The 72,089-nt window shown below is 39.6% G+C and overlaps 2 protein-coding genes across 2 annotated transcripts; one reads left to right on the forward strand and one right to left on the reverse strand.

Annotated features, from left to right (window-relative positions):
- Positions 1–12,088: 12,088 nt before the first annotated feature.
- Positions 12,089–15,345, forward strand: LOC139817746 (uncharacterized). Its single transcript, XM_071786039.1, has one exon. It carries the CDS (start codon positions 12,874–12,876, stop codon positions 15,343–15,345), a length of 2,472 nt encoding a protein of 823 aa, XP_071642140.1. The 5' UTR covers positions 12,089–12,873.
- A 3,386-nt stretch (positions 15,346–18,731) lies between these two features.
- Positions 18,732–20,303, reverse strand: LOC139817747 (uncharacterized). The gene is made up of 5 exons (XM_071786040.1): positions 20,289–20,303; positions 19,894–20,155; positions 19,380–19,560; positions 19,104–19,315; positions 18,732–18,841 (listed from the first exon to the last, which is right to left on the reverse strand). The coding sequence occupies exons 1-5, from the start codon at positions 20,301–20,303 to the stop codon at positions 18,732–18,734; spliced, it is 780 nt and encodes a 259-aa protein (XP_071642141.1).
- Between the last annotated feature and the right edge of the window lie 51,786 nt (positions 20,304–72,089).

Here is a 72,089-nt window from a genome sequence, read left to right on the forward strand (position 1 = left end):
TCTTCTTCTTTTCCTATTCGTATGACTCCGATTCTCTGGAAGGCTCGATACGGCCAATAATCTTTTTGTTAATGCCTCAGCTGCGATAACTGAAATTATATATATCAATATAAATTTGTCGTATAATAATTATTTACCATTCAAATAATTAACATGTTCTTGTATTTCTTATACTCTCCTTATACTTCTGGACGATCCCTCGTGGTTCTTAACCTCTCTTCCGCAAACACACAGCTGTCAAACTGACAGTGACTGACAGCTCTCCACGACACGGTTGACCGTGCTCCACGACGTTACCGACCCAACAATCATGAAGCACGAATAGCGCTAGACGCGACGCGTTCAGCTACTATCTGCCCCCAAACGCGACTGACTTTAGGTGGAAGGCATTAATGACCGCGACTGTACCACTGGTGGCGCGAACCGCCACATTTACCATTGACGAATTTCCATTACAATTCACACTGAACAAATTGGCTGAAGGTAGAAAAATTTCATACAAATTTTATCCTTCATGAGTCATTGGCAGTTTCCATTACGCTTGTATGGAAAAGGTTGTCATTCGAATCTTGCCATTGTGTTTCCATTCATCTTATTGCCACTCAATATTTTCCATTAACTTTTCCATATAATTCGCATTACAAATTCCATAGACAAGTTTTAACCTTCATAAGCCATTAGCAGTTTCCATTACGCCTGTATGGAAAAAGTTGTCATTCGAATCTTGTTATTGCGTTTCCATTCATCTTATTGCCACTCAATATTTTCCATTAACTTTTCCATATAGTTCGCATTGCAACTGTAGGGCAACCATACATTCCCACTGACCGCCATTGAACACTCAAGGGCACATTTTCATAAGGGATACCCCGTGTATAAAATAATAAGAGCGACACCATTACCTGTCCCTAACCACGCGAATATTTTCACATTCCTAAGAATTACTCACAACATATTAGCAATAGATAAAGAGAATCATAATTACATAACGCTAGAGGAACGCGATTTAAACGACTGTAAACGAAATGGAGTAAAATATGTATGTAACCGAAACTACCCGGTATATTTTGTAAAAGCCGACGCACCATGCGAAGTACAAGTTTACGTAAAAACGCCAGGATATGTAAACACCTGCGAGAAACGTCAAATAATGTCAAACGTAACCTTATGGATAACATTAAGCGAACCACAAACGTGGCTATTCTCAACACCGAAAAAACAACAGCTGACGATTCAATGTAATGAACAGGCAGAACAAAAAATAAAAATAGAAAGAACAGAGAAACTAAGTATAATCGAAAATTGTAAACTAACCACACCCGACATTATTATAAAAACAAAAAGACAAACGACTATGAGACAAATAGAAATGCACTTAGCAGATTTTAACCTAACGCTAACAAACAAAAATAAAAATATTAACGAACAAGCGAAAAAAGAAATTAAATTAGAACCTGTAATTAGGAATCCGAACGAACTAATGGAATTAAGTCTAGAAATAAGCGACATAAATAAAGAATTGGAAAAACCCCAAGACACCCTAATAACAAATCCCTATGTCATATATCCCGTAGGATCGACACTTACGTTAATAATTATATTAAGCATAGTAGGAATAATCATCTATGTAATAAAAAGACATAAGAAACGAGCAAGCGCCCGACCGCACGTACAGGGCGACTCAGCGATACTATACTAGAAAATAAGAAGAATGTAATCTCAGAAACAAATAAAGAAAATAAATCACCCTAATAGAAATAGAAATAGGATAAGCAGCGAAAAATTGTAGCGAAAACTACAGACCGTAGTTTCCTTCTCTCAAAGGGGGAGGGATGTTGCGGCCCCAATTAATATAATAACAAATAGTATTAAGAATAAAGACGCGAAGAACAATAGGGAACGCGACCGCGAAAGCCCGAAAGAATTACGCAACGCCAAATCAGCAAGAGATGAATTGCGCGATCGGCCCAAATACGATCGAGCAACTCAGCGATATTGAAGGACAAGACTCAAAAGGAAGCTACAACAGGATTCAAAAGGAAGCTACAACAGGAGACGAGAGGGCAATCGGAGTCAGGGAGCAGATCAGTAACGGGCATTCTTGTACGCAATAACTGTAAAACGGATTTAAGTAAATTATCGTTTATTGAACGTGTCGTGTGTTATAATCCTTCCCGCCTCCTCCGTGGAATAAAAGATCCCCGGTGTCCCTCTTCCAAAAAAGGGGCACAACAACATACTAAAATATCAAGGTTATCCAAGGTGGTCCCCCATCTATACAATTATCAAAAATAAAATAAAAATAGGTAAAAAAATAGATAGGATGCATATTTTTCGGGCTTCCCCGATTGATTATCACTGTCGGAGTCACAATAAAAGTTTTTACCAAGAAAACCGCAAGAAAATATCAAAATTCAGAAAAGGCCTTATTCCTTATTCTATAAAATTACCGAGTTTAATTATAACAAAAAATTATTTCCGTGTAATTATAATTTTAATAAATTTTTTTACTTACCGTGAATATATTCTTCCATTTTTTTTAAATCCGTCTATATTTTAGCAACGAAACTAAACGTTTCCACGATAGAAAAAATCTGTCACTTATGTGTCAAATAAATTAAATCAATACCTTTTCCGTTTTCACGGTAACAATAAAAATTTTTTATATCAACGTTTACAAGCAATGTGCAAGTTTCTACTTGCACACTTTTTTTATTGCGATAATCTTTATTGCGACTAATATTTGTTATACTATTGTACTGTCTTGGGAAAGTAGAGAAGTAACGTACTCTCTAATGTTTGGAGACCAACGGTCCCGAGACAGCGCGATCTCGAAAGGCGAAGGGAAAAGGTAGCACGTGCTACCTTCGTGATACCCTCGTGTACCTAAACGTACCTTGGCGTACACAACAACTATTACAATAGTTTTTTGTAGAAACAAGTTTTAAAGTAGAAACTTTAAAATAATTTTTTAAATATATAAAAATTGCTTTTATTAATAAAATTAGAAAATAATCTTAATTGGCTTAATTGTCTGGATTTTCTCAATATTTGAGATATCGGTTTACTTTTAATTCTATTATATTCTTCAGTATTTTCTATCCCTATTTCATATATAATTTTTTAAGAAATGTTTATTAGCACCAGTTGCGTTTAGAATTTGATGATTGAAATTAGAACAACCAAATTTGGTATATTACCTCATGATACTCTAACTTAGACCGTAGAGAGTTTTGGGAAGGAGTCTGAGCCCGCGGACAAAGGGCTTTCATACAAAATTGTCTTAAAAAAAAATTTTTTTAGAGTAAATATTACTATTCGGGGAAAAGAAGGAAGCTAGTACAGGAAATAAATATAAATGTTTTTTCTCTGAATAATATTTATTATAATTCTTTAAATCTTTTTCATACATAATTATATATTTTAATGTAACATTTGTTATGTAATAAATTTTATTATATAAAATTTATAATAATATAAACGAAATTTATGTAATATAATATGAATTTTTAACAAAACTTTTGGTTTTCTTTAAATGCAAATTATACCGCAAAAAAATTAATATAATTTTTTGCTTTTAATGTCGTAATTTGTTTCGAAATCGTCAATGTGCGACGATTTGAAATAAGCGCCGTAACGCCAGCTCAGACGTCGCGAGCGCGATCGGGGAGAGCGCGACGGTCAGCGAGCGCGGCAACGATGAAGCACCGGCCTTAGCAACGGTTGTTATTTCTTCGTTCCCTTCGTGTGTTTGCCTGAGCCTTTTTCTCGTTCTCGCGAGTTTCTGTCATTAATATCGAGAGAAAATAGTAACGCAATACGGGTTAAGTGCGCGTATCGTCGCCAAGAAAGCTTCCTTTATAGTTACCTGAAGATTCGCATCCCGGAGCGAGGAGTCACTAAAATCATGCAGAGTACTGACGTCGTTGCTCCCGTCCTCCTCTAAAGGCCTCACAAGGCCGGACGGGACGCTTTGATCCTAATCACTCCCAACCGAAAAACCTCAGGTTTGAAATCTCGTTATGATTGCTGCGATAATTCATGTACTGATTTTTTACCGCGCGGCTACGGCAGTTACGAAGTGAACGATGTGATGCTAAATATCCGCGTTAAATGTACATATGTGTGCGGGCGATCGCTGTTTCTTTTCATTGCGCGTATCCTTAGCCGGTTATGGCATTGCTCATTCTTTTCGAATTATTATTCGCGGTATTACGTGCAGTTACTCGTCTGTGTGATGTGTTCGACATTGCTTTTTCTCACGATATGATATTCGCGTTGTGAACTACAAATTCGCATACGAGTGACCCGGTATTTTTCTTTTGCGTACGTGCGTTGTTTCTCTTCGACATTGTGACTTTGTTTCTATGCGAACGAACGTGAGTTAATTTTCCCTTACGAATGTTTCGCGTTTTTGCCCGGCGTTGTTCTCTTCATAATCTATTTACCGCATTATTTACGTGTTTACTAGGGCTGGTGATTTGCTTCGAAGATTTTGATATTCGAAGCTTCGAATTCTTCGAAGCTTCGAAGGTAACTTCGAACCTTCGAAGCTTCGAAGCTTCGAAGCTTCAAAGTTCGAAGTTAAATTCAAACCTTCGAAGCTTCGAAGTTTCGAACAATATATTTGTGCGAATGTCGAATTCATTTAAAGGACGCTAAAAATATTGTAAAAAAAAAGAATTAGTCAATATATATACTAAAAAAATGTGTAATTATTCCTAAATTACAATCTTGAAATATTATAACATGAATTATTACATATTTAAAATAGAAAAGTTTTAAATAAAAAATTAAGCCGTTCTTATTGAAACATGAAACGAGTTTTCGGAAATATTTCTCGTTCTGAAATTATCAAATAACGCATACTGCGATATTTGTCCTCAATATGTTATAGTTGTTTGAAATATATCTATCACTTAAAAGATTAATATTGCAATTGGTATTTATATATCTATCTTATTTAAAAAAATATATATTTATCAAGAATAGATGTTGAGAGAGAGAGTTATTTATATTTGTTTATCGCAAAATTTGTATGTGTACATATATATAGCGAGAATAGCGCGCGTTGGCTAATGTATAGTTTTTAAGAGTGGAGATCACTTTTAAACTTTCAAAAAATCAATTTTCTTAAAGGTTAAACATTTTATAATATTTTTAAAATAAAACGCTTGTTACAATTTGAAACATTTACCAAGTTACAATATTTTATTGCGTCAGAGATTCACTGAAACTTTAATTGCGTGTTTTTCGAAATATTTTCGAAAATTCATCAATTAGGTGTCCAACACATTTTGTTTTTAATCTATATAAAAATTGTTAAGACAATTAACAATTCGTTAACAAAATTATTTTTAAACTAAATATAAAATTAAAAAAAAACTAAAATAAAAACTAAATAAAACTAAATATTTTTTGTCAAAAAAATAAAAGTACATGGCTTTATTACTCTAATAAAAATTTGTTTTGAAAAATAAAAACATTTGTCGAAACATTCTCAGAGGCCATGCAGCTCCGTTGTGGCGAAACGATATTGCCCGCAGTTGAAAAAATTCGCTCTGACGCAACGGATGTCGCGGGAATACATAAATATTTCTTCGCCAACAGAGCCAACTGTGGAAATTTCTTTTCATGTGATTTCCACCATTGAAGGGGATCCATATTAATATCAATTTGTGGCTCACAAAGATACAGTTGGATCTGCTGAGCTGCCGAAGTTAAATGCGTGTTTTCGGGCTTTTTAAAAAGATAGTCTAGTACGCTATTTGACAAGCTTTGTGACGATTCGGATCCTGTTGGAATAAGAGATGTTGCTTCTAGTTCAATCAGTTCTCTAATCGCGGTCCGTTGCAACATTGGTTCAGCCTGGAGATCTTTATGACGAGGATCTAAAAATGATGCTTTTTGACGAACTGATATATTTTCCTGTGACTCCATTTGGAAACGAATTGATAACGCCTCTGCTAACGTTTTTGATACGCCTTCAGTTCCACAAGAAAGATGATTAGCGATCACAGTTTGAATTACTGGACGTACCATTGATGCTGGAGCTCCGGATAGTACCGTAGTTGTAATTTCAAGTGGTTTGAGAACTGGTATTAAATTTTCAAACATACTCCATTCATCTTCATTTATTTCTAAATTTTTAGCATGCAAAGGAGTTGTCACGATTCGATCTCCAAGAACAGCTGTGATAGCGCTACGATTCTCTACAAGTCTTTCAGCCATAAGTAAATCTGTATTCCATCGAGTACGAACACTTTAGATTAATTTTCGTTGAGGTAAACCTAATTGTTCTTGTTTTTTTGCAAGAGCTTGTGAAGCAATGACGGAATGATGAAAATGGGAAACAATTTTACTTCCTTTAGCAAGCACGATGGAAATATTATCTTCCTTCAACGCATCTCTCACGGCTAAATTTATCGTGTGTGCTGCACAACTAGAGCTGGATCCGACGTTCATCATGCTGTTCACTGCGAGAACAATGTTGCTTGCATTATCATGAACAATGGGTACAATTTTGGTGTCAATTTGCCATTCAGCAGCAACATTTTGTAAGCTGTCAGCTAAATTTTCCGCCGTATGCTTTTCGCTAAGTTCTTGCATACTTAACGTGAATATTTGTGGCTCCCATACGTTATTTACGATGTGAGCATTCACATTCATATAACCTTCTTGAGATCGAGAAGTCCAACAATCCGTGTCCAGAGCAATAAATTTGCACAAATCTAATGTACATTGGATCTTGGTTTTTACTTCATCTTCAAGAGCACGTAAACGGCGTAGTACTGTTTGACTGCATGGGCACTTGTATCCAGGCTCGATTTCTTTCATAAATGTTTGGAAAGCAGGACTAGAAGAAAAACTAAAAGGCAGTCGGTTAAATGCGATTAATTTAACTAGTGCCCGTGTAATCTTCTCGCTGCGTTCCTTGCTAACAGATGTAATCCTACGTGCACGTTTTCGTGGTATAGTGGCCGAATCAGTGGAAGAAGTACTGACGCTTGTATTAGAGAAAGAAGATCCTTCGATTGGGTCATCTGTATCTGTGCTGTATTAAAAATAGTATATTATATACATATACATGTGTGTATATATATATATATATATATATATATATATACATAGTGTACATAAAAACGTTAAGTAATTAAATTGAAAATAAATATTAATACCAATACTCACTGTTCTTTATAATCATGCTGTTGTTTCACATGTTTTTGTGATAGCGTTAAATCATGTACTCTTCTTAAATGCTGTACTAAGGTACTTGTAGAATTATGTGTTCGAAGCACTGTATCACATAATTCGCAAGTTGCTGACTGGCCGTCAGGAGCTTTCAAGCAATATTGCCACACCCAGCTCTTCTGCATTTTCTTAATTTGTGAACTTCTCACACTGCAAACGTATGTCACGATACTGTGATCACGAAATCGCGATACCATATTATTCAGTACGTTTATAATTGTTTACTCGTGTTGTCCTTGCAATGCTACTGCTATACATGTAAATAACAAAACAGTGTTAGCAGGCAAAATTTGAAAAACACGGCAAGGCTTGTTTACTCATGTTGTCCTTGCCGTGTTTTTCAAATTTTGCCTGCTAACACTGTTTTGTTATTTACATGTATAGCAGTAGCATTGCAAGGACAACACGAGTAAACAATTATAAACGTACTGAATAATATGGTATCGCGATTTCGTGATCACAGTATCGTGACATACGTTTGCAGTGTGAGAAGTTCACAAATTAAGAAAATGCAGAAGAGCTGGGTGTGGCAATATTGCTTGAAAGCTCCTGACGGCCAGTCAGCAACTTGCGAATTATGTGATACAGTGCTTCGAACACATAATTCTACAAGTACCTTAGTACAGCATTTAAGAAGAGTACATGATTTAACGCTATCACAAAAACATGTGAAACAACAGCATGATTATAAAGAACAGTGAGTATTGGTATTAATATTTAGTTTTCAATTTAATTACTTAACGTTTTTATGTACACTATGTATATATATATATATATATATATATATATATTATACACACATGTATATGTATATAATATACTATTTTTAATACAGCACAGATACAGATGACCCAATCGAAGGATCTTCTTTCTCTAATACAAGCGTCAGTACTTCTTCCACTGATTCGGCCACTATACCACGAAAACGTGCACGTAGGATTACATCTGTTAGCAAGGAACGCAGCGAGAAGATTACACGGGCACTAGTTAAATTAATCGCATTTAACCGACTGCCTTTTAGTTTTTCTTCTAGTCCTGCTTTCCAAACATTTATGAAAGAAATCGAGCCTGGATACAAGTGCCCATGCAGTCAAACAGTACTACGCCGTTTACGTGCTCTTGAAGATGAAGTAAAAACCAAGATCCAATGTACATTAGATTTGTGCAAATTTATTGCTCTGGACACGGATTGTTGGACTTCTCGATCTCAAGAAGGTTATATGAATGTGAATGCTCACATCGTAAATAACGTATGGGAGCCACAAATATTCACGTTAAGTATGCAAGAACTTAGCGAAAAGCATACGGCGGAAAATTTAGCTGACAGCTTACAAAATGTTGCTGCTGAATGGCAAATTGACACCAAAATTGTACCCATTGTTCATGATAATGCAAGCAACATTGTTCTCGCAGTGAACAGCATGATGAACGTCGGATCCAGCTCTAGTTGTGCAGCACACACGATAAATTTAGCCGTGAGAGATGCGTTGAAGGAAGATAATATTTCCATCGTGCTTGCTAAAGGAAGTAAAATTGTTTCCCATTTTCATCATTCCGTCATTGCTTCACAAGCTCTTGCAAAAAAACAAGAACAATTAGGGCTTACCTCAACGAAAATTAATCTAAAGTGTTCGTACTCGATGGAATACAGATTTACTTATGGCTGAAAGACTTGTAGAGAATCGTAGCGCTATCACAGCTGTTCTTGGAGATCGAATCGTGACAACTCCTTTGCATGCTAAAAATTTAGAAATAAATGAAGATGAATGGAGTATGTTTGAAAATTTAATACCAGTTCTCAAACCACTTGAAATTACAACTACGGTACTATCCGGAGCTCCAGCATCAATGGTACGTCCAGTAATTCAAACTGTGATCGCTAATCATCTTTCTTGTGGAACTGAAGGCGTATCAAAAACGTTAGCAGAGGCGTTATCAATTCGTTTCCAAATGGAGTCACAGGAAAATATATCAGTTCGTCAAAAAGCATCATTTTTAGATCCTCGTCATAAAGATCTCCAGGCTGAACCAATGTTGCAACGGACCGCGATTAGAGAACTGATTGAACTAGAAGCAACATCTCTTATTCCAACAGGATCCGAATCGTCACAAAGCTTGTCAAATAGCGTACTAGACTATCTTTTTAAAAAGCCCGAAAACACGCATTTAACTTCGGCAGCTCAGCAGATCCAACTGTATCTTTGTGAGCCACAAATTGATATTAATATGGATCCCCTTCAATGGTGGAAATCACATGAAAAGAAATTTCCACAGTTGGCTCTGTTGGCGAAGAAATATTTATGTATTCCCGCGACATCCGTTGCGTCAGAGCGAATTTTTTCAACTGCGGGCAATATCGTTTCGCCACAACGGAGCTGCATGGCCTCTGAGAATGTTTCGACAAATGTTTTTATTTTTCAAAACAAATTTTTATTAGAGTAATAAAGCCATGTACTTTATTTTTTTGACAAAAAATATTTAGTTTTATTTAGTTTTTATTTTAGTTTTTTTTTAATTTTATATTTAGTTTAAAAATAATTTTGTTAACGAATTGTTAATTGTCTTAACAATTTTTATATAGATTAAAAACAAAATGTGTTGGACACCTAATTGATGAATTTTCGAAAATATTTCGAAAAACACGCAATTAAAGTTTCAGTGAATCTCTGACGCAATAAAATATTGTAACTTGGTAAATGTTTCAAATTGTAACAAGCGTTTTATTTTAAAATATTATAAAATGTTTAACCTTTAAGAAAATTGATTTTTTGAAAGTTTAAAAGTGATCTCCACTCTTAAAAACTATACATTAGCCAACGCGCGCTATTCTCGCTATATATATGTACACATACAAATTTTGCGATAAACAAATATAAATAACTCTCTCTCTCAACATCTATTCTTGATAAATATATATTTTTTTAAATAAGATAGATATATAAATACCAATTGCAATATTAATCTTTTAAGTGATAGATATATTTCAAACAACTATAACATATTGAGGACAAATATCGCAGTATGCGTTATTTGATAATTTCAGAACGAGAAATATTTCCGAAAACTCGTTTCATGTTTCAATAAGAACGGCTTAATTTTTTATTTAAAACTTTTCTATTTTAAATATGTAATAATTCATGTTATAATATTTCAAGATTGTAATTTAGGAATAATTACACATTTTTTTAGTATATATATTGACTAATTCTTTTTTTTTACAATATTTTTAGCGTCCTTTAAATGAATTCGACATTCGCACAAATATATTGTTCGAAACTTCGAAGCTTCGAAGGTTCGAATTTAACTTCGAACTGCGAAGCTTCGAAGGTTCGAATTTAACTTCAAACTTCGAAGCTTCGAAGGTTCGAAGTTGCCTTCGAAGCTTCGAATTCTTTCGAAGCTTCGAAGCTTCGAAGTTGTCAAAAGTAACAGCCCTAGTGTTTACTGTTAATGATAATTCTATTCTCACCGAGATTCCTTGCGTAAGCCGTCGAGAAGATTGTGAACAGATAGTAGATTCACTACGAACAAGATATCCGCAGAATTCATATGGGCAGCACCAAATTTGCGAGATTACCGCATGGCTTTGCGATCAGCCGTTGCATGATTATTGCGATGAGACGAACAGCACGAGGCTGTGTGGGAGATTACGTGGTTACGAACAGCACGAGGCTGTGTGTGTGGGAGATTGCGTGGTTACGAACAGCACGAGGCTGTGTGGGAGATTGCGGTTGTGACGAACAGCTCGAAGCTGTATGGGAGATTTCGGCGGACTGTTTTTTGATACACTGTTTCTGAGATTACCGCGACATTACTCTGATCTGATAACCGCGACTGTTGACTTACGTTACTCTGTTGATACCCCCAACTGTTTGATACACCGCTTCTGAGATTACCGCTATTCCTTTGCAAAAACCTCAGCTCAACGAGATCAACTGCGCGCTAGACATCCTTGCTCTGCGCTCCATTCATCCTTGCGTTCTACGTTCCTGTGATCTGCGCGCTAGACATTCTTGCTCTGCGCGCCATTTATCCTTGCGTTCTACGTTCCTGTGATCTGCGCGCTAGACATCCTTGATCTAAGCGCCATTCATCCTTGCGTTCTACGTTCCTGTCATCCTTGCGATCTACTTTGTCAACTGTTGACATTCCTGTTTTCTATTCTTACTCGGCGCAACACAAATCAGTTAACATAATACAACATAATTCAACATTTTTGCAATGAATCAGAAGCTTTTAAAATAAAGAACTCAGTTATATAAACTTTAACTTAATACGGGTTTTGTACGCTTTGATGAAAAAACTGAGTTAAATAAACTTAATACAGTTTTGCTATGTTCATTTAAACATAGTTACATAAGATTAACCACATTATATACTCTACGTAATATAATTGTACGTTTGCCTCTTTTAAAATTATTGTAATTGTAAAATTATAAAAAAATAACGTTTGCAAACCTTGAACATAAACAATAAACTCATATAGTCTCATTTTTGGTTTTTCAATTTTTGATAATTAGATGTACGGATATTTCTCACTTATCTTAAAGTTCAAATACAAATGATAATATTTTTCTTTGACATTTTGTAAAGTCATCCTGTGATAATGTACGAAGCTATGTTGTTAAATAATTACAAAAAGTTATCACTGGATCAGATTTTGTAGCGTTTATAGACTTATCTGTCGCTCTTATTTCTGACAATACAGATTGCTGAAGTAATGATAAGTCATCATTCTCTTTGTTAGTATTTATACGTCGTTTCTTTCCTGCTTGCAGATATACACATACATGCATACATAAGTATATAAGTAATTGAAATATATGTATAGAAAATATTAGGAATACAATATTCATAGATTTTATAAGTTATGTTCAGGATTGACTAACAAATTTATAATTTATTATCAGATGTTCAATAATTCTAGTTTTATGTTATAAGTAGCGTGTAACAACTTCGAGTCAAATTTATGTTTTCTTATTCAAGCGTTTCGCCTAAATACATATTATTGTTCGACAACGCGTCTCGTTTATGTATATTGTCGTGCTGGCTGCGTGGTCCCGTTCATCTTGACACGTTTGCGGAGCGTGACACGTGCGATCGCGGAATCAACACCCAACAAGGGCATCGCGCCGTTTTCCCTCGTGTTGGAAGTCGGAGCCAGCGGGCTCAGTCTGGTCTGTACGTCTTAAGAGATCACTCTCTGCGCCGAAATCGCATACGATCGATCGAAGTCAGTCTCGGCTATCCTGCGTGAAATCGAAGCAAGTGTCGCGGGAACGTTGTAATCGCCACCACCTGTTAATTACAAATACACGGTGCCACTGGAGTAATCAAAATTCTAAAACGGTGCATTATTTGCCCTACGAGTGTGCGTCAGCCAGATCTGAATCTGGACTCCCTCGCTCCTCGCTCCTTGCTTCATTACGCCTATGCACTGTCTCGCTTCCGCCTGTTATCCCTCTCGTTCTCTCTGAACGATCCCGGCAACCTCAGTTCAGCGTGAAAATCTGCTCCGCGCCCGAACATAAAAGTTGGTCCTTCGAGCCGGATGAGGTGAAATCTGTGCGGACTTAGTGCATACATACACTGACTGACTTCGTCTCTCTCATACTCGCCATCATGAGTGAGCTCTTAGTACAGCAGCAAGCTCTGCTGCACTCAATCTCTCGATCTCTTGAAAACTTCAAGAAGATTGGGAAGAATAACTACACCGCCGCAAAGATTCGGTCGAGAATAACCAGCCTTAAGGAGACGTGGTCGCAATGCGTTCAAGTTAACGCACAGCTGTTGCAAGCCTGCCCTGAGGACAACCGAGCTGCCTTTGACTACTTCAAGCACCATCAATTTGATGCAATCGAGGACATCTACCAAGGTACGCTGGACTACATGGTGGAGTGTCTGGAGGAGATTGAGCCGCCAAGGACATCCGACTCCGGGAGAGTCGACCTTTCATCATCAGGTCATGTACATCAGCGTGATTATTTATCATCCCTCTCGTTATCGCATCTGCCGCTGATCAACCTCCCTACATTTTCGGGAAAATGTGAAGAGTGGGAAAGCTTTCGCGACCGCTTCACGGCGCTCATTATCGATAACAAGGATTTGTCAGCATTCGCGCGCATGCATTTCTTGTCATCGAATCTTTCCGGTCGGGCACTCGAGTCAATTAAAAACATCCCGATTACCGCGGACAATTTCAAGGTCGCTTGGAAAACGTTAACGACTCGATTCGAAAACAAACGGTGTCTCGTCGAAGTACATGCTGCCGCATTATATAACCTTCCGACCGTTTCCCGCGAGTCATCATTTGAGCTAAACGAGCTGCGAGATAAGGCAAATCGCGCTGTTGCCTCATTAAAGAATTTGAAGCGGTCTCCAGAGGAGATGCTGAGCGACATCCTCGTATACAGCGTTTCACAAAAGTTAGATCCAGCGACACGCAAGGCGTGGAAGCTGAAAGGCGGGGATGACCCCACCATCCCGACATACGAGGATCTCGATCGGTTCTTAACGTCTCGCGCTCGCGCTCTAGAGGAGTTAACGCCGCTTAATATTTCGAAGACGAATCGGTCGCCAAAGGTGACTAGCGCAACTGCATCGCCGGCAGTTCCTAATTCATGCCCCATATGTAACGCGCCTCATTATTTAAATAAGTGTCAACAATTCATGAAGAAGAGTCCGAGTCAACGTCTGGAGATGGTTAAACGATTTAATCGATGTCTAAATTGCTTAAGCTCGAAACACGCCGCGCAATCTTGTACGAGCAAATACGCATGTAGAACGTGTCAGAAAAAGCACCACTCCATGCTCCACGTTGACGCTGCCTCATCTTCACTCAATTCAAGTGAGAATGTTATTTCGGTCCCTTCGACTACGCAGTCGGACGCGAATGATGCTCCGCCGTCAACGGCGGTTGCCTTATTTTCGAAATCAGACACTCATGCTCGATCTCCGGTTCTGCTAGCCACTGCGCGAGTTGAAATTCGCTCCCCCTCTTGTCGTTCATGTGTCGCGCGAGCGCTGCTCGATCAGGGGTCCGAGGTGACATTCATAACGGGAAGACTTGCTCTAGTCTTAAAAGTGCGTCGCATTAAAATGCCTATTTCAATCTCAGCCGTCGGCTGCGTCGATGCCGGCACGTGTCGCTATGCCGCGCAGATCGAAATCCATCCGATAGGACGATCACATCCGGGCTTAACGACTATGGCTTCAATACTAAACTCGCTCACAAATTATTCTCCCGCTCCTATATCGCCTTATAATTCATGGAGTCATCTCGCCGATCTCACTCTCGCAGATCCGGATCCTATGAACTCCGACCCCATAGACATCCTTATAGGTGCCGATCTATATAGTGAGCTCATTCTCGACGGGGTACGTAAGGGAAGCAGCGGCCAGCCCATCGCTCAAAATACAATTCTCGGATGGGTACTCTCGGGTCCGACGTCTACGCTGCCGTCGTCAAGTCGAACGATCACCGTTCAGCATTGTTCGAGCTCGCTCTCTCTCGATCGGGAGCTTCGAAACTTTTGGGAGGTCGAGGAAGTTCCTCGGCTCACGACATTGAGTCCAGAGGATCAGCAATGTGAGGAGCATTTTCTCAATACTCATTCTCGCTGTTCCGATGGCCGCTATGTCGTGCGCCTCCCCTTCAAACGGGGCCCTCCGATCGCCATCGGAGACTCTTATCATATCGCGGAACGTTGCTTAAAAAGCCTGCATCGGCGGCTGTCAAATAATGTCGAGTTGAAGACGGAATACACGGAGTTCATGAGAGAGTACGAGCGACTCGGACACATGCGACAATGTCCCCTCTCCGCGCCCTCCTCCGATCAATGCGTCTACATCCCACATCATGCAGTCATAAAGGACCATAGTGTAACTAGTCATTTGAGAGTCGTTTTTAATGCTTCAAGCCCCAGTTCAAACGCCACTTCCCTTAATGATCCTCTGTTGACCGGCCCGAAATTGCAAACAGACTTAGCCGCGGTCCTTCTAAGGTGGCGCCAGTTTAGATACGTGTATTCCGCGGATATCGCGAAAATGTATCGACAGATCCAAGTGGATCCACGTGATATTGACTACCAGTGAATCTTGTGGATGGACGACAACGCGATCATAAAGGCGTATCAACTATTAACAGTGACATACGGTACTGCCTCCGCTCCGTATCTGGCGTTACGCACGCTGCTCCAGCTCTGCGAAGACGAAGGTCGTGACTTTGCATTGGCGGTTGCAATTCTTCTAGACAATCGTTTCGTCGACGACGCCCTTTTCGGCGCCGATGATATCCCTCTCCTGCGCCAGATGCGCGATCAATTGTGCGCATTGTTACGTCGCGGACAATTCGAGTTGAGGAAATGGTCAAGCAATTCGCCAAAGTTGCTTGATGATATTGCTATTGAGAATCACGGGCTAGCATGTAGTAAAACGTTGCAGATCAATGAACAATTAAAGATTCTTGGAGTCAGCTGGAGTCCCTCTCTGGATGTTTTTCAGTTTCAAGTATCAATTCCATCGTCTCCCTCAAAGACCAAGCGGGCGATTCTTTCTACGATCGCCAAACTTTTTGATCCACTGGGTAACGCCAGTGACCATCTCCGCCAAAATCTTTCTGCAACAATTGTGGCAGCTTAAGCTTGACTGGGATGAGGCTCTCCCGAGTCCTCTCTTAACGCAATGGGAAACGATACAAGCGTCCTTAACAGAGCTCGATGGCCTTCAGCTTGAGCGCTGGATACGTCGGGGGTCAGATACGGTACAATGTGAACTTCACGGGTTTTGCGATGCGTCCACAGCAGCCTACGCTGCCGCCGTCTATATTCGCGTCACTTCTTTTGCTGGAGAAATTATCACCATGTTGTTAGTCGGGAAATCCAAGGTTGCTCCAGTAAAGTCGTTAAGTGTCGTTAAGTGTCCCACGTCTCGAGCTGTTGGCTGCCGTTTTATTGTCCAAATTAATGGAGTTTGCTCGAACGTCGCTTCGTCTCTCTAATGTGCCATGCCACTGTTGGACGGATGCTAAGGTCGTACTCGCTCGGTTAGCGCAACATCCCTCGAACTGGAAGACCTTTGTATCGAATCGCGTTTCCGAGATTCAGACTCGACTTCCATCCGCCTCATGGCGACACGTTCCCACCGATGAGAATCCTGCTGACTATGCGTCTCGAGGGATTCACGGCCATCGGATTGCGGCTCACCATTTATGGTGGCACGGACCATCGTGGTTGCGACTTCCGCTGTCCGAGTGGCCTCCGCTAGTCGACCTATCGTCGCATGAAACCTCCGTGGAAGAGAATCCGCGAACTCTCTCACATCTCAGTAAAGCTGTTGAACCGTGGGATCTCGCGTCTCGGTACTCGTCGTGGCCGAGACTCATAAGAATCACAGCCTACACTCTCCGTTTTATCTCTCGGTTACGCAATCACTCATGGTCTTGCGCCACTGCCAAAGAGAGCCCGTCGGCGCTTTCAGCGGACGAATGCCGAATCGCGCGCTCATTCTGGCTCAAACGTATACAAGAGGAAGTCTTTCCCCTCGAACGATCAGCTCTTTTGAACAAACGTTCAGTCTCATCCAAGAGCCCTCTGCTATCACTCAATCCTTTCCTCGACGAAGAGGAAATAATTCGCGTTGGCGGGCGGCTGGCCAACGCCCCAATTCGATTTCAAACGCAACATCAAATTATATTAGCCTCTCATCCCTTGGTTACGTTAATAGTGCAGCATGCTCATCTGCGCTCTCTCCACGCCGGGACGCAGCTCACCGTGGCCACGTTACGCCAAGACTTCTGGCTCCTTCGAGCTCGAAATATCGTCAAATCAGTTATTCACCGTTGCGTTGTCTGCACTCGCGAAAGAGCCATAGTGCCCACCCAGCTTATGGGAAATCTTCCCCACGTGCGCGTCTCTCCTCCCACTCGCGCATTTCTTCACTGCGGTTTAGACTACGCCGGTCCGGTGTTAATTAGAGCCATGTCCGGCCGCGGAATCGCATCTTGAAAGGCATACATCGCCCTGTTCGTTTGCCTGGCCACCCGTGCGATCCATTTGGAAGTTGTCGAGGGGTATTCAACACCGGCATTCCTGGGAGCTTACTCCCGATTTTGCGCTCGTCGAGGGCTTCCTGAATCAATTTATTCTGACAATGGCACGACCTTCGTCGGAGCAGATCGCGAGCTGACCACCGCGTTTCGCGCGTCTCTCCGGGATCCGAATTTTTTAAATAAGACTGCTTCGGATCGCGTATCGTGGCATTTTATACCTCCCTCCGCTCCCCACTTCGGCGGCCTATGGGAGGCTGGCGTGCGCAGTGTAAAACATCACCTTCGCCGCGTTGTAGGGTCCCACACTATGACCTTTGAAGAGTTCTCTACTCTTTTGTGCAATATCGAAGCCTGCCTCAATTCCCGGCCGCTCGCTCCCCTCACGGACTCCGCCGACGATTGTGAGCCGCTCACTCCCGGCCATTTTTTAATAGGATCCGCCCTCACTGCTAGTCCTGAGCCCTCACTCCTTAACGTTAAGGAAAATCGCCTGTCGCGCTGGCAGCTAGTGCGACAACTTACCGAGCGTTTCTGGAAAAGTTGGCAAACCGATTATGTCAACACGCTACAACAAAGAGCGAAGTGGCGTCGGGTTGTCACTGACGGTGTTCGCGTGGGCCGTTTGGTATTGATTCAGAATCCTGCGCTTCCGCCTTGCAAATGGGAGTTAGGACGCATAACTCATTGTCACGCGGGCCAGGATGGCTTAGTTCGAGTTGTAACTGTAAAAACCGCGTCTTCCGAGTACAAGCGCCCGATAGGAAAGCTCTGTTTAATACCAATCGATCTCGAACACAGCGATAATCAAATGTAATTGTGATTTGACATACTGTTCGCCTCGAACGCCTCTCTCCTCATTGTAAACCGTATATGGAACCGAGGGTCTCGAGGCGGGCGGTATGTTGAAGACTAGACAATTCGGAACGATTGTTTCAAATTTATATTCAATGCGTCAAGTTCAATTCATAACATATGTAAGTGACATATCGATCGCCTCGCCTATCCTTCCTTCGACTCTTCTTTATGGTCGACCATCTCTGGCCGCTACATGAGGAGGCCTTGCTCCTTTCAAGATCAGCAAACCTTTCGAAACGATAGTTTCGAGGCGGGCGGTATGTTCAGGATTGACTAACAAATTTATAATTTATTATCAGATGTTCAATAATTCTAGTTTTATGTTATAAGTAGCGTGTAACAACTTCGAGTCAAATTTATGTTTTCTTATTCAAGCGTTTCGCCTAAATACATATTATTGTTCGACAACGCGTCTCGTTTATGTATATTGTCGTGCTGGCTGCGTGGTCCCGTTCATCTTGACACGTTTGCGGAGCGTGACACGTGCGATCGCGGAATCAACACCCAACAAGGGCATCGCGCCGTTTTCCCTCGTGTTGGAAGTCGGAGCCAGCGGGCTCAGTCTGGTCTGTACGTCTTAAGAGATCACTCTCTGCGCCGAAATCGCATACGATCGATCGAAGTCAGTCTCGGCTATCCTGCGTGAAATCGAAGCAAGTGTCGCGGGAACGTTGTAATCGCCACCACCTGTTAATTACAAATATACGGTGCCACTGGAGTAATCAAAATTCTAAAACGGTGCATTATTTGCCCTACGAGTGTGCGTCAGCCAGATCTGAATCTGGACTCCCTCGCTCCTCGCTCCTTGCTTCATTACGCCTATGCACTGTCTCGCTTCCGCCTGTTATCCCTCTCGTTCTCTCTGAACGATCCCGGCAACCTCAGTTCAGCGTGAAAATCTGCTCCGCGCCCGAACAAGTTAAAACATTCATTTGAAAATTTGTCGTACCTGTATTCTTGCAGCTGCTATTCGGTATCTGTATATTTTTTAATATTTCAGATTTTTCTCTCTTTATGGACGGTTTTTTCTTTTGTTGTGTTGGTGAATAATCTGATGTTACCGATCTACGTTGATTAGAATAATCAACATTTTGTTGCTCGATATAATGTTTATCACTATTAGTACTGCAAGATGCAAGTGGTTGTATGTTACTGAATGTCCTGAAAATTAATTAATTTAAACATCTTACTTAAAGACTATCATATAATAATATTATTTACGAACTTTCTACGCGTTACTGTTGGTCTAAAAAATCCTAGCAATTCAAAATATGGGCATAATACTGGTTTAACCTTAGCTTCAGCACCGCTTCTACTTGGAATATACTTTTGCTGTTCGCTTAATTTCCTGACGTAAGTATCTCGTAAATTACGCCACTTAGTATTCGCAGTACCTGGATGTAAATCTTAAAAAAAGAAAAAAGACATAATATCCATATATAGCAATTCTAAAAATATAAAAATTTCTAATTAATATATATAAAGTCCGTTAAGATATGCAATCAATAGACAAAGGAAAGACCCATTTACGGTCCAAGCTTAGATCTTAGGTAGCTTAATAATGTTTCCATATTATACGAGTATTTATTAAATTAATATGTTGGAAAATACGCGTATAATATAAAAATATTATTAAGCTACTTAAGGTCCAAGCTTGGACCGTAAATGGCTTTTCCTTTTGTTTATTGATTAGAAAAATATATATTTTCCTTCTTTTCTACAAAAATTGAACAAGTTACTTAATATTTCATAAATCTCTGACCATAAAAATTTAGTCACAGTTGGACCTCGTTTTTCATATGGTAAAGTACTGTTCCACAATGGTGCCCGCTTAAAGACTTCATTAATTAATTCTTCTCTATTGTAGACTTCATTAAACAGAGGAGTTTCTTCAATTGGTGATGTCATCAAATTTGAATCTTTATCAGAGTTTGCATCCAACAATTCACACACATGATCATCTTTCATTACATATAAGCCACAATCTACGCAAAGCTTGTACTAAAATGTGTTGTACTAAAATTAAATGTTATATACACTAATTTATTAAATAATATAAATGTAAAAAAAATGATAAAACATACATAACCTAGAATACATTTAAATACATTTTATATTAAGCTTTATTAATTACCATATTGTCATTCATTATGTAATCAAAATTCTTCTTAATATTCTTGTTTGGCGTATCGCCGTGTATATAGTTGTAGCTGTACATAACTAGATTAGTAGTTAGATTAGTCGTACTTGTTCTTTTCGTTACTCTTGCGCGAAACGTCGGTGGTAAAAATCTATGCGACTCACCTATTGGTGCTGCCATCGCCCATCCACCAACGGCACCCATTACCCCCCCAAAAAAAGAGGAGCACCTACTCGCCCGCGGCATGTTTCAGGGCCGCGGGCACTCATCGTCACGCTGTCGTGAAGAACTCATCGCTACGCAGTCGTGAAGCACGGATCAAAAACCTACGAAAAAAAACCAACCGCATGTTCGCCGATCTCTCGCATGCCTCGCCTGCTTGCTCGCTTGCCTACTTGCGTGTGCCTGCTCTCGCGTGCCTGCTTTCGCTATCTACGCTATCCACGAAGGGGCCACGGACCGAACGAGAATCGGTGGACGGTAGGGGACGACCGGCAAACTACGGTGAGTTACTTTTTGCTTTTCGCCATTCGTTGCACGTGCACATCTTGCTCTTTTGCTTTACAATTAGTCGTGAGGGGATTTTCGCCTCCGGGGGACCCCTTGCTCAATTCTTCTTGATCCTTCTTTCTCTTTTTCTTCTGATAAACTACATGACGTGCTTCTTTATAAGTGTGTCGTACGTCGTACGAAAAACTTGACAAACATTTCGTACGACGAGCAGCATCGTACGATGAAAATGTCACGTGATACACTCTCCAGAAATCGAGCTCCCCTATTGGATATCGGACGTCGTACGTCGGACGCCGGACTCTGTGTGAATCCTCCATAACATTTGCTCTTTCTTAACAAATTATCGGACGAATGTGCATCGGCGCAAAAACAAAGAATTTGTTCGTTACTGTTTTCCACCATCATTTCCCCAGGAAATAAGTCTCACGTAGGCAAAACTTTGTGAAACCAACCGTATTTGATTATTTCGTAAATTCTGTGACCAGGCACAAATCATAAGAAACTCTTTGATACAAAAAACAGGGTTGGATTGCGTCACGTCTCAGCGCTCACCCTAACTGTTTCTGTCTTTACTCCCTTCCCTCCCTCCCTCTCGTGGCAAGACGCTCTTGAAAATTCCGCTTTCTATCTTCGACATCTCAGCATCCTAACCTTTTTTGAGTTTAGCGTCGTCTACCACGTGCTTCCGCCAAAATGACGCTGGACACCTTAGGTAGGGGAGAGCCAATCAAACGCTGAGCAGCTACGTGGACGAATGTAGCTCAACACACCACACGTAAAAAAAAACAAATAAATTAATTAAAAGACAGCGATACGAGTCAAGCGCGGTACGTGGTGCGCAACTAGAGAATTAATAGTTATAGAAGTAGCGAATTACAATGTATATACGTATATACATATATTCCAACTTAATAAACTGCGCGCCGATTATTTGTCGGACTTAAAACACAGCTATCGTTGGAACATTAATACCCTTCCCTCCCCGGAATTAAATCTATACGATTAAATTATTTAAAATTGTAAAGAAATTATTGCGAAAAATATTACCTCAGCCAGGATTCGAACCTGGAACCTTCCTCATTCCGTGAAGGGCGTCGTACCAATTCGACTACCGAGGCATGTGGTAATATTTATCGCAATAACCGCGTTGATAAGTTTAATTAATTTATTGACATTTTCACGAGTCTAATGATATATTTAAAAAAAAAAAACAAAGATCTGGCTGCAATCTTGAAAGAACCTCTTCCAGAATTAAACTAAAAATGTATAGTTTAAGTCACGTAAAATATGGTTTTTTGTTGATTTTTTTGGAACGCAGACCTAGAAAAAATGGTCTTCGCCATAATTATAACCTAAAGCTCGCCTTTGTACCCGCGTGATGGCTCCCCTCCTCGCTAAAATCCTCTTGCCGCCGAAATTCCCTCGCCCCGCACCTCCGCGCGGAGCACCATGGTCTCGAACCGGCCTTCCTATACTACCCTTTTATCCTTTTAAGGTCCTGCGGTGTAGGACGGCGGACCAGGTCTCCTGGCTCATCCAGTCAGGTCTACTGTGTGGACCTCGGCGTTGTTTTACAATGGCCTCCGCTGAGTCCACGACGACTGTTTTCAGCCTGACCCACATATCATTGACTGACTCCGATAAATCCGTCTCCATTCCTAGAAGCCTAGTCCCCATGTCCCGCTTGAATTGCGGCATTACATCAGCATGCATGTGTAGTGCCCTGTTGTTACTAGCTTTATGGACGACTTTGAGCTGGCCTTTAAACTCCGCAACTGATGGTCGCTTCTGTAATCCGCCCCGGGTAATGTCTTGGTATTAGTAATGGATGAGCGCCATCTGGTGTTAATTAACACGTAGTCAATTTCGTTTCGGTATGTACCTCCTGGTGACGTCCACGTATACAACCGCCGTAGGTGTGTCTTGAACCAAGTATTCATGATGGTAAATTGATTACTTATGCAGAATTGCAGGAGCAATTTTCCTCTCTCATTGCGGACCCCCAGACCGTACTTCCCTACTGTTTGGCTAAGGTGTGTATCGTCCGTAGTTTTTCCCACCTTCGCATTAAAGTCGCCCAGCAGCACGGTGGTCTCCTTTCTCGGTCCCATACGGCAGGTTGTCTCAAGCTTTGCGTAGAATTCAGAGATTTCTTCCTCCGTACACTCGACTGTAGGCGCATATACTTGGATGATGTTTAGGTTGTGCGGGCGGACACTAATTCTAATCCTGATTATTCTGTCACCAATCGCCTCATAGCCCAGTACACAGTTTTTCACAGTTTTTGCAACAATGAACCCAACTCCATTGCTGCTCTTTTCACCGTTACCAGCAAGGAATATCATGTTTCCATTTTCAGTTTCAAAGTGTCTACTATCTCTGAGATCCGTTTTACTCAGACCCAGTACTTCCACTCCGCATCTTTGCATTTCAGATTCCACTGTCTCCCGCTTTCCTGGTTGTAGCAGGCCGCGGACATTTCATGTGCCTATTTTCATGTGTTAATTTCGTTGTCCTTTGGTTTGTTTACCACCAGTAGCCCAGTTTCCACAAGAAGCTTGGTGGGTCACCCTCCTAATAATAATTCCCGATAAATAATTTCGGACACAATTACATCACAGCATCTCAAAGATGTGTTAAATTTAAAAAGAATAGTATTTAAATTTTATTTAACTAGACACGACAGACGCGCGCTTCGCGCGCGCTATTTAGCTTTAACATTATGCTATTACTATTACACTATTAACCCTTGATACACACAACTGTCAAAATATACAATGACAGCTGCAAATGAAGTAAGCGCAGCAAGAGAACCAATCGGCATCGCGGAAAAGTGACAACAATACCTACGACATGCCCTTTTTAAAAGAGGACTAGAACACTACAAGCGCGCGCTACGCGCGCGCCATTTAGCTTTTTCATTACATGAAATTGACAGCCACAGAAGCGACACAAGAGTGAAACACGCCGCGATGCCAAATTCGAGACAATTAATCAGCATCGCGGAAAAGAGGCCTCGATTCTTCGATACAAATAAAATTCACTCAGTTAACATGCCATTTTTAGAGAGGGATTTATCAAATTTGACATTACAACACAATTTAATAACTTTTATTTTTGTTAACACAGTAATATTGATGCTAACCAATTTTTTAATAGTAATATCTCAAAAATGTATAATTATATTGAATAATTTATTACTTATTACTAAAATAAAATAAAATTTATTTAAGAACTTGAAATTTATAAGTACTTTTGCATGATATAATAAAATTTAAAATAATAAAATTTAAAATTTTCTAGCAAACCTACAACATCATAAAATCTCTAAAAATTATCCTTTCTAGCTCATTATATCCCTTTTTTTTTATTGAAATGTAATAGAAAAATTTGGATAACCAATTTGTGCTCAGCAGCCAAAAATATATGGAAATGATTATTTGCACTTGTTTAGCAAAATGTTATTTTACCATGTAATTAAATATATATTTCTTTTATACGTGATTTTTAACATATCTATTTTCTCTTTGATTATTAAGATAAACTTTCAATGATTCCCAAGAACGTACTCGTGAAAAAGCAACATAAAGTTGCCCGTGATTAAAAACGAGAAGCCTTCACTGGCGCACAGTACAATTGCGCACGTTGCAATTGCACACAGTACTATTGGACACATAAAGTTGCGCACCGTACAATCGCGCACAGTTCGTTTGGACACATTTCATTGGCACACAGTACAATTGGACACCGTTGCTTTTGGACACAACACATATTATTAACTTATTTAAATAAATAAACGTATGTTGCATTGGACACGTTTTTTGCCGTACAATCGCGCACCGTACAATCGCGCACCGTACAATCGCGCATTGTACAATTGCGCACCGTACAATCGCGCACCGTTCAATTGCGCACCGTATGTACAATCGCGCACCGTACAATCGCGCACCGTATTTGCGCAATTGTACGGTGCGCAATTGTACGGTGCGCAATTGTACATACGGTGCGCGATTGAACGGTGCGCGATTGTACGGTGCGCAATTGTACGGTGCGCGATTGTACGGTGCGCGATTGTACGGTGCGCGATTGTACGGTGCGCGATTGTACGGTGCGCGATTGTACATACGGTGCGCGATTGAACGGTGCGCGATTGTATGGTGCGCAATTGTACATACGGTGCACGATTAAACGGTGCGCGATTGTACGGTGCGCGATTGTACATACGGTGCGCGATTGAACGGTGCGCGATTGTACGGTGCGCGATTGTACGGTGCGCGATTGTACGGTGCGCAATTGTACGGTGCGCGATTGTACTACAAAAACCGTGTCCAATGCAACATACGTTTATTTATTTAAATAAGTTAATAATATGTGTTGTGTCCAAAAGCAACGGTGTCCAATTGTACTGTGCGCCAATGAAATGTGTCCAAACGAACTGTGCGCGATTGTACGGTGCGCGACTTTATGTGTCCAATAGTACTGTGTGCAATTGCAACGTGCGCAATTGTACTGTGCGCCAGTGAACCTCTCCCAGACAAATAAGAGTAACCCTCAGAAGGAGGTAATGGGCCGATAATGTCAATATGCACCTGGTCAAATCGCCCGTCGGGAGCAACAAAGTGCTCAGGAATTAGTTTTACATGACGAGAGATTTTTGCTTGTTGGCATTCGATACAGTTTTTACACCATTTAGCGATATCGCGGTGCATGTCAGGCCAGACATAACGCTGTCGGATAGTGCGATCCGTAATTTTGCCACTAGGATGGGCAGGGTTGTGAAACATTTGAAATACTCTAACGCGGAGACTATCGGGAATATATGGCCGGATAGCTTCGCCCGAGATTTCGCAATATACCGTTGTGTGATCTGGGCCCCACTGAATTTTCTTTAATTTTAAAGGATGATCGGGGGCGTTAGCAATCAACTTGAGTTGCTCGTCGCTCTTTTGCAGCTCGGCGAGCTCATTGAGATTGAATTCAACCGGCAAACGCAGGTAATCGATCCGCGAAAGCGAATCCGCGACAACATTTTGTGAACCAGCGACATGTTCAATATGCGTTGTGAACTGCGCGATATATGACAATTGGCGTAGTTGTTGCGGGGACGCCTTGTCAGACCGTTGCATAAACGCGTACATGAGAGGTTTATGGTCGGTCAAAATTTTAAATTCGCGTCCTTCTACAAAATGACGAAAGTAATTAACGGCTTCAAAGATTGCCGTAAGCTCTCGGTCATAAGCGCTATACCGAGTTTGCGCGGGGGAGAGTTTATGCGAAAAAATGCTAGGGGCTCCCAAGTATCCCGTTTTTTCTGTTCAAGAACTGCCCCCATGGCAAAATCGGAGGCATCCGCGACTATACGGAGTTCCGCGCCAATATGAGGATGCACCAGCATTGCAGCGTTAGCGAGGCCGTTTTTGGTCTTTTCAAACGCTTCGATTAATTCGTCAGACCATACGATTACACGCTTATCGTTTTTACGCGAGTCGACTAGTAATGAATTTAGTGGTGCTTGAGCTTCTGCCGCGCGAGGGATGTTGCGACGGTAAAAATTTATCATGCCGAGGAAACGGCGTAGGTCGGCGATGGTTTTGGGTCTAGGAAATTTGGTAATCGCCTCAACTTTTTCAGGGATGGGGCTGATTCCTTTACCATTTATTATATACCCGAGAAACTTTAGTTCATGTGCGCCGAATACGCATTTTTCAACATTAAGGCGGAGGTGAAACTCTTTTAGCCTTTGAAATACAATGCGTAAATGTTTAGCATGTTCTTCTGGAGAAGAGGAAGCAATTAAGATATCATCCATATAAATGAAAACAAAATCTAGATCGCCTAAGGCGCGATTTATATATCGTTGAAAGGATTGACCGGCATTATGAAGACCAAAGGTCATAAATAAGTATTCGAATAACCCGAAAGGGTTTATGATAGCTGTTTTCTCAATGTCCTCGGGGGCCATTGGAATTTGATTATATAAGTCGAGTGATAAAAAAATTGTTTTACCGTGTAGATTGACGGAGCAGTCATGCAGATGGGGGGTGGGGTATCTATCAAGTCGCGTGATTGCGTTTACACCGCGGTAATCGCCGCACACCCGCCAGGTGCCGTCTTTTTTACGGACTAAATGAATGGGACTGGCCCATGGACTGCTAGAGGGGCGGCAAATGCCTGCTTCGACTAAAGCTCTGATCTCGGCCTTTGCGGCCTTAAGTTTATCAGGAGGAAGACGCCTAGCGCGCGCAGCGACTGGAGGGCCGATGGTGATGATATGATGAAACACATCGCAATTGGACGGCGGGGCGAGGGGAAGAGCTCCTGTTATTTGCGGAAACTCGGTGAGTATTTTAGAGAATATTTTAGAGAACTCAGAAGAGGGATTTACCGTATTGATCGAATGCACAGGGCCCGGTTTTTTAATTGCGAGGGTATATAACTTAGTAGTGGAATCTATAAGACGTCGTTTTAAATCTACTATTAACCCGTAATGCGATAGTAGGTCGGCGCCAATGATGGGGTACGGAACTGCAGCAATGCAAAAATCCCATCGAATTGGCCGTCTTAAACCGAGGTCAAGCTCGCGGAGTGATTCCCCAAACGTGTCGATACGCGTATCGTTTGCCGCGAAGAGCTTTAATTCGGAGGGTTTTCCCTTGATCCCATTAATGGCGGGTACCAGGGAAATGTCCGCGCCTGTATCAACAAGAAACATTTGGCCACTAGTGCGATCACGGACATGGAGACGGTTAAAAGTTTAATGGCCCTTGCCGACCGTCTCCGAACGGGGAGGCGGGCTTAGTTTTTTGTACTTTTCCACGCCTCATATTTTGAGCACCACGTTCGACACGAAGTCGGATTATCCGGGTATTTGGTATGAGCCGGACAGAGCGCGGGTGTGATCGCCCTGTTTGACGAGGTTGAGGTCCTACGCCTGCAGGAGTTGGATCGCGAACGCGAACGCGAATTTCGTGACTTTTCCAGCTTTTCGATTCTTTCGATGAGTTGTTGAATCTCGGTCTTTGCGGGAGGGGGTGTGTTCCTCTTGGTCACGGCGGAAGCGTATTCGCCTCCGACGGCGCTCTCAGCCATTCGGTCAGCGGCCTCGGCTAGTCGGTTGAAGTCGGTGGCTCCCGTGGCCACAAGAACGGCGCGGTGTTCGCGTGGTAGTTGGTCAAGGAAAATTGATCTTATTACACTATCATCTATCTTCCCGTTATTAAGACCGCGCAATCGGCTGAGGATTAACGAAGGTTTTCCGTCGGTCCCGACTTGTCCCCTTAAAAGTTTTCGCAATTTTGTTTCGTCCGAAGGTGCATATGATAATTCGAGCCTTAACCTGTTTATAAATATCCGCTGGGGGAGGGTCCGAAGTAATGATGTCTCTAACGCAATCCAATACTTCGACATCCAGTGCAGCGAGGACGGTATCGGCTTTGGTGGATTCTACGATAATTCGCGAATTTCTCATGGAAACCTCGGCCTGGATGAACCACAATGCTGGATCGAGTAGTGAAAACGGGGGGAGCTTGGGAACTTTGTAATTATCCATATGCGGAATTTGATTGGTATTATCACTCGCGTCAGAGGTGGCTGTATCGGGGCCTTGAGCGTTTAGCTGAGCTCGTAATTGTGCGAGCTGGGCTTGTGATTGCGCGAGCTAGTTTTCCGCTGCTTCCGCGCGGGCTTGGGCGGCTGTAAGAGCTGCGTCCGACATTGTTTAAAATTTGCTTAACTTAATTTATAAGTTTTTCTTACTGTAAGATATTACACCACGAGAGCGATAACCGGAACGAGCGTTACACGACACGAGCGTTAAACGACATAAACGACACGAGCGTTGCACGACACGAGCGTTGGGAAATGACGGTGCGCAATGGGTTACTATCCTACTTCTAAATTACTGTATTCTGGCGGACGAAGGAAAGAATCCAAGGCCCCGGTGACGCTGTGACCCAAGGCGCCGGAGACGTTGGCTTCACGCATTTAATGTCTCAACGACGATGGAATCCAAGGCGCCGGTGACGTTGGCTTCACGCAATTACAGCAGATTCGGCGACGGCGGGGGAGGGCCGGTCGCATACCAGGGGCCGTATTCTGTTCCGCTAAAATCCGCTTACCGACAATTGTCGGTGTCGTTGCGCAGCTTTTACACGATATAAAAAACCTGCGCAACGACACTTATCGAACCGACAGTTGACGGTAGGCAGGAACGGAATACGGGCCCAGGAGATGATTGTGGTAAGGAGGTAACGACGACGGCGTAGAGAGGCCGGTTGTATACCAGGGAATGGTCGTGGTAAGGCGGTAACACCGCAGTAGCCACCCAGGCGCCGGTGGGGGTTCACGTGCCCGTCTCGTGCCTTGTGCAAAAAGCGCGGCAAAAATGGCCGCCCGAATATCGTTTCGGCGCGGCGATGCTGGCTGACCGTAATATAGGCAGGCAACAGCCAGGGACGCGGGCACCAAGGTGCAACCTGCTGCTGCGGGTGATTCAATCCGCGACTTCTGCGTCCGTTCCTCGGGGAAAGCTGGTCTGCACAAGGGTTTAACTCTGGCTCGGGGTTCCGGTAGCGTCTTATGCAGGAACCGTTGCGTGTTTTTTAGTCGAGGTCACCAATGTGGGAATTCAGTACCACAAGAGGTTGATTATTCCTCCGGGCGTCGGCCCACTGCCGATCCAATGATGAGAGGAATCGAGGAATAATTATACACTCGATTACGGGTGGTATAATAATACTTTAGTGAGTACGACGCAACAGCCACGAGTCTCCGTACAAATCTAACGGTCTCCTCAATCAATTCTGCCAACCTCGTAACTCTCAACCCCTCTTGCTGACGCTGGAGAGGGGGCTGACCAATCGGCAGGGAAGCAGATATGCTGCTCCCTACAACTCACCTATCGGTGCTGCCATCGCCCATCCGCCGACGGCATCCGCTCCCCCCAAAAAGGGAACGATTACTCGCTCGCGGCACATTGCAGGACCGCGGAGAGGATAGACACTCATCGTCAAGTATATTCGGAGAGGACACACCTCTCATCAGCATTCGTGGTTAAGCCGTCCTACGGCACGTACACTTTTCGGCAAGCTGCCTTGCGGCACACACACACACACACACACACAAGGGATCTGGAGAAGCGCCGGCCGCATGATCACGACTTCCTGCCTACGCTAGCTACTGCTTTGCTTTTGCTTGATTGCACGTGCCTGCCTTGCTTTGTGTTTTGCATGCGGAATCAGACGAGGACACCTGAGCGGCCACGAGGCCCGGACAGGACGAAGCCCGACGGAGCCAAGGCGACCGGCGCATCCCGGTGAGTCGCTTTTTGCTTTACAATCTTACTGCATGCGCATCTTTCGCGTTATCATTAGTCATGAGGGGATCTTAACTACCCCCCTCTGGTTCTTCGAGTAAACTCGCTTAATTTAACAAATCTTGCCTCCGGGGCGAAACAATCCCCGTTCATTTTTTTAAAAGCAAACAATTCGTTAATGTGTTACAATGTACAAAGCCTGAGAGCACATCGTGCAGACTTGGAATCAGATAATATAGTACAGAATATCGATTTGTTATTTTTGAATGAAACATGGTTGAATAAAAAAGAAGAAGTAAATATCGAAGGATTTAAAAGAATAACACAGTACAAACGAAAAGATGTAAAAGCAGGAGGTGTTTGCATATACGAAAGGAACAAAGCAGGTACAAAAGCGACATCTTATATTCTAAACAGAATGGAAGACGAATATGAGAGACAATTAGAAGATGTAGACAAATATGATGATATATGCGCAACTGAAGCCATATTTGGCAAAAAGAAATGTTTAATGTTGGGAGTTTACATAAATCCAAACACCTCCATGGAGAACATAAAAAAATTCATACGTTTTAAATTACATACATACAGGACAAACAAAGGTAAAAATAAAACTTTAATGGAAAATGAGGGATATAAAGATATACCCATCGTACACTATCCGGAGATTTTAACTTGGACGTAATCAAGCATGAAAACGAAAAGTTCTTAGAGTTTATGACCAACGAGTTTGGAATGCATCTTACATCTGACAAATCATCAACAACACTGGGTGGCTCATGTATTGATATGGTGTTCACAAGACACATTGAAAATTTAAAATGCAAAAGATGTATCAGTTATTTCTCATATCACAAACCAATAATGATAATAACTGAATATAATGATAATGGAAATTAAAGGTAATATTAAAAAAGGGCAATGACAAAGATGGTACATCGTAAGGATTGGAATGGAAAAGTAAAGGTAAGTAAACATAATTAATTATATAAATTTGAAAGTAAAATAACTTAAAAGAAAGAGAATTAAATTAGTTTTTTAAAAGTAGAGAAAAAATAAATAAATTAAAAAATATAAAAAAAATTTATATGAAAGGTAAGGATAAGAAAATGGAGGGGTTTTTAGTGGGTAGGCGATGGATGGTAGTATCTTATCCGATGTACCCCCATTGAATCCCACACATCCAGGAGTACGGAAATGTCTTGTCCGTCCTCCAGAATGTCTTGTCAGTCTAGAAGAAAAAATCGGAAGGTAATTGCCTTGGCAAGAATTAGAAGATTGTCACTTTTAGAGGGGCCTAACAAAGATTTTCCCCTCCAACGCAAATAAAAAAAAAAAAAGAAAGGAGGATATTATTTTGCTTATATATAACTTAAGAATTTTTTAAATTAAAGAAAAGAAACACAAATATGCAAATTAACCAATTCATTATATGTTAATAAATTAAAAATTTTCTTATAGACAAAAATTTATGAACAAAAAAAAATAAAACAGGCACAGTAACAACTGTGCCGCACAACGTAGAACTACGTCTATTAGAATAGAACATATATAACTGGAAAAGGCATTGAGCATCGAGTCTGTGTCCGACATCGTGCGAGAGAGAAACGTTAATTATGCGAGAGAGAAAAGTAGTGGAGCCTAATCGTCCACAATGCGCATGCGCCATACATCGTCTGCTATATGGTTATCGATATCTGCGTATGCGCGTTGCGGACGATTAGGCTCCACTATCTTTCTCTCTCGCACAATTGGTAATTATTTAGAATACGCGCTGCACCTCGAATATCAATAAAATTATGCTCATTCGACGCGTTTTGACACGAAACGAAAGAATCTGGCAGAAAAATGCGGCGCACAGTGGGAAATTCCGTGCTGTTTTTGGACAAAATTCTTGTGACAGCACAATTTTTAAGATATCCCGTTGATTTTTTTTTTTAAATGCTCAGGAAGACTTGTGCATTAATGCAGTACTGCGGAAATATATTTGTCGCACAACGAAAATTGTTAAACATAGAGTGCAATCCAGTAAATATGAAATTCATGCAACAAACGGTAATCCCTTCATAGACACAAGCTTCTAGGGTATAGTTTAACCGAGATGGATATCATTTTAACTATGTTTCAAGTCGCTGATAACAAATTCAAGCTTTAAATTTCAAAATTAATTTGTTTAAACAAATTATCTCAAAGTAAGATGTTTTATAAATTTTTATTTAAAAATCTGTGGATACAATTACATAGAAAAAACATAGTAGGCTTTCAAAGTAATATTTTTTAGATCCAAATTGTTAATAATAATTTACAATTATTTTTTTAACTTAAAGTATAATATCTTCTATATCTTTATTTAAAGAAATTAACGGAAGATTATCAAGCGAAATGAATATAATTTTCATGATTTTTGATAGCTGATTACGAATTCAATCTCAGAATTGCAAAATTAATTTGTTTAAACAAATTTATTTAAACAAATTATCTGAAAATAATATTTTTTATGAATATTTATTTCAAAATCATTCTGCAGATGAAATTACATAGAAAAAATAGTAAAAGCCTTCGAAGTAACACCTTGTGGATCTAAATTGTTAATAATAAAGGTTGATTATTTTGTTATAATATCTTTTATTTAGTATTACACAATAAATATATATTTGTATAATTTTCTCTGAGTTTTTGTTTAATGATAATAGTAATTTTCTTTTTTGATTGACTGTCTTTGGTTATCGTTTTTAATATTAAAAGATATAAGCCCCTTAACCGCGTCAAGGTAACAGTAATGTGATTTTATGCGTTTTTAATTTTTTTAATTTTTTTAATTTTAATTTTTAATTTTAAGAGACTTATATCAGAAATGCTACACATCAAGGAACAAAATAACGGAATCAATTCTAATACAGACACAGAATTTCTCGATGACTCATATTGTAGTGTACTTGACGAGCTAGCCAATAACAAGAACTTCAACTAATTTTCGGTTTATGTATACATTGTTATTTGTTTATAACTCTGTTCGTCCCGACAATCCGCGCAGTCATTTGACATCCGTAACACGAGAAAGAGCATTACATCGCAAATTATACGTCCTGACAGATACATGTAAGTTTTAACGGATTTCATACTTACGACAATCAATTCAGTTAATTACATACCTACGATCTCCTTTCAGAAAATCTTTGTAACTACGAATACTTATACCATGCCTTTCGAAGTCAAATACTCATATTTATGCCAAATTTTGTGGGAGAATAATTATGCAAATAAAGCTGAAAAACCTGATTTGCTCGTACAAAGATTGAAGTCGATTTATGAATTTACTGAAGTTGAAGAGAAATATCTCAGAAGACAAATAGTAACAATTTTTCTGACCCAGTTTACAAAAACATGGAAGAGTGTTTCCCGTAAGATACATACATTTAAATCTAGATACACAGTCTTTTTACAAAAAGATTTTATAATAAACTTTGAAGAACTTGAATCTACGAATCCGAATCTATCACAAAATCGAAAACTAAATGAGTCTACAGATGGTTTAATTATTGAAGGAAGAGTAGGTAGACCACGTTTATCTTTTGAAGAAGGCTCTGATAAAACTAAGATTAGACGTGCAAAAGAACTGGCCTCAAAGCATACTTATGAGGAATTGCGTATGGCTTTAGCAATAAAACAAAAAGAATTTTCTGCGGAAAGTGAATCAGAAGCAGAGGCCGAGAAGAGTAATTTAAGTGAACACGAAAGAAATGAAGTATTGGCTATGTTTATGGATGGACGATTTTCAAAGCAGACTTACACAAAAATAAGAGCTCACAATTTAAAAATGTTTGGAAGTAAGCTGTATCCTCCTTACTATGAAATAGCTAGAGCTAAGCAAGATTGCTATCCTGACAACATTGAAATCACTGATTTAGGAGCAAACGTGGACTTGATTTCTCTGTTAGAATGTACGGTTCGAAGAATTCTGACAATTGTAGACGAAACAGAAGTTCAAAATTTGCAGGAAAAAAAATTGACATTTCTAGGCAAATGGGGCATGGACGGAGCTTCTGGACAGCAAACTACGAGACAACGATGGACCTCAGAAACCAATGGTTCTTTTAATAATTCAATACAGAGAGATGATGATATCATGGCAGATTCTTCTGATGAAGCTGTATTTATTACATGTTTTGTACCACTACAGTTGAGAGTTGGTGATAAAATTCTATAAACTAATAAAAAACCTAATTCGGTACTTTATATTGCCGCCCAATTAATTTTCAATTTATTAAAGAAACTAATAAATTGATAGAAGAAAACTACAGATATTATAGTAAAATTTTAGATAAAATAGAAACTTTCTGTTTGGATTTCAAGGATATGTCTTTTGATATCAAATTTGATATGAAGTGCACAATGCTTGATGGTAAAGCGTGTAACGCTATAACAGATCAGAGATCATCTGCTAGCTGCAATATTTGTGGTGCTATTCCAAGTAATATGAACAACATTGCAATGGTATTGAGTCTCCCAAGTAAGGAAAAATTTTATAAGTTAGGTTTCCCTGTTCTACACAGCTGGATACGTTTTATGGAATATGTCCTGCATATTGCGTACAATTTAGATTTTAAAAAGGGAACAGCAAGGGGAAATGATAAAGAATTGAAGAAAGCTAGAAAAACAGAAATTCAAAAATCTTTGAAGACTGAACTACAATTGTCTGTTGACATTGTGAAACAAGGCTCTAGAACAACAAATACTGGAAATGTTGGTCGAGCCTTTTTTCAACAAACCGAACGTGTATCTGAATTAATTGGAGTAGATAAAGATTTATTAATGAGGATGCACGCTATTCTTCAAATTATATCGTGTGGACAAGAAATTGATTTGGTAAGATTCAAAGAGTACTCTATCAATACAGCAAAAAAATGTGCAGAGCTTTATTCATGGTATAAAATGCCACCATCAGTACATAAAGTTTTAATCCATGGATGTGATATAATGAGGGCATTGAATGCTCCTATGATTTGGTTCTCGGAAGAACCTCAAGAATCAAATAACAAAGTTTTCCGAAAAGCACGCTCCGAACATAGTAGAATGTACCAAAGAAGTGCAACTAACAAGGATATAATTCATTATGCATTAGTATCATCTGATCCAGTGATTAGTTCATTGAGAGAGATAGAATCAAAAAAAATTCAAGAATTGACTTTTGAAGCAGAACAATTTTTGACAAGTAAAAATTAAAAACGCATAAAATCACAAAAAGCCCCTCTTATTACTGTTACCTTGACGCGGTATTTATTGTGTAATACTAAATAAAAGTTGACTGCATACTTGCGAAATGACTATAGACATTCACATATATATAATTTTACATTTTACAATAGACTCACAGATACTTATTTATATACAATTTGATTATTCATATACAAGGTTTAATTTGAATGCTCTCATGTGAGATGTGACTCCAGACGGCTTTGTCATTTACTATTGAGAAATGGCTACTTTTTAATTTATTTATTTTTTACTGTATTACTTTTTAACATGTTAATTTTCACTTTGCGCGATTCTATGTAATTTTTAATTTAAAACGGCTGAAGAAGACCCTGTGCGGTTGAAACGTTCCGTTGTATATAAGTATGTTTATTAAATAACGAAAAAATCACGCTCGATGAAGCAAACAGCAAAGACAATTAAAAAAGGCCAAATTTCGAGCAATAATGGGTGTATAAAATTTATATATTCAAATTACAAATTACAAACAAAATGGTATACGTTTCGGCCATACTTGGCCTTCCTCAGAACCGCAATTTCATAAATACGTCGAATACAAATAAAGGACTCGGATACGATCCGGCGCTACGATTTATTGTCGAGTGTTAGTCAAATTTAACGCTAAATCGGTCGTCCATTACGTTGCAATGCTTATGTGCGTCCCTGAGGTTGGTGCGAACGAAAGCCATTGTCGCCAGAGTCCGCCAGACCCTCTTAGTGGCAACCGAATCAAATTTTGAAATTCCGTAGGAACACGCGAATTTAATAATTGAGTTTGACTCGTAAAAGTGGACTTACATAAGCGGTCGGTACCACAGGAACGCAAGAGAATTCTTTCCATCGTCAATTAGGAGCGAGTGTTCGTAGTTAAATATCGCAGACGACCGAGGAAACATTCCCATCGCAAGGGCAGAGCAGCGGAACGCAAGCGAATTCTTTCCATCGTCAATCAGGAGCGGGTGTTCGTAGCTAAAGATCGCAGACGACTGAGAAAACGTTCACATCGCAAGGGCAGAGTAACCAGTAATAATTGTTATTAGTATGTTTATTTATGACAACAGCCTCAACACATCAAAATAAGCCTCGTTTAATAATTCTGTGTCTTTGTTTGAATTTATGCCGTTAGGCTGCTCTTTGATGTGTATCATTTCTGCCGTCAATCTTTTTTTATAATTATGCTCCACCTCTAAGACTTCCACATTGTCCCAGTCGAAAGTGCACGGTTAAGGTAAGTCGGTTAGTGCACGTTCTCAGAACGGACAGTTTAAAAATCGAAATATTTGATTCTCACAGATGTTTGGATGACCTTAAAAGAAAGCTATTATCCTGTTCTCGTTTTCTTTATAATTGTTTACCTATAAATATTTGACAACCGATTATTTCACATCACGCTAGAGCGTTTGAAAATTTTAAATATAAATTAACATCCTTACACGAAAAGAAACTCGAGTGGTTGTTAGAATCGGAGAAAATTAAATTTTATAATAAAATTAAACCTATTGAATTCTCGTGCAATGATGCAGAGATTGGAAGGGAGAAAATTAACAATATTAAATTTGATCTTTCTGATTCTGGTTCGGATATCAATATTTCCATTAAACCAATTCAATTTTTGAATAACTCTACTAATCCGCTAAATGTTGTTAACAACAAATGGTTCATGAATTTGTCTCATGTTAATATTCCCACCGAAATCTCATCGTTGTTACAGCTCGGTGATAATTTTAGTTTATCGTTTTTTATTAATAAGAAGAAAGCCATACATGAGTTTATTAAAGATTTGGAAAGTAATGGAAGTAAACATACGATTGACAACCAAATTAGAATTCGTAACGTGGCGATACCTCAGTTCTCCAGATTCTTACAAAAAAGACCACACACTACACCGATCGATCGTAGTCTCATTGCAAGGTATAATTACGCGATTCAATTCCAAAAAAACAACCCGGATGTTATCTTTACAAGGGCTGATAAAGGTAATGTCACTGTAGCATTAAACCAGAATGAGTACATTCAAAAAATGGAAATGATGCTTAGTGACAAAGATACCTATGAAGTGATTAAAAAAAATCCGTCAGCCAGAATTGAAAGAGAATTAAATGCGCTAATTAAAGAATGGTTGCAGAAAGAATATATCTCCAAGAAAGAATATTTCTTCCTACACTCCAGCGATTCTACACTTCCCAAAGCTTATGGTCTTCCAAAAATTTATAAAAAGAATTTTCCTTTTAGAATAATAGTTTCTTCGGTTAACACGGCCTTATATAATCTCGCATCGTATTTGCAGAAAATTCTAGCTGATAGTATACCAAAACCTAAGAGCCACGTAAACAATAGTTTTGAATTGTGCACTGACCTATCGAAGATAAGATTGCAGAAGTCTGAGATTCTCGTTTCTTTGGACGTCGTGTCCTTGTTCACTAACGTTCCTTCCGAGTTGGTTGTGGAGGGCATAAAAAAGAGGTGGAAGTATATAAAAACCAAGACGGGGTTAACTCGTGCGGAGTTTATCACTGCTGTAAAATTTGTTTTGACTTCTACCTTTTTCACATTTAACAATGTCATCTACAAGCAGACGTTTGGTTCTCCAATGGGCTCCCCTTTGTCTCCGACAGTGGCTGACATTGTCATGGAGGATTTAGAAGAAAGGGTTCTGGGCGCATTGGATATCCGACCGTCGTTTTATAGACGCTATGTGGATGATATTGTTATGAAGATTCCTAAGAATAGCGTTCAGGATGTTTTGGATCACTTTAATAATTATCATGACAGACTTAAATTCACAATTGAGTACGAAGTTAACCGCCAACTTAGCTTTCTGGATTTATTGTTAATCGTTAAAAATGACACAATTATAACAGATTGGTTTCATAAAGAAACTTTTTCTGGGAGGCTATTGTCCTTCTATTCGAATCATCCTATTCAACACAAAATAGGAACTATTTATAGTATGGTCGACCGAGCAATTATATTGTCTCATCCTAGTTTTTACAACAAAAACTTAATATTTGTCATTAATGTATTGCTTGGAAATGGGTATCCCATCGATTTATTATTCTCGCATATCAATAAAAGACTGAGAAAACTTCAATCTATTAAGAACAATAATATAGATGATTCTGAACGTTCGCAAAAAGTGAAAAGTTTTATTGTTATGCCTTATTTAAAAGATACTTCTGAAATTATCACTTCAGCGGTCATCAAATCAGAAAATTCCGTGGGATACCGTATTCTAAACAAATTAAACAACATCATAAAAGTCCAGAAAGATAAGAGCGCTCAATCGTCGAAGAATAATGTTATTTATAAAATCTGTTGTAAGAATTGTGATGCCTCTTACGTCGGCCAAACCAAGAGGCAACTACGTACTAGAATAAAAGAACATCAAGCTAATATTAGATTAGATGCGTCCAAGCATTCGGTAGTTTCAGAGCACATTACCAAATTTAATCATGCTTTCGACTGGGACAATGTGGAAATCTTAGAGGTGGAGCATAATTATAAAAAAAGATTGACGGCAGAAATGATACACATCAAAGAGCAGCCTGACGGCATAAATTCAAACAAAGACACAGAATTATTAAACGAGGCTTATTTTGATGTGTTGAGGCTGTTGTCATAAATAAACATACTAATAACAATTATTACTGGTTACTCTGCCCTTGCGATGTGAACGTTTTCTCAGTCGTCTGCGATCTTTAGCTACGAACACCCGCTCCTGATTGACGATGGAAAGAATTCGCTTGCGTTCCGCTGCTCTGCCCTTGCGATGGGAATGTTTCCTCGGTCGTCTGCGATATTTAACTACGAACACTCGCTCCTAATTGACGATGGAAAGAATTCTCTTGCGTTCCTGTGGTACCGACCGCTTATGTAAGTCCACTTTTACGAGTCAAACTCAATTATTAAATTCGCGTGTTCCTACGGAATTTCAAAATTTGATTCGGTTGCCACTAAGAGGGTCTGGCGACAATGGCTTTCGTTCGCACCAACCTCAGGGACGCACATAAGCATTGCAACGTAATGGACGACCGATTTAGCGTTAAATTTGACTAACATTCGACAATAAATCGTAGCGCCGGATCGTATCCGAGTCCTTTATTTGTATTCGACGTATTTATGAAATTGCGGTTCTGAGGAAGGCCAAGTATGGCCGAAACGTAAACCATTTTGTTTGTAATTTGTAATTTGAATATATAAATTTTATACACCCATTATTGCTCGAAATTTGGCCTTTTTTAATTGTTTTTGCTGTATGTTTATTAAATTTACTTTAAATTGACATCTACGTGTTTGCTCGATTGTTGGCCTCTATTCCTATTTATTTTGACATACGAGCGTTTCTTTATTTATCTACTAAATAAAAAATATTATAAAAAAATAATCAACCTTTATTATTAACAATTTAGATCTACAAGGTGTTACTTCGAAGGCTTTTTCTATTTTTTCTATGTAATTCCATCTGCAGAATGATTTTGAAATAAATATTCATAAAAAATATTATTTTCAGATAATTTGTTTAAATAAATTTGTTTAAACAAATTAATTTTGCAATTCTGAGGTTGAATTCGTAATCAGCTATCAAAAATCATGAAAATTATACTCATTTCGCTTGATCTTCCGTTAATTCCTTTAAATAAAGATATAGGAGATATTATACTTTAGGTTAAAAAAATAATCGTAAATTATTATTAACAATTTGGATCTAAAAGATATTACTTTAAAGACCTACTATGTTTTTTCTATGTAATTGTATCCACAGATTTTGAAATGAAAATTTATAAAACATCTTACTTTGAGATAATTTGTTTAAACAAATTAATTTTGAAATTTAAAGCTTGAATTTGTTATCAGTGACTTGAAACATAGTTAAAATGATATCCATCTCGGATATCCTAGAAGCTTGTGTCTATGAAGGGATTACCGTTTTTTGCATGAATTTCATATTTACTGGATTGCACTCTATGTTTAACAATTTTCGTTGTGCGACAAATATATTTCCGCAGTACTGCATTAATGCACAAGTCTTCCTGAGCATTTAAAAAAAAAATCAACGGGATATCTTAAAAATTGTGCTGTCACAAGAATTTTGTCCAAAAACAGCACGGAATTTCCCACTGTGCAGCGGTCTGCCCTGCAAAGCGTTAAGCCCCTTGCACAATGCCAGACAACAGGCAATAGGAACAGGAAATAACCAAAAAATCATTAATTACAACCTAAAAAGTTTGAATGCTATGATTGGTTGGCAACAGGCAATAGGCACAAAATTTCCAACGTGACGGAAACTCTGTGTCTATTGCCTGTGTCACTGTTTATTCTGCATTTATACATGATTTCTGATTTCTATTCCCTGTTCCTATTGCCTGTTGCCTGGCATTGTGCAAGGGGCTTTAAAGTTGACGAACTCTCAGGTTAGGAATTGTGTCATACCGACGTGATGTAGCGACCATGAATATGCCCCGCGGCCACATGCGCATGCTCTGTCAGCTCTGTTGCCGCACGCGCATGCAAAGGTGCGCGAATTTGAAACGTATACATACTTATAATGCATAAATATAAATATGTACTTTTCATATACCAACTATTCTCTGCTTTAACAAATTATTTCTGCTACAGATATTAAGCGTCGAAGTTAACGAAACAGAAATAATATGTTAAAGCAGAGAATAGTTGGTATATGAAAAGTACATATTTATATACCAACTATTCATAAAACATATAAATATGTACGACGAATAAGTACATATAAACATGTACTTTTCATATACCAACTATTCTCTGCTTTAACAAATTATTTCTGCTACAAATATTAAGCGTCCAAGTTAACAAAACAGAAATAATTTGTTAAAGCAGAGAATAGTTGCAGGTATATATGAAAAGTACATAGAATTTATATACCAACTATTCATAGAACATATATGTTTCGAACGGCAGGGAACTTTGAGGAAGGAAGTGTTAGGCTCAGTAAGGCATGAATCCTGTGTAGTGAAATATGTATAGAGCTTTATTGCATTTCAGGTACACTGTGGAGTTAACTTTAGTTCATGATTATGCCTGTGCACACAGGCACAGGGCTTCTCAAAAAATGCTTAGAACAAGAGTTTCAATTTGGCTGCTTGTCTAGCGTTAAGTGGCCGACCAGGCCGAGGAAGGTCTTCATCGTAGAAGACCTTCTGATTGTTATTGGGATCGGTCACTTTTCCCGGAGTTGTAGAGGCCCGATCGAGGGGTAACTTCGGGATCGCTGGGGAGGGCAGGGCCGGCGAGATGGTGGTCTGATCCTTGCTCCTCTTTTTCTTCTTTTTCTTCTTCGGCTCAGCCTGAGTGCCGACAGTCTTCAATGCTCCCTGTGGCAATGGTCTCAGGGCCCGAGGGTCACCCGGAGCTAGGCTCAGCCCTGGTGGACGGGTGAGTCTCCAGTGTGACTCGGGGAGACTCAGTGGAGTGAGCTGCCACTTCGGCTCAAGTGGAGGCGTAGGTTGCCTTGCCACGTGTGGTCTCCTGGTGATGGAGGGCCTCCTGGCTCGCCTCCGGGTTCGTTGGCGTGGTCGTCCTTCCCTGAAACGTCGTGTATATGCGCCCTTAGCCTCGACCACCACGGAGCGCACTCGGCAAGCTCGACGGGTGGGAAGGGCGGAATCCACCGGGTGTAGAAGTTGACGGAGGTCAACTTTCCTCCTTCACTCTGAAGAGCCGTCACGAAAGTTTCTATGCTCCAGGATGGAGCTGGCTTACGTATTAGGTCTCGATCGCTTTTTCTTCGACACCCGGCTTGTGTAATGTCCGGGGAGTAGTCAGTGCGAGAGAGAATATTTCCTTGTGGGCCGGCTTACCCTTATATTCCTTTATGTTGATATTTTGAACTCGCGAAAGACAGCCGTCCCGCGGCGACATGTATTACCCGCGCTCGCGGCGCGGGATGTTGTTGTGCTTGGCGGGCGAGGTAGCGCACAACGGGTTGCCGCGCTCGCAAGCGCGCCGGTCGGGCCATGGATCCGAACAATATAAATGTGTACGATGAATAAATACATATAAATATGTACTTTTTATATACCAATTATTCTCTGTTTTAACAAATTATTTCTGTTTCGTTAACTTTGACGCTTAATATCTGTAGCAGAAATAATTTGTTAAAGCAGATATAAGTTGGTATATGAAAAGTATATATTTATGCATTATAAATATGCATACGTTTCAAATTCGCGCACATTTGCATGCGCGTGCGGCCACGGAGCATGCGCATGTGGCCACAGAGCTGATAGAGCATGCGCATGTGGCCGCAGGGCATGTTCATGGTCGCTACATCACGTCGGTATGACAGGATTTCTAACCTGAGAGTCGTCAACTTTAACGCTAAATATCTTGCTTTGCAGGGCAGACCGCCGCATTTTTCTGCCAGATTCTTTCGTTTCGTGTCAAAACGTGTCGAATGAGCATAATTTTATTGATATTTGAGGTGCAGCGCGTATTCTAAATAATTACCCAATTATCGTTTGGGAATATTATATATAACATTAACAAAATTATTTTTTAACCCGTTGTGGTCACATGGGGTCCAGTGGACCCCAGGCTTTTTTTTTTCTTAAAAGTATACTATTTTGAGAGTAAAACGCACAAAGTTTTTTTGCTCTATCTAAAAAAATTTTGATGAATATTTTTGTAAAAAAAGTCAAATTTCTCAAAAAAAAAAAAATTTTTTTCGCGTTTTTTCAACATAAAAAAATTTTTTTAATTATTGGATTATCAAGAGGAAATCATAAATTAATTCCAGTTCAAGGTTTGAGTCGATACATCAAAAAGAACGCAAATGGAAACTGTTGTGGGGTCCATTGGACCCCGTGTGACCACTACGTTATTTTTAGGAGGTGTGACCACAACGGGTTAAGGTAATTATGAAGGAGAGGGGCTTTCTTACCGATTTGGCTAAAACTTCACAATTTTGAATATTTTGGTGCGTAAAACATAAATCTGTAAGTTAAAACTGTCGCTGTTGATTAGGATGTTTGTTATACCAACATAATGTAAATGCACATGATCATGCATAGTGACGTAAAATTACATGCAATTACAGTACTAGTGCAGTATAACAGCGATCTCTCATTGTTGGGGATTCCCCCAATTTATTAATATAAAAATTGTATCCGTCCGTTATATGTACTGCGATATACTTTTCTTCTGCTTCTCACGCAAAATTATCGATAAGTTCGGAACCGCCGGAAGGAGCCGATCCGCGCCGAAGGCGAGCGCGCGTCAGCATCCCCACGCGGCTCGCCCGACCGCCGGCCTCCCTTCCAACGAACCCGCCGCGCCGGGGTATTTAAGTCGGCGCTCCGACAGGAGCCGGCACTTTGTCTTATCTCCGGCTCTCTGCTGCCTTCGACGAAGCCTACCCTATCCAACTTTCTAGGGCGACACATAAAACGAGGTCCGGTGCTCCGAGTCTCGATTGAGAGCTCTCAGGTGTCCCCGAACTCCAGCCTACCAAACCGACGATCACGATCCCGCGGGGTCGAGCACGCTCGGCCTCGTAGCGAGCCCTCTCGCTGTCGTGGCCCCGGTGCTTCGCTTCCTGCCGTATCTACCTACCGCGTCTCTGCAGGCATCGGACGTAAGACCGCGTTTCGCAACTCCGTCATACCGCGACAATTGCATTCGCGATACCGTCTCTCGTTTCTACCGCTTTTCTGTGCGCACTTTATGTAAACCGCACTTCAAAACTACAAGTCACAACGCGCCGAGTGCATTCGCACTAATCTGTCTGTACATCTCGCGTTTCGTCAGTTTTGTTTTATTATATCGAATAAAGTTTATATATATTATAAGTCAACTGCTGTCTTTTGGGCCTTCCACTCAAATTCCTAACAAGCGATCGAGTCCGCGTTCAAGCTGAAACCCCGGTCGTCTCATAGTTGAAAGGCTGAGCGAAGCCATTCGCGATATCTCGCGTTCTCGCGGAACGGATTCGGCGATTCGTTCGGCGCGTTTATTGCGCGCCCGAACACTCATAATAGTCTGACGCCTTTAATTGTGTCCTATTATTTGACTTTGTATTTATATAGACTTTTCAATATACCAATTATTTTATGCTTTAAAAAAAGCATTAACTTTATTTCTATTATCTTTCTTAACCATATAATTAAAAAAGATAATAGAAATAGAGTTTATGCTTTTTTTAAAGCAGAATAATTGGTATATTAAAAATTCTAGAAAAATACAAAGTATAATAAATACAAAGTCAAATAATAGCATATAATTAGTAAGGCGCCAGACTATTGTAGGACAGATTGTCGTTATACTGTATTATTACTGTAATTTCATGCACTTTTACGTCACTATGCATGATCATGTGCGTCTACATCATGTCGGTATGACAGACATTCTAACCACACGACTATCAATTTTAGTACTTATTAACTTTTTTTTTAATTGAGAGCGACAATTTTAACTTACAGATTCATGTTTTACGCACCAAAGTACACAAAATTAAAATTTCAGCCTTGGTGAGGAAGCCCCTCTCCTTCATAATTATTTTTTATAAACCACATTTAACTGCAATAATTAAATTATTTATGTTCGAGAGCACGCGGTAGCGCGAGGTAACAGAACGACCACAAAAAAAAACAGCAAGTACAGAATTACAATATAATAAAGCAAAGTATATTCAAAGTCTGAACGTATGTACAATTATTTACAGAAAAGGTAAGTGCCGTGAGTGGTAGCTCGCACAGAAGCGAAAAGCGGCTAAGTTAGTAGCACAAGCTGAGCCGATATCAGAAGCGGATTGCGAATAGAGTTTAAGCGGTTGCACGAGCGGTGATACAAGTGAACTGAGCGGATGAACCTCGAGAAGAGAGCCTCCTTGACACTGCGGCGAATCTTTATTATCTCCGAGACGAGGCTCTCTCCGGGTTAATCACCAATAAATTTGTCGTGTCTTAAAACATTGAAGGATGTTAGAGGACTCAGAGGCGTGATTGGTCGCTCGCGGAAAAGTTTGCGCTTGACATGCGCAGAGCTCAAATTTCGGAAGGGTGATTGGCCATCGGCGGCCCACGTCATCGTACCTACATCACATTTTTTGTTTGACGATCCGAAGAGATCGTTGCTTGTTTTCGATTGCAATGTTTATAGCATGAATTTTTCCTTTGTGTAAGAGCGGTTGCTTGACTTTGTCCATGACGAACGAATGTCAGCGAACTTTCCGGAATGCGAATAATAGAAAATTCCATGCTGTAACTGAACAGTAATACGACTCATTTAAGGCAAAATTTCAAATTGACTGAAAGCGTGCTAGCACAGGCATGCAACCGAAAACGATTTTCGGTATGAATTATCACGATCTCAAACATGATAATAGTAATAATAGTAGTGTTATAATTAATATTACTAATTATTACTAATTTTTATTGTTATTTAATAAATAATTAGAATTATTTATTGTTAAATTAGTATAATTAATATATAAATAAATTAATAAAAATTTTAATTATAAATAAAGTAATTAATGACCAATAATTTATTAAATAATTGATTAATAAATATTTAATAATTTTTTGTTATTTATTACTATTAAATTTTAATAAAATTAATATATAAATATAATAAACAAAATTCAAATTAATTAAACAATTTATAATTTGTATTAAAGTCTTATATATTAACATATATTTACATTTTTAAAATAATATATTTATACATTTTATTTTAAATAAGATATTTCTATATTTAAGCAAAATGCCAAGACGTAAAATAAATCTTATTTTAGAGGAAAAAGAACAATTTCAACAACAACGTCTTGAAAGAAATATGGAAAATCAACGTCGTCGTCATCAGATAACAAAGGCAACAATTACAACTCGTAGTGTTTGTATCAATAGTACGATACATAATAATAATCATATAATAGAATTAAATAATGAAATAGTTGAAGAAAATTCTGCAAGCAATTTACCATTAGATCAACAACGTGCAAAATATCAATTTCATTTTAAATCACGGAAAAAGCAACAGCTTTATTTAAATATTAGTAGTACAATAACAATTAATGAAATAATTGAATATTACATTGGTCCTATAGATGTATCTTGTGTTCACTGTCGCGCAAAACATTTTACAGCTGAAAAAATTCAAAACAAATAGGAAACGGCTAATGCGAGTCAAGCGCGGGACTTGGTGCGCGATAAAAACAAATAATTTAAAACAATGTTAGTTTAACGAACGTTTCGGCTCTACATCGAGCCATCTTCAGCGTTTATTAGGAAGATCTCTGCAAACCTCGGGGTAAGAAGCTTCCTTCCCTAGGAGTTGTCAAGAGCGAGCTGAGAAGCACACCTCTGTGGACATAACCACTGTAAGAAAAAACCGCATTAATTTAGAGAACATGGTAAAATCCGGGGGAGTGAGCTCACCTCAAGATTTGCAGAAGTCAAAAATACAGAAATCGTAGTCATGGTAGTATCGTAGTTACATTAAGGTGCACATCTTGTACAGATCGAGAAAAACCGTGGTCGAACGCACCGTATATTACAAAGTAAACGTGTAGCAGTCGCATGTGTGACAGTTGAAACAGAAATGAGACCGTAGCGGACAAGTGTGTAGGTCGGACCCGTTGTTACAAATTAGTGTGGAGAGAGGGCAACCAGAAATTAAATATTGTTTATGATGGGTAGATACGCGTAATGTAAAAACTCAGTGTCTGATTGGCAGTTCAGACCGTGGCGCTGTTGTTGAATATGTAGGACCTCCGAGACGAGACGCTTATAATAAAATCTCTCGCAATCCAAAATCTCAACGTTGTTCCAATTAAAATCGTGGCCTTCGAGAATTCTGTGATCGAGATCACGGAAAGCGCAGAACTGTTTCTGTTAATGTGACTGCGATGCTCCGATATTCTGGTCTTTAGCTGTCTGCCTGTCTGCCCTACGTAAGAAGCATCGCAGTCATGACACGAAATCTTATAAACTACATTGCTCTTGGCGGAATTCGGTAAACCATCCTACTGAACTTTGATCAGTTTGTTAAGTTTATTGACACTGTAATAAGCTAAATGAGTGTCTGAACCTCTAAAGACATCTTTAAACTTAACGTAGGTGGACGGAAAAAAATTAACCGTAAACCATTTCCTATCGTCACCCGTATCGTTAAGATTTTACTTTTTTGTTTTCTTAAAAAAGAGACTTTTAAGACGTTCACGGATGGTGCCAAAAATAAGATCGAGAGGGTAATCGTTGTTCAGAAGGATGTTAACAATTAGTCCGAGATTTTTTACGTGGAACTTTGGATGCGAAAGTAAAAAGGCTCGGTCGACGAGTCCTATGATGGTGCCACGCTTTTGAGGAGGGTGACAGGAAAAATAATTCAGATATCTACCAGAAACGGCTGGTTTATGATACCAATCAAATTCAATAATACCATTGTTGTTGATAATGGTGGTATCTAAAAAATGAAGTTTCCTGTCACCTATCTCTATGGTAAATTGTAGCCGTGGATGGAAAGAATTAAAAGTTTGTAGAACAGAATCAGCCATATCACGAGGTATGGCCATCGCAATATCGTCCACGTATCTAAAAAAAAACGGTATCCTGAATTTGAGCATTCCTATCGCTCTCGTCTCTATGTCTTGTAAGACTAAATCCGCGAGATCAGGAGACAATGGAGAACCCATGGGAGATCCGAAATTCTGTTTGTATACATTGTTGTTGAATCTAAAATAAGTAGAGTCAAGAATAAGTCGTACCGCGAGGATGAATTCGTCTCTGGAAATATCGCACTTCTCCGCGATATGCTCCCACCTGTTACAAATGCTGTCTATAGCGAGATCGGTAGGAACATTAGTAAAGAGTGAGACAACGTCGAGAGAGATCAAAATGTAATCATCCTCCAGACGTAGACCATTTAAGTTATTAACCAATTGAAAACTGTCTTTAATATGGCTATTGGCTTTAGGGATGCTGGTAGAAATTATATTATGTAAAAACCTAGCTAAATTATGTAGAGGTCCATCAATGGACGAAACTATAATTCTTAAAGAATGATTTTGTTTGTGAATTTTCGGAAGTCCATAGGCTCTCGGAAGGACTCCGTCACTGCAATAAAGGAACTTATAAGTAGCGGGCGAAATAAATTCTTGATTCTGCCATCTAGTAAGCAATGCTCTCACATTCCGTGTAAGGGTAAGGATAGGGTCCTTTTTGACCTTGGCATATGTGTTAACATCTGACAGTAATAGTTCCATCTTATCAAGAGACACGGTAGTGTCTCGCGCCAAGTACACGCGGAGCGAGACCGACCGTGACTCTTTTACGCGACGCGACGGGTTGCGAGTACCCGAGATGTTGAGATCTCGATAACGAGTAAACGGATCAAGTTCTAAGTAGGCTTGATCGATAGCTTGGGGTCCAATTAGGGGGGGGTTTCTCTCATAATATTCCGCTACGTGCCCTACGAGCGGAGATATTGCGACGCAAAGTCCAAATGTGAAAATTTATTTTTAAGATACGTATACTACTTCTAACGCCGACGTCTTGTATGATGACGTCATAATCAGAAACGTTACTTTCACTTTTTTGACGCTGGCGGCGCAGGTATCGCCAGTTTCGATATCGCGCGCGTATTTCGAAATTAGGTCGATAGACTTATCGGTCAGGAGTAAGATTTCTATTTAGGTATTTTAGGTAAATTAGGTATATACTTATATAATATATATTAAGTCAATTCCTTCATGTTTATCTGGAGAGATTTCGTATCCTTACATCGTATTACCACCGCTGCCGGAAAAGAAGGTTCTCTACGCTTGGCAGAAAGTGCCGCTAGGGAATTTTTAAGTCGATTCTTATGAATCAAGCTTGAATTCGATGTCTAAGTATCCCAGGTTGCCGATGACGAGGTCCAGATAGTGCGCTTCATAGTTTTCGGTGTCCAGGTGTAATAATACGTTGAATTCGATGTCTACGTGTCCCAGGTTGCCGATGACGAGGTCCATATAGTGCGCTTCGTAGTTTTCGGTGTCCAGGTGTAATAATACGTTGAATGCGATGTCCACGTGTTCCAGGTTGCCGATGATAAGATCCAGATAGTGCGCTTCATAGTTTTCGGTGTCCAGGTGTAATAATACGTTGAATTCGATGTCTACGTGTCCCAGGTTGCCGATGACGAGATCCACATAGTGCGCTCCGTAGTTTTCGGTGTCTACGTGTATTAATACCTTGAATTCGATGTTCACGTGTCCCAGGTTGCCGATGACAAGATCCAGATAGTGCGCTTCATAGTTTTCGGTGTCCAGGTGTAATCGTACGTTGAATTCGATGTCTAGGTGTCCCAGGTTGCCGATGACGAGGTCCACATAGTGCGCTCTGTAGTTTTTGGTGTCTACGTGTATTAATACCTTGAATTTGATGTCCACGTGTCCCAGGTTGCCGATGACGGGATCCAGATAGTGCGCTTCATAGTTTTCGGTGTCCAGGTGTAATCGTACGTTGAATTCGATGTCTAGGTGTCCCAGGTTGGCGATGACGAGGTCCACATAGTGCGCTTCGTAGTTTTCGGTGTCCAGGTGTAATAATACGTTGAATGCGATGTCTAGGTGTCCCAGGTTGCCGATGACAATGTCTAGATAGTGAGCTCCGTAGTTTTCGGTGTCTACGTGTATTAATATCTTGAATTTGATGTCTAGGTGTCTCAGGTTGCCGATGACGAGGTCCACATAGTGCGCTCCGTAGTTGTCGGTGTCTACGTGTATTAATATTTTGAAATTGATGTTTAGGTGTCCCAGGTTGCTGATGACGAGGTCCAGATAGCGCGTTCCGTAGTTTTCGGTGTCTAGATGTAATAATACCTCGAATTCGATGTCTACGTGTCCCAGGTTGCCGATGACGAGGTCCACATAGTGCGCTTCGTAGTTTTTGGTGTCTAGGTGTATTAATAACTTTAAATCTGAATGTAGGACACGTAGATATCGAATTCGAGGTATTAATACACGTAGACACCGAAAACTACGAAGCGCACTATGTGGACCTCGTCATCGGCAACGTGGGACACCTAGACATCGAATTCAACGTATTATTACACCTAGACACCGAAAAGTATAGAGCGCACTATCTGGAACTTGTCATCGGCAACCTAGAACACGTGGACATCGAATTAAAGATATTAATACACCTGGATACCGAAAACTATGAAGCGCACTATGTGGACCTCGTCATCGGCAACCTGGGACACCTAGACATCGAATTCAATCTTGATTCATAAGAATCGACTTAAAAATTCCCTAGCGGCAGAATTAAAATTATGTCATGACATAATAAAAATTCGCTGAATTAAAATTATGTCTAGACATAATAAAAATTGGACGAATTAAAATTATGTCTAGACATAATAAAAATTGGATGAATTAAAATTATGTCTTGACATAATGAAAATTGGATGAATTAAAATTATGTCTGACAAAAATAACTCCGCATTTTTATTATGTGTATACATAATTTGTTTTCGAATGAACGTAAAACGTATTTGTTATAATATCCATTATTGAAAATCGATATGCGCGACAAAAGCTCTTGTATATCATTAATTATGTTATTATTTATTATATATATTTCTATCCATATATTTTCAGTATTATTATTCAATAAAAATTATCCGCCAGTGATGAAATAATAATTCGGTATAGTTAAACGGCCTGACTGGCAAGTTTTATTCAGTATATCACAACGACGTTTCGACCACTAATTTGGGTCCTTTTCAAGTTATTTTAACAATGCTGGAATGAAAGAATGAAAGAATATATAAGAAATTTAAAAATTAAACAACATTACGCGTTGAACGGATTTACGATAATAATCGGTAAATAGGACTTACATGGATCATTGTGCGTCAATTATATAAAATTCGTGGCGGGTCGGAAAAATACGACGGTCTCATGTGAAGGCCGAAAAACTAATGATACATTATCGCAAAATACAGTAATCATAGAAGGAAAACTTAAAGTGATACATTATCGCAAAATACAGTAAACATAGAAGGAGAACTTAAAGTGAAGAAATTATTCGATCATAGACCAATGGTAGGTTTTCAGTGTCTTTCTGTGAGTTGATTGCCCCTTTATGTTTTTTAATGAATAGCATTTCAGAAATTTCACGTTTTTTAAAATTTTGTTCTTTGTGTAAGATTGTAACATCCTGCCATTTGAAATTATGGTCGCAATCTGTTCTATGCTTACTGACGACCGAATGTTGGTTGGGGGGTTTTTTGATATCTGCGCGATGCTCTTTTATACGCGTTTCTAAATGTCGCTTCGTTTGTCCGATATAGCATGCATTGCAATCAGAACAGTCGAGTTTATAAACGACATCAGTGCATCTCTTGATCTCCAATTTATCCTTCCCTTTCCTGATTAGTGTATCCATTTTCTTAGGGACCGTATACAAGGTGTTCAAACCGTAATTTTTGAACGTACGGCGTAATCCCTCACTAAAAGTTTTTACGTAGGGGATGGGAACATAATTTTTCAGATCAAGAGTAAATGCACTGTCTTTGTTGCTAGCGCTATCCTCATTATTCGATCGTTTGTTAATTTCTGAAATTCTTCTTTGAATGTGTTTGTTCACCAACAGGTCAGGAAAACAGTTGTTAGACAATATAGTTTTCACTAACTTGATGTTCTCATCGTGAAACTGTTCATCCGACAATAGTATGGCCTGATCAACCAAATTAATGACCGTGTTAATTTTGTATTTCAAAGGATGACTGGAGAAAAAATTAATATACCTGCCAGAGAACGTTGGTTTTCGATACCAGTTGGTGAACAAACAGTTGCCGTGTCTAAAAACAGACGTGTTTAAAAAATTCAGGGTGTTGTTCTTCTCAAGTTCATACGTGAATTTGAGACGCGGATGATAGTTGTTAAACGTACGGACAACCTCATTAAGTTTCGATTGCGGAATGCACATAAAAATGTCATCGACATAACGAAGAAAAATCTCGATATGAAAATCAAAGGATTGAAGGCAGCAAGTCTCCAAATCGTCCATAACGATATCGGCTAAAATAGGCGAGAGGGGGGAACCCATTGGACTACCGAAGATCTGTTCGTAGAACTCACCGTCAAAAGAAAAACTAGTGGAGTTAAGAATCATTCTGATAGCGTGTAGAAATTGGTCCAGATTCATCCGGGTCTCTCCCGATATCGCATCCCATCTTTTTTCGATTCCAGTCAGAACAAGTTCTATGGGTATGTTCGTGAACAACGCAACGACATCGAGAGAGACCAGGACGTGGTCAGGGGGGATGCTGTGTTGCTTCATACTCTCCACGAACGACCAACTATCTTTAACATGGGAAGACGGCTTCACAACTGCTTTATTCAGAATGTTATGCAGATATGAGGCAATATTATAAAGAGGGCTTCCAACGGCAGATACAATTATGCGTAACGGATAGCCCTCCTTGTGGATCTTCGGAAGTCCATAGCAACGGGGGAGGTTACCGTTTGTGCAGTTCAGAAAATTGTAAGCCCTCGCGTCAATAATACCGTTGTTCTTCCATGATTTCACTAAACAGTTTAATTGCGAGGTGATTTTATTCAACGGGTTTCTGTTTAATTTTCTGTATGTAGACTGATCGTTAAGCAAGGCTTTCATTTGCATAATATAGTCTTGTCTATCCATGATGACAGTAGTCTGACCTTTGTCAGCATTCGTAACCAGAATGTCAGGGTTGTTAGTAAGATCTCTTGTTTGTTTTTATGAAATCATGGAGAGAATTTGAAACAAGACAGCGCACTTCGTTAACTTTGTCATCATCGATCATGTGCTTATTTTGTTCAAAGTTTTTGAGAACATCTAAAACAATTTTTGATCGGTCATTCCTATTATATTGATCGACAGGTAGTCCGAACCTGCTACCAAGACTTAGCATCTTTAAAATATTTTCGGGGATCTGTCTGTTACTAATGTTAACGATCCATTTATTCGTGTCAATATTATGGAAAGTCTCAACTTGTTTGTTATGTTTAATTTTTAAGTTATTGAATTTTTTCATTAATTTGCATCTGGTCAAGTTGTCGAAGTAAGATATCTTGTTTCGGTTATATAAGAAAAAATCTTTTACTGTACATGCCGGTAGAGAAACGTGTAACGCGTCTTCAATCCTTTGCCCCTCAGATCGTAAATAAGCAATCGTGTAGTTAATGTCCTTAATCTCTAGGTTCAAAAACAAACATTGGCAACGGTGTTTGTAATTGTCCAATGTTCGATTTAAACGCGTGTTGCGCAGTTTAATATTGTATCGAAAATTTAGGATGTGTGGAGGAAATAGGCCCCAACGTCGGCAGCGGAGTAAAAACTTTAGTTGTTGCTTCGTCGAACGCAGTTTATGTTGCACGTTGATCCAAGATTTCAGCAGCATAGCCTTGTCCAATCCGTATAATCTGGTAATCTTCGTATAAAAACCTTCCTTCCGTAGGGACACCATTACTAGGCCAGGTGTATCAAATATTCAATAAAAATTATTCGCCAGTGATGAAATAATAATTCGGTATAGTTAAACGGCCTGACTGGCAAGTTTTATTCAGTATATCACAACGACGTTTCGACCACTAATTTGGGTCCTTTTCAAGTTATTTTAACAATGCTGGAATGAAAGAATGAAAGAATATATAAGAAATTATATATTATATTAAGAATATATGAGAAATTATATATAAGATTTTCTTTTGACGGTGAGTTCTACGAACAGATCTTCGGTAGTCCAATGGGTTCCCCCCTCTCGCCTATTTTAGCCTATATCGTTATGGACGATTTGGAGACTTGCTGCCTTCAATCCTTTGATTTTCATATCGAGATTTTTCTTCGTTATGTCGATGACATTTTTATGTGCATTCCGCAATCGAAACTTAATGAGGTTGTCCGTACGTTTAACAACTATCATCCGCGTCTCAAATTCACGTATGAACTTGAGAAGAACAACACCCTGAATTTTTTAAACACGTCTGTTTTTAGACACGGCAACTGTTTGTTCACCAACTGGTATCGAAAACCAACGTTCTCTGGCAGGTATATTAATTTTTTCTCCAGTCATCCTTTGAAATACAAAATTAACACGGTCATTAATTTGGTTGATCAGACCATACTATTGTCGGATGAACAGTTTCACGATGAGAACATCAAGTTAGTGAAAACTATATTGTCTAACAACTGTTTTCCTGACCTGTTGGTGAACAAACACATTCAAAGAAGAATTTCAGAAATTAACAAACGATCGAATAATGAGGATAGCGCTAGCAACGAAGACAGTGCATTTACTCTTGATCTGAAAAATTATGTTCCCATCCCCTACGTAAAAACTTTTAGTGAGGGATTACGCCGTACGTTCAAAAATTACGGTTTGAACACCTTGTATACGGTCCCTAAGAAAATGGATACACTAATCAGGAAAGGGAAGGATAAATTGGAGATCAAGAGATGCACTGATGTCGTTTATAAACTCGACTGTTCTGATTGCAATGCATGCTATATCGGACAAACGAAGCGACATTTAGAAACGCGTATAAAAGAGCATCGCGCAGATATCAAAAAAACCCCCAACCAACATTCGGTCGTCAGTAAGCATAGAACAGATTGCGACCATAATTTCAAATGGCAGGATGTTACAATCTTACACAAAGAACAAAATTTTAAAAAACGTGAAATTTCTGAAATGCTATTCATTAAAAAACATAAAGGGGCAATCAACTCACAGAAAGACACTGAAAACCTACCATTGGTCTATGATCGAATAATTTCTTCACTTTAAGTTCTCCTTCTATGTTTACTGTATTTTGCGATAATGTATCACTTTAAGTTTTCCTTCTATGATTACTGTATTTTGCGATAATGTATCATTAGTTTTTCGGCCTTCACATGAGACCGTCGTATTTTTCCGACCCGCCACGAATTTTATATAATTGACGCACAATGATCCATGTAAGTCCTATTTACCGATTATTATCGTAAATCCGTTCAACGCGTAATGTTGTTTAATTTTTAAATTTCTTATATATTCTTTCATTCTTTCATTCCAGCATTGTTAAAATAACTTGAAAAGGACCCAAATTAGTGGTCGAAACGTCGTTGTGATATACTGAATAAAACTTGCCAGTCAGGCCGTTTAACTATACCGAATTATTCAGTATTATTGTTACATTAGAAAAATTATTGGCATTTAGGATACGAATCTTTTTCTGTTAGTTTGTAAGTTTCATGATTAAAAAGATCATGTCGTATTATTAACATATACCTAAGATTTATAGAATCGTTATTAATTTTATTATATATCTCAATTGCGCGAATCTCAAATATGTTTTGTAAAAATTATGCATAATATTTCTATGCAAGGATACTTGTTTAATTATTTCTTTCTATTGCATTTAAGTATAGAAAAATATACAATTTCTATGTGTTTGCACTTTATATTTAATGAGCAGGCAATTAAATATATATGATTCAATTTGCGTCTATGTCTCTTTATTGACTGACATAGTTATATACTTTTAAATCTTTTTCTTTTCTAAAATTCAATCAATTAAATAGCAAAAACTACGTAATTATATTATATATTTTTGGTACGTAGTGTGCAAATGTATTTTGAAATAAAGATTATATATTTTTTACTGAATTATTTACACACACGTGCGGTTTCAGAGAATCATTTATCGCCAACTCAAATATGTTCCTACTCAACTGTTAAAATATGAAAGATAATTTTATCTAGTTGTGACATTCGCTCGAATTCCCGAAATAATTTTCAAGGATATGAGTACGAATATATATATATATATATCGTACTATTTAATATTTATAATTAATAGAAAATTATAAACGATGCGTTAAGTATGAGAAATTTAACAGAATTGCTTTTATCAAATAGAATTAATTTGCGATTAGTTAAAGGGAATAAAAGAATAAACAAATCAGGTAAATTTCAGACACGTGTTACAGGTGTCCATCTGTAATTATCAAAAATATCGATACCTGAACATATACAGTTGCGAACAACATTCAGTAAGACACGCGAATAAAAATAAATAAAAAATTTTACAGTTAACGACTTATTAACATTAATCATGCTATATTGCGATTATGTTTTATGTTAAAATTGAAAAATATATACAAGGTGTACAACTAAAAGGGTTACAGATTATTATTTTTAAAAAACTAAGCAAAATATTAAATTGTTGTTTTTTTTAGAAATAATAGCCCGTAACACTTTTAGCTTCATACCTTGTATAAACTGTTTATAAGATTATAAGATATATTGTTTATAAGATTAAGATGCGTAACACTACAAAAAGACGTGATATCCGTACAAAATGAGCTTTTTAAAAAAAAAGGTAAAAGAAGGCGTTAAGTACACGCATAGTAGTGTATATGTATTATGTTGTTACCCTGTTATGTTGTTACCTCGAAAAAAACAAAGTGGTAGTATTATACCTCCAAATAGTTTTACCCTGTACATACTGTTTATAAAATGCGTAATACTACAAAAAGGCGTGATATCCGTACAAAATTACCTTTTTTAAAAAAAAGGTAAAAAAAGGCGCCAAGTACACGCATAGTAGTGTATATGTTGTTACCTCGAAAAAAAAAGAAAGTGGTAGTATTATACATTGAAAAAACCTAAGTAACAAGTGGTAGACGTAATCTTTATATCTCGAAAAATCTTGAAAAAATCTAAGCAGTAGTATCTTTATTTCCGAAAAATTATAACCCAAGTGATACACATCACAAAATTATGTTACCTTATCAAAAAGAAGAGTCGCGCTTCAAGTGATCTATTACAATTACAAAAAAGAAATGATATCTCTTTAAATTATACAGCGCCAATTACAGAGAGAACATATATATTGCCTCAAAAAATAATTGTTGCACTACTTTGAAAAATCTTTACATTGTGTCAATTAGAAAAGAATGTATGATAACAATTTTATAAGATTAAAAAATTTTATTTAAATTTAACAAGGGAATACAAGATATTTAAATACAAAGTTTACATGTGTATTTTTTAGTGGTCACAAAGAATTACAGAGGTAACAGTACAAAATAAAAATATTTTATTAAAATACATAAATTTTTCTTGTAAAAAAACTTGGCGCTGCTAGACCTCGAAATTTTAAATAAATAAGGACAACAATAAATAAAAATAATTCAGAAAATAATGCGATGGGAGTAATATTAAATGATTATCAGCGTGGATGTGCGAGTGAGTGATATGGGTGTGCGTGACGACGCGGACGGCGGATAATGCGGCTTATCATTAAGTAGAGGATAAATTTATTTATTTATTTAAAATTTCGAGGTCTAGCAGCGCCAAGTTTTTTTACAAGAAAAATTTATGTATTTTAATAAAATATTTTTATTTTGTACTGTTACCTCTGTAATTCTTTGTGACCACTAAAAATACACATGTAAACTTTGTATTTAAATATCTTGTATTCCCTTGTTAAATTTAAATAAAATTTTTTAATCTTATAAAATTGTTATCATACATTCTTTTCTAATTAACACAATGTAAAGATTTTTCAAAGTAGTGCAACAATTATTTTTTGAGGCAATATATATGTTCTCTCTGTAATTGGCGCTGTATAATTTAAAGAGATATCATTTTTTTTTTGTAATTGTAATAGATCACTTGAAGCGCGACTCTTCTTTTTGATAAGGTAACATAATTTTGTGATGTGTATCACTTGGGTTATAATTTTTCGGAAATAAAGATACTACTGCTTAGATTTTTTCAAGATTTGTATAGTCGTAAGAATTCATGGCTACGGTTATATTTTGTTTATCGGCTTTGGTAAGGATAATGTCAGGATTGTTGAGAAGAAATTCCTTAGTTAAAGAAAGAAGTCTACGAATGATTTTATTATAGTGGGAGGTTAAAAAATTAAAGTTGGAATTTAGCTCATTAATAATAGGAATTGAGCGATTTCTGAGATATGTTTGCATTGGCGCCGAAAGCCCTTTAATATTATTTTCTATGCTTTTAATAAACTCAAATAAAATTTTTTGTTTACTATGGAGTGGAAGTGAAAAATTGTCGCCCAACTAAAGAAGGTGTATAATATCAGGAGGGAAATTGACAGAAGAAAGATTTACAAACCAATTGTTTCTTATGGTGTTAAAAGAAGATTGTAATGGGGGATTGGAAAAGGATATCGGTGAAAGGAAAATCTCGTGTGAATGCGTATTTCCATGGGAAATGGGGTCGAAGGCAAAGGAAACACTATCGTTGATTTCTAAATTGTTAGGAAGAGTATGGTTAATTTGAGAGGGAACGGGAATTAGAGGGGGAATTGCATAGAAATAGCGAACCGGTTTAATTAGTTTTAACTTCTCTTTTACCTGTTTCTCGAGTAATCTAGACATTTTTTTTGTGATAGAGTAGTACACGGAATTGTCGAACCGATGTAGAGATTTATATTGTTTCTGAAAAAAGGAATTGAGAATATGAAGGGGTAAACAATGAGAGACACTGCGAACTATCCGAAAGATACGCATGCGGAAATGGTCGATCTGTCGATAAGTGTCATTTAGTTCCAAACGTAGAATTTTCAAAACCGCGGACTTAATAACAATTTTAATTTTAGCGACATTCGTAGGATTACTAACCTGAACGTTAAAATTTTCGATACGTTTAAGATGCGCCGGAACGATGTTGTGCAAAAGACAAAATCTCAAAAATTCTCTTCTGTGTGTGCATTTTATATAACGCTTATTGAATATAATCTAATTCTTAAGCAGAAAAGTGGCATAAGGCCCGTATACGTCAGATATAAAAGAGAAATAACTGTTAGTAAAAGAACGCATTTTTCAGCCTGCGTATAAACAAAAAGATGATTAGACTCGTGAAAAAGTCAAAACAAATAGGAAACGGCTAATGCGAGTCAAGCGCGGGACTTGGTGCGCGATAAAAACAAATAATTTAAAACAATGTTAGTTTAACGAACGTTTCGGCTCTACATCGAGCCATCTTCAGCGTTTATTAGGAAGATCTCTGCAAACCTCGGGGTAAGAAGTTCCCTTCCCTAGGAGTTGTCAAGAGCGAGCTGAGAAGCACACCTCTGTGGACATAACCACTGTAAGAAATCGGAGGGAGTGCTGGACTTGCGGAAAGACGGGGCATTTCCGCGCTGAATGTCCAGACGCAGAGGGAAACTCGGCTTAGTTGAACTTGGTGGGGCGAGTTTGACTTCCGGGAAAGATGCCCCGAATATTAATCGTTTCGTAAAATGTAATATTAAGAGAATTAACCATGGCAATTTTTGTTATATTGGAAAGTTGGAAGGAGAGAGTTGTTTTTTTAAGATAGATACGGGCTCCGACATTTCCATTTTAAATAGTAAGATGGTAAAGGAAAATATGAAGAAAGTTCAAGTTAAAGATTTCAATTTAAGGTACCCTACTGGGGAAAAGGTTTCAGTCAAATTCAAAGTAAAAGCGAAAGTAGATTATGGTAAATATTCGGTTAAAATTCTTATGTATGTAGCGGAAATTAATGATTAATGTTTGTTGGGAGTTGATTTTCTGAAAATGGTCAATTTAGAGAATGTTTTCAAATTTGCTTTTGGAAATACTTCTATTGAAAAAGAAACTTTTAATTGCTCTCGAATAGAGAATCCTAGAAAAGTCCCCTCTATCTTAAATGAACTTTTCAAAAACAATTCCGGTAATTTGGAAAAGGCGCAGAAAGAGGTTTTTACTGATTTTTTGAATAAATATGAAGATGTATTTTCTCAAGATATTGTTGCCGGAAACTGTAATGTTGTCAAACATTTTATCAATGTGAAAGACTCTCTTCCCATTAAACAGGTACCCCGCAGAATTCCAATACAAATAAGAGATGAGGTTAATAAAATCTTAGAGGAAATGAGAACACACTGAATAATAGAGGAATTGCATAGTCCTTGGGTTTCTCCTGCAGTTATAGTGAGAAAGAAAGATGGCATTTTAAGATTTTGTGTGGATTATTGGGGAGTTAATGCCATTACGGAAAAAGACTCATTTTCTCTCCCCAGAATCGACGACATTTTTGACCAGCTATCAGGTAATTTTTGGTTTTCTATGCTAGATTTAAAAAGCGCCTATTGGCAAATAAAAATTCGTCCTAAGGACAGAGAGAAAACGGCTTTCTCTATCGGCAGAGAGTTCTGGCAATTTACAGTGATGTCCTTCGGTTTGTGTAACGCCCCGGCTACATTTGAACGTTCGATGGAAAAAGTTTTGCGGGGATTGCTATCAAAAATTTGTTTAGTCTATTTGGACGACGTAATCATTTTCGGGAAAACTTTTGCTGAAATGGTAGAGAATCTTAAAACAGTATTTTCACGACTACGAGGAGCAAACTTAAAGATTAACCCAAAGAAATGTGTTCTTTTTAAAAGAAATGTTAAATACCTCGGGCATGTAATTTCTGCGGATGGCGTTACTACAGATCCTGAAAAAATTGCTCCCGTCAAAGATTGGCCAGTACCCCACACTAAAAAACAATTACGTAGCTTTCTTGGATTCTGTTCGTATTACCGTTTTGTAAAAGGTTCGTGTGGGGAAATAAATGTCAAAATGCTCTCGAAAGATTGAAGTAAATGTTGTCTTCCTCCCCGGTGCTTTCTTTTCCAAAGGGGGAAGGCGAGTTCGTATTAGATACGGATGCTTCTAATATGTAGGTATTGGCGCGGTTCTTTCTCAGAAACAAGAAGGGAAGGAGAAGGTCATTGCTTTTTTTTAGTTGTGTCCTCAGCAAAGCTGAGCGAAATTATTGTGTCACTTGTCGGGAGTTGTTGGCAATAATTGATTCCATAAAGTTTTTCCGTCATTACCTTTTGGGACGTAAATTTCAGATCCGCACGGATCATATTTCTTTAAGGTGGTTAATGTCTTTTAAGAATTTAGAAGGACAGCTTGCACGATGGCTGGAAAAACTCCAGCAGTATAAGTTTGAGATTATCCATCGGAAAGAACATCTTCACAAGAACGCCGATGGATTATCCAGACGACTGTGTGAGTCACATGGCTGCGAATACTGTGCAAAAGTAGAAAGGAAAAGCACTGAGGAAATAGAAAAGGCAGTCGCACGCATGGTGCTCGAAAATGATAATTTGGAGGAATGGCGAAAAAGCCAGGAGGAAGATCCCACTATTTCGGTTATCCTCCGCAGCAAGAGAGAGGGAGTGCGCCCATCACGTTCTGAGATCGTTGCTCAAGATGTTTCTGCCCAGATTTATTAGTTGTACTGGGACTCTTATTCTGCAGGAAGGAATTCTTTATAAGAGATGGAAAGCTCCGAATTTAAAATTTAGCTTTCTTCAGCTTATTGTTCGTCGTAAGCGTGTCAAGGAAGTCTTGGAGGAGGCGCATGACTCTCCATCGGGTGGACATTTTGGGGTGAATAAGACTTTAGAAAAGGTTCGAAGGCGTTTCTATTGGGCAACATGCAAGCAAGATGTCGAGGACTGGTGTAAATCCTGTAGAATTTGTGTCTCTAAGAAGGGTTTCATAGGAAAAATGAAATCTCCGTTACAGGTTTATAATGTCGAAACTTCTTTCGAGAGGGTTCAAATGGACATCCTTGGCCCACTTCCTACGACTTCTTCTGGAAATAAATACTTGCTCGTCAGTAGGTAAGGTAAGGGCATTCTAACTAGGGGATCTGAGGGTGGTGAGGGGCGGGGGGGAACCGCGCGGGAAACCGCGGGCGGGGGGAGGGGGAAACCGCGTTTTTCGGGCGCCGCGGGGAGGGGGTGAAAGGAACCGCGGGGGAGGGGAAGGGAAAAACCGCGTTTTCCGGCGTCGCGGGGAAGGGAAGAACCGCGTTTTCCGGCGTCGCGGGGAAGGGAAGAACCGCGTTTTCGCCGCGCCGCGGGACGAGGGGGTCCGCGTTTTCCGGCGCCGCGGGGGAGGATGACCGCGTTTTCCGGCGTCGTGGGGGAGGGGACCCGCGCCGCGGAGTCCGCATGCAACAGCCGCGTCGGTCCGCGCGACGTCACACGGCACGCTCCCGCTCGCGTTATCTCCCCCTCGTAAATGTTCTCTCGCGCCCCCGTCCCCCGTTCGTCTTCTCGTTCGCGCGGTCTCTTTCCCTCGCGCGTTCTCGTTCAGAAATTATGCGAAAACTACAAATAGAAAATTTGCTTACCACCGCTTGATTTCAACCTGAAACCCTTGGCTCTTGAGTCAGACACCTTCGGCAATTTGCAACACAACAATGATTTTATACAAAATATTTAGAGTTTTGTACACAGATAAGTTAGAAAGAAGCAATACATGAAAGAAGCTGTAAGCATAAACTGCAGTTTTATTCATATGCAATACAGACAGCCTTCGGACACCATGTCTTTGCCACGTAGCACTATCAATCACAAACAGTGCAAATTGAACAGAGATTACACGGCATTATTTGATGTAATGGGCCTCCACACGACGCACAGAATAAACCTTCAATCAGTATATAGGCGCGGGTGTCATGTTTTCGCTCAACGTGCAACATTGAGAATAATCCTCGTAATCTCATAGTACACGATGCACAAAATTTTACATTACCAAAAGTATAATAAAAGTATATGCAACACATCATTTTCAATTCATCTAAGGCATTCACTTCAGCCTAGTTTAATACTCGGAAAATTGCTTCCGAAACATCCTCAAACCTTTCACTGTCGTAACACGAATCGTTTGACAAAATTGCATCATCATCATCAATTTCTGGTTCATGTTCTTGTTCATGTTCCAGTTCATTTACCTCAATGTCCATTTCTTCATCATTTGCTTCAACTTCCATTCTTTCTTCTCCTTCAAACTGCAATTCTTCAAAATCCATTTTATATACACTTTGCTTACTTGCACTCACGCGCTAAAATATGAACTTTGGATAATATCCGAAGGTTCTTTTCCAATAAAATTCGTTGTCAAGAAACTCCCGGTTCGATCGGAGATCGGCGATTCCCAATTCGCGGCGGATTAAATACCTCACTATGTCAACTCTCCACAAACGCACTCTAGAACAATTTCTCATGCGCGGTTCGCTGATCTTAACGATTTTGAATTTACTATTGAGCACCGGTTTGCACAAGTTTTCATATTCGTCGCTCATGTCACGTCATGTGTTGTACTCACGACTTTCAGTCCACAACTACTGAGCGTACCCTCAAATTCATTTTTCTATATCTCACTATTGTCACATCGTTTGTTTAACATATATAATTTCACAATGATCTCAGCATCCGTACGGATGCGCCTTGCGAAAAATCTACGATGTACAATTTTGCACGTGTGCGATGAAGTCACCGCGAGACACGTATGTTCATGAAAACGATATCGCACCATTAACTTTCAGTGGTTTAATCTGTATAACTGCTATTGAACAGCTATCAAACAGCTATTGAACCGCTATGAAACAGCTATCAAACAGCTATTGAACCGCTATGAAACAGCTAAAAACAGCTATCAAACAGCTCTTGAACAGCTATCAAACAACTAAAACAACTGTCTGTATAACTGCTATTGAACCGCTATCAAACTTCTTTTAAACAACTAAAAACAGCTTTTAAACAGCTATCAAACAACTATATTATACTACAAAGTATGTGGGAAAAGGAAATAAAACATTTATATATACATATATAGTTTATTTCAAAAAATCATAATTTTTCTGGTGTCGCGACCATCAGTTAAATATTTTTAATACATTTTGTAATGCGCAATTCTTAACATGTTTTTCGCATCTTACAGTATTAGTAACATCTAGATTATTTAAAGATTCGATATCTTCGTAATCTGCATCCAAAGTCTCAATTTTTAGATGTTTTCTCGCTTTATTCTCAAGCAGATCCACCAGCCATTCTCGTTTCTGACATCCCTTGACGTACAAGAGTCGACGTCTCGTCACCCTCTCCAAGTACGGCTGATGTAATTGGATGTTTCGCCATGCTGTAGGGCACGTTTCCGTCCTCCCATCGTAGTCCATGGTGATTCGCAATCAACCAGGAAGCGCATGATCTGTCGGATTTCATGAGGAGACTCCATGGCATAGGACATGTAAAAATGTAATGCGCCAAAACAGTCCCGTTTCTCAGAACCGCCACCTCTTTCACGACCATTCCGACGGTGAATCCTTGCAGATCGACAAACGTCGGTACTATCATGACGAAACGATGGAGCAATCTGTATCTTATCGCGGTACATCAGTGTCTCTTATATTGTAATATCTGCTTATATTGCAATATCTGCTTATATTGCAATATCTGCTGATATTGCAATTTACATGAGTTTGCGCACTACGTTCGACAACGGACAGTATTCGATTACGCGATCATGCAAGATGAGACAATAGGCGGTAGTATTTGCAGGTACATTTTCTTTACAATCAAATTCTATTCGCACATCCACGGTGGCGCTCTTGACAGATTTGTTTTGTCGCGAGCAATCAATGACAACAAAAGGTCCTTCCATCAGGAATGTATACAAGCTGCAAAGCGTATCACTGGAATCGTATCCGTAATAAGTTTTACGAAAACGCGCATGCATATCGAAAAGAACGGCGTATCGATTTTTAGTAAAATCCAGATTCATGTCGTCGTACGGATAAAATTCGGAGTTTAGATAAAGTTTCACGTTGGTCAAGTTACAGTCATCGAATACGCTAACATTTTGAGACATGATATTCTTGCGGCCGGTCTGCAGCGCAAAGATAACGTACCGCGGCTTCTCTAGCTGAGTCGCCGTTTTGACGGCCCACGAATGCTTGGTCGTGCTCTGCAACATGGGATACTCATACAGATCCCACGAACGAAAACTGACACTAAGATATCGCCCGCTTTCCAAGGCCCGTAGCATAGATAACTTATTGATCTCGTTTAACGTGACGTGAGGCATTCGCCACTGTATTTTAAACAATTCGATTTCCGGTTTCGTCGCCGGATCTCCTACAATGCAATTGTTATCGCTGCGCGCTCGTATCAAAATTAATTCGTGACGAGCGTTAACAACGACGCGTTTGTAATCCTCGCAAAAGCCCAACAATGTGTTGAGCGGTACGCAAAAGTTAAAGTATCCAGCTGGTTGAAGTTTGGAACGTTCCTGGAGCGATTTTTTAAAACCGATTTGTTCCATTTCCCCTTTCGCACAGAGTTAGTTCTAAGCGTCAGACAAACAACAAAAAATAGTAGGAGCGAATACACGCGTCGGAAAGCACCCTTACACACGATAAACTACCCTTCAGACCACTGAAAAAATTCTTGCATCTCTAAAACCGATTTGTTCCACTTCCCCTTTCGCACAGAGTTAGTTCTAAACGTCAGACAAACAACAAAAAATAGTAGGAGCGAATACACGCGTCGGAAGGCACCCTTACACACGATAAACTACCCTTCAGACGACTAAAAAAATTCTTGCGTCTCTAAAACCGATTTGTTCCATTTCTCCTTTGGCACAGAGCAACTTCTAAATGCCACACACAAATTACATAAGAGACCGAACCGATACACATTGCAAAAGACACCCTTATACTAAAAAAACCTACCACCGGACCACTTTAAATATTCTGGCTACGCCGAAAATGATTTGTTCCATTTCTCCTTTGGCACAGAGCAACTTCTAAGTGCCACACACAAAGTACATAAGAGACCGAACCGATACACCCTGCGGAAGACACCCTTATGCTCAAAAAACTTACCCCCGGACTACTTTAAATATTCTGGCTACGTCGAAAATGATTTGTTCCATTTCTCCTTTGGCACAGAGCAACTTCTAAGTGCCACACACAAAGTACATAAAAGACCGAACCGATACACCCTGCGGAAGACACCTTTATGCTCAAAAAACTTACCCCCGGACCACTTTAAATATTCTGGCTACGTCGAAAATGATTTGTTCCATTTCTCCTTTGGCACAGAGCAACTTCTAAGTGCCACACACAAAGTACATAAAAGACCGAACCGATACACTCTGCGGAAGACACCCTTATGCTCAAGAGACCTCCCCCCGGATCACTTTAAATATTCTGGCTACGCCGAAAATGATTTGTTCCATTTCTCCTTTGACACAGAGCAACTTCTAAGTGCCACACACAAAGTACATAAAAGACCGAACCGATACACTCTGCAGAAGACACCCTTCTGCTCAAAAAACCTACCCCCGGACCACTTTAAATATTCTGGCTACGCCGAAAATGATTTGTTCCATTTCTCGTGTGTAAGGGTGCCTTCCGACGCGTGTATTCGCTCCTACTATTTTTTGTTGTTTTTCTGACGCTTAGAACTAACTCTGTGCGAAAGGGGAAGTGGAACAAATCGGTTTTAGAGACGCAAGAATTTTTTTAGTGGTCTGAAGGGTAGTTTATCGTGTGTAAGGTTGCCTTCCGACGCGTGTATTCGCTCCTACTATTTTTTGTTGTTTGTCTGACGCTTAGAACTAACTCTGTGCGAAAGGGGAAGTGGAACAAATCGGTTTTAGAGATGCAAGAATTTTTTTAGTGGTCTGAAGATTAGTTTATCGTGTGTAAGGGTGCCTTCCGACGCGTGTATTCGCTCCTACTATTTTTTGTTGTTTGTCTGACGCTTAGAACTAACTCTGTGCGAAAGGGGAAATGGAACAAATTGGTTTTAGAAACGCAAGAATTTTTTTAGTGGTCTGAAGGGTAGTTTATCGTGTGTAATGGTGCTTCGACGCGTGTATTCGCTTCTACTATTTTTTGTTGTTTGTCTGACGCTTAGAACTAACTCTGTGCGAAAGGGGAAGTGGAACAAATCGGTTTTAGAGATGCAAGAATTTTTTTAGTGGTCTGAAGGGTAGTTTATCGTGTGTAATGGTGCTTTCCGACGCGTGTATTCGCTCCTACTATTTTTTGTTGTTTGTCTGACGCTTAGAACTAACTCTGTGCGAAAGGGGAAGTGGAACAAATCGGTTTTAGAGATGCAAGAATTTTTTCAGTGGTCTGAAGGGTAGTTTATCGTGTGTAATGGTGCTTTCCGACGCGTGTATTCGCTCCTACTATTTTTTGTTGTTTGTCTGACGCTTAGAACTAACTCTGTGCGAAAGGGGAAATGGAACAAATCGGTTTTAAAAAATCGCTTCAGGAACGTTCCAAACTTCAACCAGCTAAAGTATCCTTCCGGTATGCTCAATGTAACGTCCCAGCTAGCATTCCGCATGAGTTGAGAATCATTATACGATAGCGATACGAAGTTCTTGATGGTACTGGTTATTCCAACGTTTCTGTTGCGATCAATCTCCACGCCGTTGAGCTCGTATCGAATCTCATCGAACATGAACGCCACGCAATTATTCGCAAGCGTTGCCTGAAACTCATCATTCCTTCTCTTTATTACCAATCGTCCTTCAACGTAGAGAAAGCTTTCACACGGCAACGTGTATAAATCCTGCTGTTGTATGGGTATTCTTATCTCATTGTTATGTCCAAACGTTGTGTTGGCGTACGGATTGTACGTGTGTGTCTCAATCTTGACGACACTATCGTCAAAGATCGGTTCACCTCCAATGTTTAAGATATTAGCCATTTTGTACGACGAAACCCAATGATTTCAAAAATTCAATGTTTGACGCAGTGAGTTTCTTCTTTGGCGATCGCATTGTCTTTCTGTTTCTCGTCTGTCGCACTTGCTCAGCTTCGTTCAGTATGAGCATCTCACGGTTTACCACAGTCGTCGTCTTTGTACATGCAGTCTAACGGTGATCTTTTCTCCGCGAAAATCAATCAATCGGCCGTCCTAATCCACGACGCGAAGCGTCAAGTCCGAAATGCTCCGTACGATGATCGGAAGGTAAATGATCTGTGCCGGCGTTTCCGATATCTTATATCCTGGAGGCACGCTCGGCGAAAACTCGTGTATCGTGTGCACATACTTGTCGTTGCTGTACGCACTCGCTGTCACGTTACGCTCTATGCGAATGATGTTTACGTTGATGATATTTAGCGGAACATCCGATTCGTGCCATTGTCGCGGCTCCAGCACGTGATTCGCTGAAAATCCCAGCAGCGATTCAATGTTGTTCGGTTTGGTGAAATTTATCCGATAAGTGCATTTGATCTCGCTCTTCATCGTATTTTTATTAGCCCGAATAATAATATAATCAATGGGTGCGGTTCATCTTCATTTGTTGAGACATTATTGGATTGGTCCCACAAAAGAGCGCGTTTCAGATACATGTCTATATCACGCAGTTCGTACGATCATAGTAGAATTTATTGTTCGATGAATTTACATTCGCTAACGTGTGATAAGTTTCAAAATCTGTTAGACCGAGCTCGTAATCGCCATCGCTCAAATCCACGGCGGGAAAGTAGCTTACCGCGAGGATGCTGCTCTTGCCGGTGAGCGTAAATGTCAGTGACATGTTTGAATAAATACTGAGATTAAACAGCGTAACGCCGGTCTTTAAATTGATTGTCAACCAACTGTAGAAAACGCAGACACAGTTGTCCGCAATTGCTCTGATCGTATCGCTGATAAGGCGTGCGATTGTACTTTATTACATTGTTCTCTAGATACTGCGCCAATTGTCTCGGTGGCCGAAGATTGCCAAAACTGTCGAAATATATGGCACGATCTCCCCTCTTCGCGTACGCCACCCAGTGAGTACCCGGTCCCTCAGTATTATCCAAATTCACGATACCGTTCTCGTTTCGACGTATACCGCCGATCGGTAACGAGTCGCGCATGAAAATACCTCTAAAATATGGAATGCGCATACGTTTTGCCAATTGTTGCAGTTGTACGTTGGTAGTTACACCCTTGGGAATTTTTAGCGTCTCTTCGACGTTTTTTTTTTCTCGAGCCTCTCCGTCCGCGTTTGTACAGAGCGAGATAAAGTCTGTGACCTTCCATGGCGCGATTGTGACGTTGCATCTCTTCCAGCTGACGTCGCGCAGCTTTGTTATCATTCACGGCCTTTGCGACTCCCGCCGCTCCGCCGACCAACGAGCCGAGAACCCCTAATGACGGCAGGATTGGTAGGTTACCGCCGCGTTTCGCTACCGAAAGTAATCGCTTGGTCTTCTTCTTTTTCTTTGTTTTCAAACCCATACCAAGTTTTGTTTTAACCTTCATGGCCGCCCAGACGGCTGTAGCCGCAGCTCTCTCTCCGAGAGTCGAATTGTTTGCGGTGACACGTTTTCGCGCTTCCGCGGCGAGTATATTGTCTGCCACGTGTCGTTCTGCGAGATCGTTGCTACGCGAGTAGCAGGAGCGTAAACTAAAGGGGGGGGGGGCTAGAGGGGGCTCAGCTCCCCTTTGGGCTACATCGAGCCCCTCCTGCGCCACGAGCGACTTTTACGCGCGACAGAGTACTTTTTCTCTCTCTCTCTCTCTCTCTCTCTCTCTCTCTCTCTCTCTCTCTCTCATTCTTCCAGCAGTAATGCATATCTTTAATTACAGTTTCACAACAGGGGTTTATCCTGACTTGTGGAAGATGGCCTTAATATGCCCTATTCCTAAGGTTAAATGTCCCTCGGAACTGCGAGATTATAGACCTATCTCAATTTTGTGTGCGATATCAAAGGCTATGGAGCGTATCGCTGCGGACCAAATCAAGGAGTATCTCGGGAAATCTGACATTCAGGATCCGTATCAGTCTGCGTATAGGAAGGGCCACTCCACTCAGACAGCATGGTAAGGTTTCTTGACGATGTGAGACAAGCGGCGGATTCAAGAATGGTTACCGTTGCTGTTTTCTTCGACTTTACCAAGGCTTTTGATAATGTCTGCCACAGAATCTTAATAGAGAAATTAAGAAATGCAGGTTTCTCTTGCTCTGCTCTTCGCTGGATCTGCGCTTATCTGGATGATAGGAAACAGGCAGTCCGCGATCCTGTTTCTCGTGAAAAATCAACTAGGAGAACGATCTTTGCGGGAGTTCCTCAGGGTTCGGTACTGGGACCACTGTTATTCGTTCTTTACTTACTGGGTTTTGGATCGATCCTGAGGTTCTGTAAATACAATTTCTATGCTGATGACCTTTTGATCTACTTGCATGTGGAGCCTAGATATCTGCGTGACGCGATACAACGTATAAACCAGGACATTTCAAGTATAGTTGACTGGGCTACTGCCAACAAATTGACCTTAAATCCAAAGAAGACAACTGCCATGATTATGGGGACAGCGAGATATGTGAATGAAATTCATAAACACGATTTGCCAAGAATTTTTGTAGATGGAAATGCAATCCAGTATAGCGAATCTGTGGTATGTTTGGGTCTCATGATCTCTAGTACTTTATCATGGGATAAGCAAGTCACCAAAACGACCTCTAGGGTAAATGCATCGTTGTACCAGCTGAAATTGTGCAAGCACCTGCTTCCGCTTGCTCTTCGGGTACGGTTAATAACCGCCCTGATTTTGCCTCACTTTGACTACTGCTGCGCTGTCCTCACTGATATAACGGGTGAGCAAAACTTGCGACTGCAGAGAGCATTTAATGCCTGCGTACGTTTTATATTTCAAGCTGGCTGGGACGAACATATCACTCCATACTTTGAAAGGCTTCATTGGCTGAAGATAAGTTCGAGGCGGAACTATTTTATTGGCAACTTAACTTTCTCCATCTTGCACTCTAAGATTCCCTGTGTCCTGTATAATAAATTTGAATATAGATGCAACATGACTCAACGTGATACTCGAGCTCTGGGTGACGTTCTCGCTTTGCCTCTGTGTCGTACGGAGTTTCATAGACGGTCGTTTAGCTATAGAGCGGCTAAACTTTGGAACGGTCTTCCGCCTGATCTGCGTAATTCAGAGTCGTTAATTATTTTTAAACACAAATTATATAATTACTTATTAAGCAATGACTCTAGTCTTTAAATCGTTAATGCTTGCGAACGCGCGTGTAATAGCACGCACACACATGTAATCTAGTTTTTAGTCATGTATTGTATTATATGTTATGGCTTTTGCGCTTAAGAGGATTTATCCTGGAGCGCATAATAAATATAGCGATCTATCTATCTATCTCTCTCTCTTTCTCTCTCTCTCTCTCTCTCTCTCCCCGGTATTTACTTGTGGAACTCCCTTCCCGCCGAGATTGTGTCGTCCTCATCAGTCACCGAATTCAAGAATAAGCTTTATAATTACCTTTTTTCACTCGAGTTAAACAGCGATCAGGGCTCAACTGCAGAGCCACCTTCAGTCCGGGTCTAGTTTAAGTTTATGTTTAAGTTTAGTTTAAGTTGTTCATTTATGATTGAACTATGATTCACGGGCAGGTCGTCACACAAGTGAGAGAGTAAATGTAATTAGTTATGCTCAATACCGGGTCTCTCTCTTGTTCGACTTCTTGTTCGTTTATGTTCCTCTTGTATGTATATTCTTTCTTTTATTGTTCATTTTTATTTGTATTTTTCTTTTATTTTAATTCTATTCTTACTTATTTTTGCTATGTATTATTCTGCGGTCTTTATATATTATTGTATCAAGATTTGCCTAAAGTCTCGACTAGGGCATAAATATAAATCAAATCAAATCAAATCAAATCTCTCTCTCTCTCTCTCTCTCTCTCTCTCTCTCTCTCTCTCTCTCTCTCTCTCTCTCTCTCTCTCTCTCTCTCTCTCTCTCTCTCTCTCTCTCTCTCTCTATCTCACGCAGCGTCTGTCTCACGCCGCGCGCGCGAAAAAGAGAGAGAGAGTACTCTGGCGCGCGACAAAAATTGCTTGTACCTTTTGGCGATCCAGTATCAAAT

The sequence above is a fragment of the Temnothorax longispinosus genome, chromosome 8 (assembly GCF_030848805.1).
Source record: "Temnothorax longispinosus isolate EJ_2023e chromosome 8, Tlon_JGU_v1, whole genome shotgun sequence".
NCBI lineage: Eukaryota > Metazoa > Arthropoda > Insecta > Hymenoptera > Formicidae > Temnothorax > Temnothorax longispinosus.

Excerpts from the sequence above, each read along its gene's own strand:
- LOC139817746 (XM_071786039.1), top strand. The coding sequence starts at position 12,874 with ATGAGTGAGCTCTTAGTACAGCAGCAAGCTCTGCTGCACTCAATCTCT.
- LOC139817747 (XM_071786040.1), bottom strand. Across the intron at positions 19,561-19,893 it reads AGAGATTTATGAAATATTAA|ATTTACATCCAGGTACTGCG; the intron begins GTAACTTGTTCA and ends TCTTTTTTTAAG. Across the intron at positions 18,842-19,103 it reads TAGCAGCTGCAAGAATACAG|GTGGTGGCGATTACAACGTT; the intron begins GTACGACAAATT and ends TGTAATTAACAG.